The 72,089-nt window shown below is 45.0% G+C and overlaps 1 protein-coding gene across 1 annotated transcript; it reads right to left on the bottom strand.

Annotated features, from left to right (window-relative positions):
• Positions 1 to 38,830: 38,830 nt before the first annotated feature.
• On the bottom strand, positions 38,831 to 49,345 carry LOC146798572 (transmembrane protein 272-like). The gene is made up of 5 exons (XM_085627988.1): positions 49,235 to 49,345; positions 48,760 to 48,805; positions 45,697 to 45,759; positions 43,294 to 43,473; positions 38,831 to 40,644 (listed from the first exon to the last, which is right to left on the bottom strand). Exons 1-5 carry the CDS (start codon positions 49,265 to 49,267, stop codon positions 40,424 to 40,426), a joined length of 543 nt encoding a protein of 180 aa, XP_085484114.1. The 5' UTR covers positions 49,268 to 49,345; the 3' UTR covers positions 38,831 to 40,423.
• Positions 49,346 to 72,089: the final 22,744 nt, after the last annotated feature.

Below are 72,089 nucleotides of genomic sequence, written 5' to 3'. Positions count from 1 at the left end.
TAAGCAGTTTGAGTTTGAGAATGCAAATTTAATTATCATGATAAGGAGAGTTGGACGGGTGGGATAGGGGCGTAAGGAGATTCCAGGTGATTGGATTGTTGTTAATTTAAGAGCTTCAATCTATGTACATAATCTTTTAAAATATGGTGAATTTGTGTTACACACTAAAACACAAATTGTGGTACTTCCCCTCAGCTATTTTTACAAGCCAGTAATTTTACCAACTATCCGCAGTCCCCCTATTAGAGTAGCACCATTACTGAATTGTAATAATGGATTTGAAGTTCTAAGCACTTTGGAAGACATAGAATGAATCACAGTGGCTACCGCCCCAGCACACCCCTTGCCTAATTTTGCAAAGAAACCTATCCATATTTCCACTGGGCTGCCTATTCTGGGCAATAGGCTGCGCATTATGAGTTGGAATGTTGCAGGAATCTGTTCCAAGATATTTGTCCCAGAATGACTCTCTTTCATTAAAAAATATGATATAGTTATGTTGCAGGAGATGTGGGATGTGGTACCCACTATATCAGATGGGTACCAGCGCTATAATATTCCTGCTATTAGTTACCGTTCTTTCGTACATCAGGGGGATTGTCAGTATGGTTGAATATTACCTTGGGCGGTCACGTAGTTTTCTTGGAAACAGCTAGTACTAGCTTCCAAGTGCTTTGTTGGAAACCCCATTTTAATTTCTATTTGGTTAATTTTTATAATAATGATTTTGATAATGTACCCAACCCAACATTTTTAGAATTAACCATTTTTCTCACCAAGTTGTCTGATAAGGTTATTTCTCAGGGCCAGGGATTACATTTATGCCTCGCAGGTGATTTTAATGCACACCTTACAAATGATAGAAACACAATGGGGAATATACGGGGGTCAGGTCATAGAAGCCAGGAGTTGGGGTTAATAGTGGAATCCCATGACCTAGTAGACACTATGGCAACTGTAGGGAAATATGTAATCATTCCCCAACCTATAAAGGAAGAGGGTCTCCTTCTACGATTGATTTTATATTTATTACCCGGAGCCTTGAACAAATCCTCCTTTATGGATCAATTGTTGAATCCACCTTTAGGGATCACAACCCACTTGAGGCTGTGCTCCTAATGGCCTCAAGGCAAGTGTATGAGTGGCAGATAGGGGCTAGCAATCCTCAACCCACAACAGATATTTTAAAACTGGTTTGGAGAATGCGCGATCCTGCACAAACCTTAGAGAAAATTGTGATAGAAAATAGGAGCTCAGTGGAGGCCTGTCTATCTGAAGAGGATAGTGCCATTATTATAGTGGATGCCTTTAAGGAACTTTGTCTAGGCATAAAAAACACCCTTCTCAGACCAACATACCCATCCAATAAGTTACACAGCTGGTTTGACCAAGATTGTCAAGCAGCCAATCAAGAACTAAGGAAGTCCCTAGGGAAGAAGCCTAGAAATAAGGTACTAATCACTGCTCTGAGGAAGCATTATAAGGCTGTTACATCTAAGCGCTGTGTTAGAAATGAGGGGGCTCTGGTTGACGCAGGTATGTACCCACAACAAGCAGGGACCCTTTACTTCTTGTCAGGGCGAAGGATGACTCCCCAGAATTACCCCTGCTCACCCTCTAGGTGCGTGGCGCGAGCAGTCTAGGCTAAGTCTCAGGCGTACACGGTTAAGCAAATGCAATTACACATACAGTAAACCCCTTGCATGCACCACAAACGGACACCAATTAGGAAGTATATAAAAGTAAGCTTTTATGTAGATTCAGCAGATTCAAATACAAGGCCCAGTAACGTTGAACTGATGGGGCCACAACTCTTGGAAATACGGTAAAGTCTCTTTGTTACGGAAAGTTCTTTAGGCGGGCACAAGGTAACTGTGGGCCTCAGCGCACTTCGTGCTGAGGCGGCGCCCGGGACGCACACGGCAGATGACAGGGAAATCAGAACGTTGCGGACCCTGGATCCGATGCGAGCTCGCGGTCGAGTTCGTAAGTACAGTACCTTGTTTCTTGACGCGAAGGCGGATGCGGGATTTCAGCGGCTCTTCGGCAGAAGGGCGAGGCGGCGTCCGGGGCTCCCACACTTCACGATGGGGGTCTAATCTTCAGGCTCACGGCAAGAGCGGGGTGTTGCAGGTGGCGGGTGAACAAAGCGGGGCAGCCGGGCACGCAGGTTACGTCCGGGCCGTCTGAGGCTTGGAGATGCTCACAACGCCGATTCCGGCGGGAGGGTGAAGGTGCACAGCGAGCCTCCGGCGAGCGAGGTGACAGGGGCAGCCCAGCACAGCGTAGGGGGAGCGGCTCCGATCGAGCGAGGCTCTTCCCAAGGCGGGGGCGGCTAAGCAGTCCTGGTCACGGCTCAGGGAGGGACTGGGGCACGAGGGTCACAGCTCCGGCGAGGGAAATGACACCACAGTCCAGCGGCAGGCGAGTGAAGATCAGGTAGAGCCCAATGGTCCTGGGGCTCCGTTCAGGGGGCAAGCTCAGTTCCAAGCCCTTGGAGATCGTTTTGGAAAGCACAAGTCTTGAAAGTAAAAATAAAGCAAAGTCTTCAGCAACAGTTTCTCTTCTCCCCTTCGGTAGCAAGGTCACCACTGCAGGCCAATCCCCCAGGACAGGGACAGTCTTCCTCCTACAGCTTTCCCGGTGCCTCCTCCTCAGGCAGAGATTCTTCTTGGTCAAAAGCGGATCTAGTTTCTTAGGAGCAGGGCTCCTACATTTATACAGCAAATCTTTTGTTCTCCCAGGTCAGGGGGGCCCTTGCCTAGTCCAGTCCGGTTTCTGAGCACTTTGTTTACGCGATGCAGGCTTCTTCTTTCAGAGTGCAGGGCAGAGTCCTCATACGCTCCACAGGGGGCGGAGCCGGCATTGAGGTGGCAGAGCACTGTCCTATTCAGAGCCTAGGAGTACTCCTCCCCCCCCATCTACCTGTCGATCGTCCTATTCACCACCAGGCTACCTAGCCCTGCCCATCTGGGTTCCCCCAGCCCTGTCACTCATACCAGCCAGACATCAGATACACATCACGCAGAGGCGGGCTGAAATGTTTAGGCAAGCAAAGGCCAGCTTTCTAAAAGCGGCATTTGCAAACCCGGAATATTAAAATAAACCTTGGGAAAAGATGTACCTTATTATTCCGAGTTCAGGCATACTAAACTCGATCTTCTACCATGTTCCCTGGGTCGGTTAGGATCATAGGGTGTAACAATCCAAGCCGCCCATACTGGCCTATGGGAACAGGGTAGCCTTGCAGTAGTGAACAACAAGATGGCGGTAATTCACTACTAGGACATGCCACGCATCTAGGCTTGTCCTACCTTATGCTCACAACGCACCCTGCCCGTGGGCCTACCAGAGGGGTGACTAACATGCAGCTAAGGGAAGGTTTTAGGGACCGGCAAGTGTGGGCACTTGCCAGTCAGCATGTCAGTACCAGACTGCACGCAGGTTCTGCGATGGCAGACCTTAGACATATTTTACCGGCCGCTTCTGTGGGTGGCACAACCAGTGCTGCAAGCCCACCAGCGGTGTTTGCCTTTACTTGCCCCGGCGCTCCTGGCGCACTTTACTGGGGTCTGACAGTAAATCAAACAATCCAACCATGGAATCCAACCAACATATACAATTTACATAGGGAGCACTCGCACCGCGACACTGGTTGACAGTGTCACAGCGCGCTGAGCGGCCAACACCATAAAAACACATGAGGCACAGCGACAAAAAGAGGGAGGGAGACTCACGCCAAGGTGCCAGGTCTAACACGCTGGCAGCAGGTTCTCACTGAACAATGGGAGACACCAGCACAAGCAGCTAATACGAAGGATAGCAAGCACTTAAAGGGCCACAGTTTCTGGTATGAAACGTAAAAATGTGACAGTCTCCTCAGTCTCTTGCCCTATTACTAGTGAGTCTTGGGAAGATCATTTTAGCAAGGTATATGTTTCCCCCCCTAATGTAGATAGTTTTACTGTAGATAATAGTAAGCTAATAGATGTGAGAATTACAGTAGAGTAGTAGTATGGGCGGTAAAGCGCCTGGGCCAAATGGAGTACCAATGGATCTATTCAAAATCAATACTAAACTTTGGGCTGCAATTCAAACTAATGTGTTTAGTAAATTACCCCATACAGATATACCGGACTCCTGGCACACCTCCATCATTGTCCCTATATTCAAGAAAGGCAACTGAGAAGACCCCAGTTGTTACAGACCAATATAGCTAATTAATACAACTGTAAAAGTTCTGGAGCGTGTTATTTACAACAGGATCCAGGATTGGGCCCAAATAAAGTCGGTTTTGTATCTTGCCCAATATGGATTCATAAGTAAGGTAGGGACAATCGAGCAATGTGCCAACCTGAACCTAATAATAGGTAAGTACACAGTTGTTAAGCATGTGCCCCTACACATGGAATTTATGGATTTAAGCGCCGCTTTCGACCATGTGAATCGGTCGAAATTATGGCACGTGTTGATACTTAAGGGCCTGGAAGCCCACCTTGTTCATTTGCGTGCTTTTCTTCATAGAGACTTGAGAGCCAAAGTCAGAATAAACAATAATGGGACTGTATCCAAGGGTAATGAGATTGGTAGGGGAGTTCGACAGGGGTGTGTGTTAGCCCCACTCCTGTTCATACTATACATTAACGATCTCCATCCATCCCAATCTCCCATAAGCAGTGATGTTCCATCTGTCAAAAGGAAACCCCTTCCTACACTTTTATATGCAAATGACGCAGTTTAATGGTTTGGACCCCCAGGGCATTACGTCTTCTAGTGTCAGCATTTACTGATTTTATGTCTAATCTTGATCTTTGAACACATTTTGCAAAATCTCATATTATGGCATGTGGGCCACATTGCATTCAATTGTCTTCAATGCAAGTAAGCAATAACTCCTTAACCAGTGTTAAGCACTTCCCTTACCTAGGAGTTCTGTTCTCGCCCTCTGGAGCTTGGTCACCTGATGTTGCACACAGTAGAATGTTATTTTCAAAGTCAATTGGATCAATACTTTCCCTTCCTCAACCTCGTGGAGGAGGGCAGTTGAAAGCAATATTACAAGTATATGAGTCTCAATGTGTCTCAATTGCCACCTATGGTTCCGACATTTGGGGGTGTGTGTATTGCATAACCATACAATCTGAGCAAAATAGGTTCTGTCGGCGACTGTTGAGTGTAGCACTTTCTTCCCACCATTTCATCAGCCATAAAGAGTTACATTTTCTATACACATCCAGTTTTATCAGAGTAAGGCCACTGTTACTTTGGTTATCTATTTAGAGTAATGACCAGGCATTGCTCACAAGAGATATAATAAATGACTGTATCTCTTGCTATAATGGCCTTCAAATTCCATGGCTGGCATATATTAAATCGGAATTTGGGAAAATAGTTATGGAGTGAGCTTTTACAACAAGAGATTCATGCCCTACTTGTAATAAAAGGGAAGTATCCTTAGCTTTTTATAACCTAGCACATGAAAATAGTCTTAATAGTGCATAAGGGAAACTATTGATAACCGCATATTTGTCCCAGAGCATTTCAGTGTTACCATTCGTTTATTTAGAACAGTCTTGTGGGAGATGGGAGCTTTCCCTGCTATTTAGGTTTCATGCTGATACGGTAAAATATTTATTGTGTTTTCCTTCTGGGTACCAACCAAATCTTGCTGTTACCCCCTGCCAGTGTAATAATAAGTCAGGCCAAATCATGATACATTTTTTACTGTTTTGTATATTTTATGAATTGTACACAAGGCTATTTTTGCTTCCACTTTTTAAAAGGAGATATTGCGACATTAGACTGAGTGGAGCAATGTTTTCATAAATTTTTCAACTGTTTGATAGTGAAACATGTTTACATGTAGCCTCATTGTTAAGATATGCTGTGAGGGCACGTGACACTTTACTATTATAACAACCTGCTGCTATTTTATGTTATTAATCTTTGTTTTAATATATATTATTATGTATAAATATGTTTTTATCTGATTTATACTAACACGACAATGTACCTATGTTGACGTAATTATTGTTTTAAATGCATGTACTTTTATGGAAGGGTGAATTGAATTGAAAACTTCGGGCCAAAGCCCAGTCTCGCCAGGACGTGAAATAGGTTTGGCCACTCTATACTATCGAATGCCAGCAGCGCCGACTATGATACCAGCGGCGGAGCCGTCATGTGGAGGACTCTGTACAGTCACCCTAGATTATGGTGGGTGCTTCTGCGGGGCATTGAGCCTGACTGGTCTATATGACTCAGCGTGGGGAGGACCTGGGTCAGTTTCGCTCCCAATGCCTTGGCCAAAACCTTTGCCTCCATGTTAAGCAGAGAAATTGGCCTATATGAATTGCACTCTTCCTGAGGCTTGCCCGGTCTGTGAATTACCACAATTGTGGCAGTACATTGATCCTCCGGCAACCGCCCAAGTTCCTAAGCAGCCCTAAACATTCCTAGCATTGGACAGGAAACCGTCTCAGTCCTAAAAAGCTCCCCCAGCAGCTCATTCAGCCCTACTGTCTTCCTGGATTGAAGAGCACTAAGGGCCCCTGTCACCTTCCCGGCCGTAAGATAAGCCTCAAGAGTCTCCATCATTTTAGTGGGAAGAGTCCAGAGGGAGAATTCTTTTAGAAACTCATCACAGTCTGCTCATTTTCTGGCGCTGTTCGGAGTGTGGAAGTCGCCGTAGTAGGAGCAAAAGTGTTAGCTACATTGGCACCCGTTGTTTGTCGTACACCTGACCTGTACTTGACCCCCACTACCCATATCCTATCTTTATCCCTTTTCTCTAGCCTGGCCAATAATTTGGAGGCCTTGTCTCCAACATCATAGAGACGGCGCAGTGTGGCCAGACCATAGGACCTCGTGGCATTATACGCTAGAGATCGCAAATTGTGTTGACGCAATCGCAATCTGTGTCGCACCTCTGGGCCACCACCCCTCGCCAGCTCTGTTTCAAGGACCAGGATATCTTGCTCAATGGTTCGACACTCAATCGCAGACTCTCTCTTCTTCCCCCCCAATCAGGGCCTGTGCCTGGCCACGGATCACAGCCTTATATGCTTCCCAGAATATGCCTGGGAATTAGACTTATCCCTGATTTTCTAAAAAATATATTTCTGCAGACATACACAGCTTGTCTCTTATCTCTTCATCTTGGAGATGCAAAGGGTCAAGTCTGGGAAAGGCAATCCTACTTTTATCTGGGCCTTTGAAAGTGACTCCTACTGGCGAATGATCGGATATTCCTCGTGCATAATGCCTAGCATCTGTAAAACATCCCACCTGATCATGGCAGGCAAAGAGGTAGTTCAGACGTGGGAGGGAGCCATGGGGGGCAGAAATAAAGTATACTGACACTGGTGGGGGTTATGGAGTCTCCAAAGATCTGTCATCCCCTTTGCTGATACAAAGGTCTGGAGGAACTTTCCCATCTGGGTGGCCTTGTGATACCCCCAAACTATCCTGGGCGGGGTCCATTACGATATTCATATCACCCCCCATCAGTAGTGTCCCTATTGGGAGCTCAAAAAGGAGAGCTCCCAATCTGGGGAGGACCCCCATATGAAGTCTGGGATGGTATATATACAGAGCATATGTTCAAGGTGCGACTTTCCCACACTGTAATGACAGCATAGCAACCCTAGGCATCACACCACATCTTAGATGCTACAAAGGGTAACAAAGTCTTGACTAGAATGCCCACCCCCATGAGTCAGTGGAGTAGCCAGCGTGAGCCAAGGGTTTATAACTAAAGCTGTCCAGTGCCTTATAATAATTGCCTTCAGGTGTGACTCCTGGAAGCAGAACAAAATCCGGGGAGTGACGCTTAATATGCTATGTTGGATCTTGTTGCCTAGCCCATTCACGTTCCAAGTCCCTATGTGTATTCGTTTGAACCTCTTTATCGTCATTGACCTAGCTTAATGCTTAAAGCATCAGCAGAACAGATATGTAACAGTGATCTGTCCACCTCTGCTACTCTTGATGTGTGTTTCAGATGAGCATAGCCAAATAACTTTTCAATAACTGCAAACCCACCCAACAATTCCCCCCGCCCTGCCTCCCTGCTTAGTGAGTTTTAAACTTCCCACTGCCCCAACCTGCTGAATGCCTGTCACCTTGTGCATGGTGGGAGAGCGTTGCCTCAGGCGCCAACTGATACGAATCAAAACTTGTCGAATCTAGTCAACCCTTTACAATAGAACATCAACATTACACTTACTTCTGTGCAGGCTCGCCGCTCATCCCTCTTACTCCATGGGAAGTTAAACCACAGACATTGCATAACTATGCCACTTTGATCAAATGCTGCCCAGCTTACTAATCCAACTGCTCCTGCTCACCCAGGTGAGCACCAGCATGCATCAGATATTGTTCATAGTCAATACTGGTCAGATATTTTCTGGTCTTGGGCTGGTCTGTCAGGCGCCTTTGGAGCCCCAGCTTCTACACAGCCGGGAGCAGCCACCACCCAAGCACTGCAGGTGAGTGTTCGGCACCACCGGGCAGGGCCTCCTCTCACCACTCTGCTCTGCTGATGCAGGGCTCTAGTCACCCTGTGGGGCCAGGGGGGCAGGGAGAGGGTTCTGCAGTGCTGTGTGTAATAGCAGCCCGGGTAGACTGCTCCGGTCCCACTCTCGTCCTGCACCTTCTCCTTCTACTCTAGGCCACACCTGCCAGGGCCGTTAGTGACCGGGAGCCTCCAGCACGCACCCGGTGCCCGAGGAGTTTGTCTGGTGTGTGGGACCTCATCGACTGACCCTGTTCCTCCGATGTCAGTGCACCAATCGGTCCAGAAGGCCAAGAGTGGGTGTCACCATTTTGCCAGCTGCTGCAGTCCAGTCAGGGTACTTCAATCTTCTTTCAAGTGTCTTATTTACAGTCGACGGCCCCCACCTACCCTCTCACTTGTTCCCCCCTCATAACCCTCAAAGGGGGAGTAGAATTTAGAGCATATGATGACGGATATCTCAGGGTTATTCCATGGCGATCAGAGGAGCCGACTCAGTGTGCAGCCATTCCACTCGACAGCAGTCCACGACATACAGAAATTAGTTCTGGCCTATATTAGTTGTAAAGACTGCAAAAAAATGGATCAAAACGGAAATGTTCCACATGCTTGTGCAGCACCCCATTTGCAGGATCAGTTTTATGTGTGCCTTCCAGGTAAATGGTTGTGGGAGCAACAACGAAAGGATCTCAATCTACCTATATTCGGGCAACAAATTGCTCAAATCCAACTGACATTAGAAGGTGGTGGAATTTTCCATGCCAAATTGGGACTTTAAATGAACTTTGACAAATCCACAATCATTTCAGCACAACTCATTCAGTTTAGAGGACGATTCCTGGTCACACACAGGTCAGAAAGGTATATCATTCAACAGTCACGCTGTGCATAATCCTCAAATATAATTATCTCACGAACCCTCGCATCAGTTAACCCTACAGATCACTTCAGAGCTATATGGCATCATGAATCTTCTAGACCTGTGCTCTTGGTGAGATCTCTGCAGGAATGTCTATAGGATCCGTTGTACCAGAGAACAGAGGATTGAGACAACAAGATGGCTGTTCATTGTAGCTTTTCACACACTCCTGTCGCCAGTTTAATTTATGACATTTTGCTGCACTTTGCGCTACACCATTCCACTCTACTGTACGACAAGGGAACCCACTCTATTAGCCTTTACTCAACACTATTTTACACCACTCCACTCCAGTCTACTCTACTGCATGACACTTTACCTCACTCTCCACCACTGTATGACAATCCACTCTACGCCGTTCCAATGTACGACACCCTACTGTACTCTATGCAACTTCACTCTCCAAGACCCTAATACACTCTATGCCACTCTATTTCACTTTATGACCATTAACTTTTTGTTACTGTACAATACTGTATGATACTCTAGCACACACCACTCCTCTCTATGACATGTCACTCCACTATATGACAAGCCACTCCATTCTACAACACTCTCCTCCACTGTACAACACTGTACCACACTCCACTGTACAACATACCACTGTACAACACTCCACAGTACAACACTACACTTTACAAGACTCTCTGCCACTCTACTCCACAAAACTGAACTGTACGACCAGTCTATGATGCCACTACATTGTACAACACTCTGCTACACTCTATTTCACTGTACAACACTCAGCTCCATGACACTCCACTTCATGACACTCGAATTCATGATATTGCAGGCGACACACTCCACTGTAAGATACTTAACTATACTGTACAACATGCCATTCCACTGTAAAACACGCCATTCCACTCTACAATGCTCCACTCCACTATATGACACACCTCGCCACTCCACTGTATAACACTTTTCTCCATTGTATGGTACGCCACTCCACTCCACTCCACTCCACTCCACTCTACTCCATTCTATTCCACTGTACAACACTAGATTCAATGACAGTAAACTGTATGATGCCATCCGCGACTATACTCTACAATCCCCCACTTAACAACATTCAACTGAATAACAATCAGCACTACTATCTGAAACACATTTTTATTAAAAAAGAAAAATTGGTTACATTGAATGAAAAACTTAAGGTTAAAGATAAGTTATAGTTGAGAACATTTTATTTTTTCTTTCTTTTCAACCCCAATTTAAACTAAGATTAGAGATTCTAAAGGAATAGTCATGACTAAAATTTTTAATTTACACACCACCTTCAATTTGATATAATACACGTTCTCTTGTCACTCACCATACATTAACTATAACCCGCTACTATACCATGCACTGTGCTCTCAGAAATGATGTCATTTGAGATGTCGTAAATGCTGTTGATGCTATGATTTCACATGCTATAAGTCATGTAATAAGCAAGGGTATAATCAATGCATGGAGATTGTGCAAGTTATAGTTGGCCACTGCAGATGACCCCCCCAGGCAGCCAAACCCCCCTCTGCACCCAACACCCTATATATTTATTTATTTATTTATTTGCGGGTTTATATAGCGCTAGAATCGACTCCAATGGAGTATCTCTGCGCTTTGGATCGGGTTTCAGCTGATCATTAGTAGACAGGGAGAGCCGGCTTAGATGTCACTTTTAAACAACAAAGTTTTAAGCTGTTTCCTGAATTGCAAGTGTTCGGGACATAGTCTTAAAGTTTGTGGTAGACTGTTCCACAGTGTAGGTCCCACGACTGACAATGCTTTACCCCCATGTCTAGCTTTTTTGGCACGGGGCACTACCAGCAGATAACCATTGCTGGATCTCAAGGTCCTAGTAGGAGTGTAAGGAATGAATTTGTTTTCCAAGTACAGGGGACCTTGGCCATTTATACTTTTGTGGATCAGGCAACAGATTTTAAATTTAGTCCGTTGACGGATTGACAGCCAATGCAGTTTTTCCAAAAGAGGTTTAGACGCTGTTCTAGGAGGGGCATTAAGGACCAGTCGAGCTGCTGTATTTTGGATCACCTGTAGTTTGGCCAACACTCCCTCATTTGCTGAGAGGAGCAGGCCATTACAGTAATCCAGCCGACTTAGGACAAGAGCCTGCACCAGGGTCCTTCTGGAAGAATCCGGCAACAAAGGAAGAATCTTACGCAACAGGCCAATAGTGTGGAAGCATATACCTGTGATATAATTGGTATGCTGCCTTAACACTAAATCCTGGTCAAGACGTATCCCCAGATTTTTAACAACCTGCTTCGGTTCAGGAACCATACCCAGATCGGGGGGCCACCAATCGGGGGACCACAGTACCTTGGCTCCTCCAAACAACATAATCTCTGTTTTGCTGACATTGCATTGTAGGTAATTAGAGGACATCCATTGTCCTACAGCCTTCATGCCTGCCGAGAAAGAGTTCTTAATTTCCGTCGTGAGGGTTTTGAAAGGGAAGAGGAGCTGCGTGTCGTCAGCATAAGACACGGGAATAAAACCAAATTTGCGCATCACTCTTGCCACTATAACACAGATCTATCATCTTTCTCCAAAAATTGCAAATAATTTTAATCTGATGTTTATTTCAATAATGCAAATAATAAAATAGTTACTATTATAGATTATTAAAAAATATGTAATGGTTCAATAAACTACATGTCTGTCATTTTTTCTTTTTACATAGTTTTTCTTTTTGAACTTTAAGTGTGAAAAATGTGAAAATAAATAGTCAGAGATATGTTTTTTTTTTTTAAGGAAAGCAAACAAAACAAATAAGTCTCTCTCAGTCTACCTTTTAACATTTTACTCCCTAAAAAATATATATCATGCATTACCAAGATAGAATCGTCGTCCAGATAAACCCAATGTATCGGTTAATGTGTGTTATAACGTGCCTGTTGCCTTCTTGTCTCAATTCCAGAATACATCTAACGTGACTGCCCGCCCGCGTTTGTTTTAAGGTATCGAATCATGGAAATTAAAAACAGAGTTCACGCTTCATTATCCAAGCGTGAGCACCATCTTTGAAAAGTATCACTAACTCATTACACATAATGGAAACCAATACCTCAAAACCTCAAGGTTAGTGATACTTTTCAAAGCTGGCGCTCACACTTGGACAATGATTCTATCTTGTTACTGATTGATATACTTTTATATAAATCTTTTTATTAACATAGTTCATAAGACCATACAAAGACAGATAGTATCCATAGGGCATGACAGGGAGTAGCTGTACATTTAACCAATAAAGACACCGGAGGACACCAGTGGGATACGCCATTACTGTAGTCAAACCCCCAACACCCCCTCTGATTCTCTGTATTTTGACCAGGGCTTCCACACTTTCCTCCATTTCTTAATGCAGCCCCTACTTTTGTATATAGTCTCTTTGGCCCGTCGGCACCAATCAAGGTCTCGCCTCCACTGTTCCCATAGCAGAGGTGTCCGTGACCCCCAACCCCTGGCGATGTTTCTTTTCGCTACCCCCGCTGCCAAAGCTAGCCAAAGCTCTACATATCTGGACCAGCCAGTATCCCCTTTGATCATGAGCAACAGCCACTTTGGCTCCATCGGGACCGTGTCTCCCACCACCGCAGACATAGTGTCCATGACCTTAGTCCAGAAGGGAACTAGCTTGGGCATTCCCACAGTATGTGATAAAAGGGGCCCTCCCCTTGGCAACCCCTCAGGCAGAGGGCCGACTGACTCCTACCCCATGCGTGGAGGTGTGTGCGGGGATAGTAAATGCGATGTAATATCTTTAGCTGTACTAATCGGAACCTGGAGCGAATTGCAATTTCACGCGGACACTGTATGGCATCTTGCCAGTCATCGTCTATGGTGCCAATGTCCCGGGCCCAAGTTGCTCAAAGCGCCAACAGAGGGTCCGGCATGTTGTTGATAAGCTTACGATAGATGGTGGATGTGGGCTTTTCTAGAATGGGGTTTAATAGCAGTCTATCTTCCATGGGGGAATATTCTGGGAGTGAAGCGTCTTTGTTTATGTGTGACCGCAGGGCATGCAGAAGACGTATGTAATGGTAGTGCTGTGCGTCGTGGAGGTCATATTCCTTCTGGAGGTATGCGAAGGATCGAGGGGCCATCCCTTTCCAAACGTCACCTAAGTATTCGATACCTATTAGCTTCCACCCCTTGAAGCCCGTCAACTGTGTCACTTCTCTCAGTTGATCTCCGAGCCAGAGAGGGGGTCCTACCAGTCAGCATATCTGTCCATCCCAGGAATCTGTTTGCCTCCCTCCAGCATTGAACCCCCACCCTCGTGTTTACAGGCCACTCCTTCCGCACTTTCCGGGCATAGAGAAGGGGCTCCCAATTTCCCCGAGGCATGCTCAGTCTATCGACACTGTAGGCCGGTTCAGAACCGTCCGTGTATACCCAGTCATTGACAACTTGGAGCTGTGAGGCCAAATAATATAGTTTGATGTCTGGAAGCGTCAGTCCACCATCATATACCCCTCTAGTGAGCTTGGGCAGCGCTATTCTTGGGTTGCCCCCATGCCACAGCAGCGTCCACACCGCCTGCGATATTTGTGTGAAAACACTCGGAGGGATGGGGTATGGAGTGTTCTGCAGGATATACAAGAGCCGCGGCAGCGCGAGCATCTTAAATAATGCCGCCCGGCCCATGAGGGAAAGAGGCAAAGATCTCCAGTGACTCACGTCGGTCCCAAGGTGAGCCAGTTGGGGATCTAGATTTCTGGCCAAGAATTCATCCTTGTCTCTAGTGATATAGATCCCCAAATATTTGAAACCGTCGGTCACCACGGACACGGGACACCTAGTGGGGATCCGAGGGGGAGGGCCCGACAATGGGAAGATCACGGATTTCGCCCAATTGATTGTGTAGCCAGAATGGCTGCCGAATAGCTCGAAGAGGTATAGCGCTTGCGCTATCGAGTTGTATGGTCTGGCCATGTAGAGCACAATATCGTCAGCGTAACAAGAAATACGCTCCTCGTACTCGTCACGAGCGCCAAGCCCCAGAATGATCTGTCCCTCCTGATCCAGTGAGACAATGGCTCCAGGGCCAGGGTGAAAAAGAGGGGGGACAGAGGGCAACCCTGTCTGGTGCCCCTCCTGTGAGAGAAGACTCTGGACACAGCTCCATTGACCCTCACCCGGGCCGTAAGTTGCTCATAGAGCAGATGCACCAAGCTACAGAAGATCGGGTCAAAGTCTAATTTCTGGAGCACCATAAACCGATAGGGCCATTCAATGCTATCAAACGCCATAGAGGCGTTCAATGCCATCAATGCAGTCTGCGTGCACCCCATGTCTTCGGTCATATAAAGTACCCCGAACAGACGTCTCAAGTTGTGGCGGGTGCTCCTACGGGGCATAAATCCTGACTGGTCATCATGCACCAAGTCCGGGAGAACAGTCACCAGTCTGTCCGCCAGAGCCTTGGCCAGAAGTTTGGCCTCAACATTGATGAGTGAGATAGGAGGATACGAAGAGCATTGGTCCACCAGCTCCTCCGTTTTATGAATCCACGATCGCGCACCTCCGAGTACATCTGGAGGAGGGGGTTGATGACGATGTTCACGTGTCGTTTGTATATTTCCACTGGAAGCCCGTTGGGTCCCGGCGCTTTCCCAGATTGGGGGGAGTTGAGAGCCCTCCCCAGTTCCTCCCCCGTGAGGTCCGCATCCAGGTGGTCTCTTTGGTCTTGAGATAGCGTAGGCAGTACAAAGTCCCGTAGGAACTCCGTGCAGTCATTTTCCATCCTGGTGCAAACCGGGGAATATACCCTTTCAAAGTGGGTCGCAAAGGCTTCCGCTATGCCCGTGCTTGTGGATACCAGGGACCCTGACTCATCGCGCACCTCAGCTACCCAGGAGCGCTCCCTGTCCCGCCGCTCAAGCCACGCCAAGAGTTTCAAGGCCTTGTCACCCACGTCATATATCTGATATTGTGTGGCGAGGGCGTGGGCCCTTGCCTCCCCCTCAGCCAGGGCTCAAAGCTCCCGCTGTTTGAGTAACAATCTGTGGCGGAGGTCAACAGATAAGGCGATGCTAACCTCACGTTCCATCTGTTCAATATCTTTTTCCAGTTGAGTAATCTGTATGGATTCCTCCTTCTTCTGGGCCCCGATCAGTGCCTGAGCCTGTCCTTGCAGCACTGCCTTGTAAGCTTCCCACAATGTTCTGTGAGAGTCAACGAGCCCCTGTTTTCCTCAAAATAAAGACGGAAACCTTCCCGGAGCTTATCCCCGAGGGTCTGGTCCCGCAGGCGCCACAAATCTATCCGTGGGAAGGATGGCCTGTTGGTCGCCGGGCCCCTCAAAGTGGCGCTGACTGGTGAGCGGTTGGATATCGCACGGGCCATAATCTGGGGTGCGTCAAAGTCTCCCACCTGGTCAGTGCGGGTGAATAGATAGTCCAGTCGTGAGAAGGACCCGTGTCGGGCTGAATAGAACGTGTATTGTCTGCGTGAAGGGTTATGGTTGCCACAGGTCACTAAGCCCCATGGCCGTAACAAAGCAGTCCAGACACCTCTCTCCCCTGCAGCCCAACCCGGTACTAGGACGGTCCAGGTCTGCATCAATAACTGCATTAGTGTCGCCCCCAATCAGAAGGATCCCCTAGGGGAGATGGGCTAAGAATGATCCCAGCCGCGGGAAGGTCGAGGAGTGCAGGCCTGGCGGGATATAGCAGGAGCAGAGCACCACAGTACGCCCCTCCCATTTACCCACTATTGCTGCCATGCAGCCCGCATCGTCAGACCATTTGCCTGAGATTGTCATGGGTAGTGTGTTGTGGACCAGGATGCTCACCCCCCATGAACCTGACGTAAACCTCGAATGGGCCACCATGCGATATCCAAAGCGGTTCAGAGCCTTACACCTGTTACCCCTCAGATGTGACTCCTAAATTAAGACCACATCAGGCGAGTGCCTTTTAAGGTGCTGTAAAATCAATGTGCGTTTAATTTTATTGCCGACCCCATTCACGTTCCATGTCCATATTACTATGTTAGCCGCAACACCCATTCCTGTCAAACAGACGTCCCTTCCCCGGATACTCACAGACCTCCCCCCCACCACCCAACTCCCCCCTCCCTGCCTCCCTGCCCGGTGAGTCCCCAACCTCCCACCTTACAAACTTGCAGAGTGCCTGTTGCCCCATCAGCCCCAAAGTCAAACTTAGCGTGTGTAACGCCCTGAACGTCTCGGGATCGTTTAACAGACACGATAATGAGGACGCAACCACTTGTGAAGGGTTAGTTATTTTAATGAAGGCAAAAATAACACAAAGAAGAAACAAAAGTTATAGTCACTGGAATCCTCCAGGCTAAGTACGTTACCAGCCCACAGCACGGGTGGTCCTAACCGTCCTCTGCATATACGCCGGTCCCGGCGTATGCCAACAGAGGGCAGAAATGAAACAGCCGACAATACCAATCGGTAGGCTGTGAGGGGCACGAAGAGTGTTGGGGAGAATCGAGGAGTCAGGGAAACACCCAGCCGGGGTCTCTACCTGAAGGGAGCAGCCGCTCAACCTCTTCCTCAGACTGCACCGGGACGCGGAGTCACCTCCTGGTGATGCGTCACCGATACCCCAATCAATACCAAGAAGACTGAACCGAGAGCAGCCGCTCGATCGATCCTGTGGACTTCCGAGTCTGTAACGCGGCAAACACCTCCTGGTGTGCGTTACAGCTGGCAGTCCCTGTATCTCTGGTCGGGCTGGGAGTTACGACTCCAACCAGCAAAAGCGCCACTGCGCTTTGACTCAGCCGAGTCAAAAAGCGAAGCTCAATGGTTGACCGGTAGAGCTTCCGGGTCCTTCACTGGTGACGATGGGGCAAGACACGGCCCAGGGAGTAACGACTCGACCTACCTCCGTTCTTGCCTTACTGGAGCTCCACTCCGGAACACTGCTCTTCACGAAGCAGGTACGTCGGTGTAAACACAATATCCGACAGCGTTGTACCTCCCGGTTCCTCCCTTTATAGGGCGTGTTTTCCTTGAGTTATGTAACAGCTCTCCTGTTTACATAAGGGCGTGTTTTCCTTGAGTTATGTAACAGCTCTCCTGTTTACATAAGGGCGTGCTTTCCTTGAGTTATGTAACAGCTCTCCTGTTTACATAAGGGCGTGTTTTCCTTGAGTTATGTAACAGCTCTCCTGTTTACATAAGGGCGTGCTTTCCTTGAGTTATGTAACAGCTCTCCTGTTTACATAAGGGCGTGTTTTCCTCCCCTCGCATGACAGGAATTCTTGACAGTACATCCTCCCTCTCAGCGGCTCCCCACGGGTCCAGCGCAGGCAGGAAAACGCCGATGGAACAAGGAGACCAAGCGCGGAGCATGAACCCCTTCAACCGGTTCCCATGATTGCTCCTCCGGGCCATAGCCTTTCCACGCCACCAGGTACCACAGCTTCCCCCTGCGCCATTTGGACGCCCGTATGCCCGACACTTCATACTCCACCTCCGACTCCACGCATACCGGCCTAGGTGTCCCAGACGGCTTGGAGGGTGCTGGTTTGAGCAATGATACATGAAAGACAGGGTGTATCCGCAATGACTGGGGCAAGCACACCTTCACGTTCACGGGACCCATACACTTGGTAATTCGATAGGGGCCCATGTACTTGGGATGGAACACACTGTTCTTTCGAAACCTCATGTTTCTTGTGGATATCCAGACGTAGTCTCCAGTGCGGTACAGTGGCCCGGGCCTTCTCTTCCTGTCTGCCGCAGCCTTGTATCTTCTCTTGGCCTCAATTAGGACAGCCCTTGAGCGCATCAACGTGTCTTTTATGTGTGCCACCCTGTCCGCTGTGGCGGGAATCCTGTCCTCTCTGAACGGATGTAGAAATGGCAAGAACCTGGGATGTTGGCCATAGTTGCTATAGAACGGAGATGACTGTGTGGAGCTGTGAGTGGCGTTGTTATAGGCTATCTCTGCAACCCATAGCAAGTCGACCCATTCTTCCCTGCCCTGGTCCACAAAACATCGCAGATACTGTTTGAGCGTTTGGTTTAGGCGCTCGGTTTGGCCGTCCGTTTGAGGGTGGTAGCTGGTGGACAGGGCGGTCTTAACATGCAGCACAGTGCACCAAGTCTTCCAGAATTGCGCAGTAAACTGCGACCCCCGGTCCGACACGATCACCCCCGGTAATCCATGCAGTCGTACCACATTCTTTAGGAGTAGTGACGGCAATTCCCCGGCCGTAGGGACTCTCTTGCAGGGGATGAAGTGCCCCATTTTCGTCAAGTAATCCACCACCACCAGTATCGCCGTCATCCCCTGGTCTACCGGTAGGCCCACCACGAAGTCCAGTGATATGCTATCCCATGGTCTATCCGGGGTCGGAAGTGGATGTAAGAGCCCTTGGGTTCGGCCATGGTCGGCCTTCATGGTAGCACACGTAGGACACTCCTGTCCCCACCTCCTGACATCCACTCTCATGGTTGGCCACCAGAAATGCCGTCCCATGCTAGCCACCGTTTTTTCAAAGCCCAAATGACCTGCGCATGGAGAGTCATGGCACCAGATGAATGCTTTTTCCTTAGCCTAGGCGTGGGTATCAATAGGCACCTGCCCTTCAGGGGTATCCCGTCCTTCAGCTGCCATTCTCTGTGACTGAGGAGCCACCTCCGCCATGCGAACGACCTGATCCCTCTCTTTATTCCCCTCAGGAAAGTATCCGGTTGGATAACCCCCAATACCATCCTCGGGGAAATGATGGAACGCTCGGTCGCAGGCAATGGTTCCTTAACTGCAGATTGACGGGACAGGGCGTCCGCCTTCCGGTTTTCCGTCCCCGGCCGATATGTAATGCGGAAGTTGAACCCCGCAAAGAAGATCATCCACCGCAGCTGCCTGGGAGAAAGGTGTCTTGTGGCCGTCATGAACTGCAGGTTCCGATGGTCCGTGTACACCGATACCACATGTCTTGCCCCCATCAACCAATGCCTCCATTCGGTGAAGGCGTCCTTGATTGCGAGAAGCTCCTTCTCCGCAATATGGTAGTTGCGTTCGGCGTCGTTGAGTTTGCGGGACATGTACGCAACGGGATGAAGCACCCCTGTGTCGTGGTTGCGTTGGGACAAGATAGCCCCCAGCGCCACATCCGATGCGTCCGCTTCCACCACGTAGGGGAGATCCGGATCGGGGTGAGCCAACACCGGCGCCTTACCAAAGGCGCTTTTCAGGGCCTCAAAGGCTTTGTTCGCCTCAGGGGACCAGACAAACTCCTTGGACTTCCTCAGTAGCTGTGTGATTGGGGCCACCAATCCTGAAAATCCATCTATAAACCGCCTGTAAAAGTTGGCGAAGCCAATGAAACTTTGGACGTCCTTCACGCTTTGGGGCACCGGCCATTCTTTCACCGCCTTGATCTTTCGTTCTGCCATCTCCTGTCCCTCTGGACTCAGCATCACTCCGAGGAATTCCACGGATGTGACGTGGAAGTCACACTTGCTGAGTTTACAAAACAGCATGTTTTCCCTCAGCTTGTGGAGCACAGCTGTGACGTGGTGTACGTGCTCCTCCTCACTGGACGAATAGATGAGGATGTCGTCGATATACACGACCACGTAGATATCCAACTCCTCTCTGAATACCTCATTCAAAAAGTACTGAAAGGCTGCCGGGGCGTTGCACAGTCCGAACGGCATGACGAGGTACTCAAAAAGGCCAAACCTGGTCTTAAAGGCGGTCTTCCACTCGTCTCCGTCCCTCATGCGCACCAGATGGTATGCCCCTTTCAAATCCAACTTGGTGTAGATACGAGCTTTCTTGACCTGTTCCAGAAGTACACTGATGAGAGGCAAGGGGTACCGATTTTTTATGGTTATCGCATTCAATGCCCTAAAGTCCACACAGGCTCTCAGCTCCCCGTTAGCCTTCGGGATGAAGAAGAGTGGCGAGGCGGCCGGAGACTTGGACGGGCGGATGAATCCTAGCTTGAGGAGTTTATCCAGGTACCCCCGGAGATGCACGTTTTCAGGCTCCGTCAGGGCATACAGCCTGCCGCTGGGAACGCTGGCCCCTGGCACCAGGTCGATCTGGCAGTCAAACTGTCTATGTGGTGGTAGCACTTCCGCCTTCACCTCATCAAATACATCCTCAAAACTGTGATAAGCCTGGGGGAGAGCCACATCTTTTTCTGCCGCTGTAGCCACCGTCTGACTCCCGCTCTCATCTGCGTCAAGGGATTCCGTTCTTATTCCACAATGCAGGATGCAATACGGTGACGTCATTTCGAGGCGATGTGTTGGCCAATCCACAGAGGGGTTGTGTTTCTGTAGCCACGGCAATCCCAATATGACGCCATATTGGGGCGCTCGGATGATGTTAAAATCGATTTGTTCCAAATGGTTCCTCCCATATCTCATCGGAAGGACCCCCGTGTGCTGCCCGATGGGCCCCGTCACCAATCGCCTTCCGTCTACAGCATAGACGTCTTCGGGTACAGCTTTGGGAAGAAGCACTAGCCCTAGCCTGCATGCCTCGTTGTGGTCCATAAACATGCCAGTGGCCCCTGAATCCACCATGGCCACAACGGGTATCCACTGGTCATGCACTCCCACGTGCACCGTGAGAAACAGGTGTCGTTGTCCCTTAGTGACCGAGTTGGAAAGTGAAGGGATGGATGAGTGACTCTGAGATGCCCCTTCTTTGGTCTGGGAGTCCTCTAGTTTTCCGCCGGTATGTCCACCACGGCTGTTACCGACCGGTTGGCCCGATAACGTGACGTCTTCGGTTTGGCAGGGCATTCACGTACGTAGTGGCCTTTTTTGCCACAATATAGGCACAATCCTTGTTTACGGCGTGACTCTTTCTCCGTGGCTGTGAGGCTCGCTCGTATTGCGCCGATGTCCATGGGTTCTCCCTTGGATGCGGTGGAAGTTTCAGGACTTCCCACCGTCACATAGGATGGAAGGGATTTTCCTTTTCTCCCATGATCCCCCTTTCTTTCACTTAGCCTATGTTCCAGCCGTAATACCAGGTTGATAAGGCCCTCACATGTCTTGGGTTGAGGGTCAATATGAGCCACGGCGTCCTTGAGCTCATCACACAGCCCTTGATAGAAGAGCGCCGTCTGTTTAGCAACAGGCCACTTGGTTTCCGCAACCAGCCTTCGGAACGCGTTGAGATACTGCACCAGGTCGTTGGATCCCTGTCTCAACTCAAGCATTTCACGGTCCGCCGTGTACGAGTCAGCCCTTCTGTCGAACACCTTCAGGAATTCCTCGCGAAAAGCACCCCAATCACATAAGATGGGGTCGTCCCTGCTTACCAGAGGTACGGCCCATTGTGCCGCGTTTCCAGCCAAATAGGAAATAAGGAAAGCCACACGAGCCTGACTCGTGGGGAACGCCCTTGGTTTGCACGTTAAATGTAGCGCCACTTGTGTGAGGAATACCTGCACTGTGTTAGGATCCCCACTGTACCTCTCTGGTGTTGCCAAGGGGATGGCTACCGGCATTTCCACTACTACCGCAGGGGTCGGGTTCGTGAGGGAGGTGCTGGGCGTGAGCGGGTCCAATTGGATAGCATCCAGTCTGGCTTTTACATCGGCTGTTTCTTGCCTAGAGGCAGCCACTTCAGCTTGCACGGTCGCTAAAGCAGCCAGCACATCATCAAGTGTTGCCATGTCTGTTATCGACCGGGAGACAGTTAGTGTTATTTAAGGTCGGATATTTTGTAACGCCCTGAACGTCTCGGGATCGTTTAACAGACACGATAATGAGGACGCAACCACTTGTGAAGGGTTAGTTATTTTAATGAAGGCAAAAATAACACAAAGAAGAAACAAAAGTTATAGTCACTGGAATCCTCCAGGCTAAGTACGTTACCAGCCCACAGCACGGGTGGTCCTAACCGTCCTCTGCATATACGCCGGTCCCGGCGTATGCCAACAGAGGGCAGAAATGAAACGGCCGACAATACCAATCGGTAGGCTGTGAGGGGCACGAAGAGTGTTGGGGAGAATCGAGGAGTCAGGGAAACACCCAGCCGGGGTCTCTACCTGAAGGGAGCAGCCGCTCAACCTCTTCCTCAGACTGCACCGGGACGCGGAGTCACCTCCTGGTGATGCGTCACCGATACCCCAATCAATACCAAGAAGACTGAACCGAGAGCAGCCGCTCGATCGATCCTGTGGACTTCCGAGTCTGTAACGCGGCAAACACCTCCTGGTGTGCGTTACAGCTGGCAGTCCCTGTATCTCTGGTCGGGCTGGGAGTTACGACTCCAACCAGCAAAAGCGCCACTGCGCTTTGACTCAGCCGAGTCAAAAAGCGAAGCTCAATGGTTGACCGGTAGAGCCTCCGGGTCCTTCACTGGTGACGATGGGGCAAGACACGGCCCAGGGAGTAACGACTCGACCTACCTCCGTTCTTGCCTTACTGGAGCTCCACTCCGGAACACTGCTCTTCACGAAGCAGGTACGTCGGTGTAAACACAATATCCGACAGCGTTGTACCTCCCGGTTCCTCCCTTTATAGGGCGTGTTTTCCTTGAGTTATGTAACAGCTCTCCTGTTTACATAAGGGCGTGCTTTCCTTGAGTTATGTAACAGCTCTCCTGTTTACATAAGGGCGTGTTTTCCTTGAGTTATGTAACAGCTCTCCTGTTTACATAAGGGCGTGCTTTCCTTGAGTTATGTAACAGCTCTCCTGTTTACATAAGGGCGTGTTTTCCTCCCCTCGCATGACAGGAATTCTTGACAGCGTGGAGACAGGAACCCGCAGCCAGCCATCAGAATTATGCAAAACAGACGATTGTCCCACCCATTTTAATAACTGTGTTACGGCAACCCAGCGCCAACCCCGAGGTCTCATCCCCCCCAACCATTACTGGCTTGTGCCAACCACAACGAAAACGTTACGATTTTGCAAATCTGTGGAAACGGGTTCAGTCCCAAGACCTGAGAGGCTCCTCCGGACAGTGTTCCCCACCCAAAGATCGGAGCCTGGGCGGTCCTTAAAACATTCAGGAGAGAAAGCAGCTCAATCTCAAGACCATCCCCAGATCACTTAATCACTCTCTGCTCATGTCTCTGGCTGCCAGGTGTAGATCGCTCCACACTCACAGAGTCCCGCTCATTTCGGTGCTTTTCGGCTCCGTTTGACCCACCTCTACTGCCCACTGTCCGCCAACCCTCCAGCCAGTCACTGGCCTCTTCCGGTGTTTCGAAGAAGTACGCCTTGCCGCCGTCCAGGATCTTGAGTCGGGCAGGGAAGAGCATCATATATTTCACCCCTTGCTCACAGAGAGCCCTCTTCACACCGTCAAAGGACCTTCTCTGACGCTGTACATGGAGAGTGAAGTCCGTAAAGAAGCGGATTGTAGAATTTTCAAGCCAAAGATCGCCAGACATCCGCGCCGCATGCAGGATGGCATCCCGATCTCTGAAATTCAGAATGCGGGCGATGATAGTACGCGGGGGGCCCCAGGCTTAGGCTTGCCCCCAAGCGCTCGATGGGCCAGTCCGACTGAGAAGAAGTTGGACAAACGCTTGGGTTTCAAATGGTTCAATATCAGGTCTTCGATAAACCAGTCCTTGGAGGGCCCCTCCATACCCTTCGGGACCTACACCATGCGGATGTTGTTGTGTCTTGCCCACCCCTCCTGGTCCTCGAGGCGAGCGAAGATATTGGTCTGGTTTTTAGTGAGTGCGGCGACCTGTTCTTCAAACCTTTTTGTTTTTGATTGGAGGCTACCAATGCCCATTTCGGCCGCTGCCACTTTCTCCGACATCTTCCAGAAGTCTGCGCGCAGCAGATTGACTTCCTTGGTTACACAGTCTAGTTTGGGTTCCAGGGTTCCGCGGAGCTCACGAATGGCTGCCATAATGTCTCTCAAGGAGGGGTCGGGCCACCGTCGCTGGGATCCTCATGTTGACTCCCACCCGCAGCTCCATCCTCTCTCCCCATGGCCACTGCGTATTTGTCTATTTGATTGGACTGACCCGGGCCAGTTGGTCTGTTCCGGCCCATGGCTTGGGACGTGCCCGCTGCCAAGTCCGGTCCGGGCACAGCAGACTGTTGTCTCCCACAGTCCCTGTATTTTCCATGGCCCGCGATCGGGCGTAGGGGGCCAAGAGTGGGCTATATCCGGTGTACCAGGGATCCAACGACGCAGGTCCGATCACCCCTGTAGGTCCCACTTAGGAGAATAGTAAGGCTTGTTTGCCAGGCGGTCCCCTGGCCGATGTGTCTGTCTTGCCACCTTCTCCCCCACACCACACCGCCAGATCCGGCTCCTGCTCAGTCTTCAGACGGCCATCCCCGTGGTGGGGTAGCATTGTGTGGGGACCAAGCCCTGTCAGCAGTCTGGGCTAGAGACTCAGAGGGTCTGCGCTGTTCTGTAGACAAGCGCTGTGTGTGGCATGCAGCAGCCTATCACAGGGCGTGGTGCTTCACACTCGCACTCACCGGCTATCTGGAGGAGAGGAGCGACGCAGGATGTGGGCCCCACCCCCGCGGTGTGCTGTGTCAGTCGCCGTTCAGGTGCAGTCACCGCTCCTCACAGCCGACCGCACCTTCGTGGTCTTGCGCTACCGATCAGCAAAGCACGGGGCCACCTCCGTTCCGCAATCAGCCACCTGATGTTAGAATGGCATTGTGTTGGCACCAAACCCCGTCAGCAGTCTGGGCAAGAGTCTCGGGGGGTCCGCGCTGTTCCACAGGCCAGTGCTGTGTTCGTCATGCGGCGGCCAGTCACCGGGTGCGCCGCCTCACTCACGCACTCACCGGCAGTCTGGAGAAGAGGAGCGCCGCACGATATGGGCCCCAGCCCCGCAGCGTCCGCAATCAATCGCCGCTCACGTGAGATTTCCGCTTCTTACAGCCTGCCGCGCCTCCGCTGTCTCGCGCTGCTGATCTGCAAAGCAGGGGGCTGCCTCCGCACCACAATACGCCACCACAGGAGGATGGCTTCGACTGCTGCTGCTCTCATCTCAGGCTGGCGCCATTTTAGGCGCGTCTAGTGAAGCGTCGTCTTTGTGCCATTTTCACAGTCCGGGGCACCGCAGGGAGAGCGCCTCAGGTCCGATCCGCTCGCCGCTTCCCTCACACATGGGCTGACACCAACTGGCGCTTCAACTGCCCCACGTATGATGACGGATTTTGGGCCTGATCGCTGACCGCTAGCGCAGCTTACACAGCAAGTGGCCATCTTCCGCGGCTGCAGGCCACGACCCAATTGATATTTTTTTTGATTCACACAGGTATTTCCCCATACTTTAGGGACCTGTTCTAAACACAGGAGCTTAACGGTCTCCCAAGGGATTTTGAAACTCACTGACTTGCGTTGTGGTAAACACTTACTTTGGTCTATTCTAGAGATATCCAAAGGAACGCATGGGGAACCAGTTAATTTATGATGTTTGACGATTATATTCTAAATTTTGGCATGTATTGGCAAGCTTTTTGATTGATATTGGCATGTATTGGCAACCCTTTTGGATTGGTTATAACTTTGCTCTTGGATTTCACTGACATATTTTGGACACAAGGCCTCTTAGCAGAATTTATGCTTTAGGAGGTAATCCCAACCTCTGGCATTAATCCTTGAAATATTGCAATCTTTGATTTAAGAGATTGCTTATGATACATTGCACCTTATGTCATGATATCTGAACTTATTTGATACTCTAAGGTAAAGCACGCCTCCTGTGTCTTTTTTGAATACCTTGGGAGTGTGTATTACTCAACTGTGATTAGTAATTTAAAACTATCACAAGCTATGGTTAAAATTAAATATCACAACACCGTTGGGGCGTTGCAACTACTCATTACGAGATCTGTCTATTTTCTAAAATTTAAAAGGATATGTCACCATATGTTTTTCAAATCTGGGCATGCTTTCATTGAGCTGTATAGCGGTCAATGGACTGAAGACTTGAATTTGAATTTTCTGAATATGTTATTGCTTGCTACCAGATAGTGCACATGAGGAGCACATTATTTTTTTGTTTTCTTGCACAGGCAAAACAGATGGCATTCTTTGTGTTCTTTAAATATGTAACTTCTGCGTGTATTACAAAATTGGCATTTGTATTACTTTTAGCCCTGAGGAAGTCGTAGGGGTGACACCCCTAAGCAACGAAACGTTGTTGGCTAAAAGGAGTGGGTGGAATTAAAGCACCAAAGAAGATACTGAGTCTATATCATTGTTTTTGACATTACTCATGTGTACTATACTATGATTTCATCTGAATTGCGTGTGCTTTGAACAGTGTAAATTGTCATTTTCAATCTCAGATTGATGGTTGGGGAAGCAGGGTGCATCTCCCCTTTCTGAACACACCGCTAAGATACTATTTGTTTAGGACTGATTAATATTTACTTTTGCACTTTCTATATGAGCGCCTGTAACCCCTTGCGCCCAACTCAGTAGATGATGCAACTCTGCATGATCATCAACTATTCTTCCAACTCCAAATGGAAATGTAATAAAGAATCCGTCTACCTTATTTACATATGATTAACTATGATTCTTAAGAAGCTGATCACATTTTGGGAAATTCCATCACTTGAAGGCCAGTGGGGTTATGTAAGAAATGGTGATATTATAAAGCGGAGAGTACATTTACATGCTCTGTTTACCTAAAACAATATGTATTAATGGTTTGTAAAAATGATCGACTTCCAAAAATGCAATGGCATATCTGGTACATTAGCAAGTGTTCTGCTCAGGAAGTATAACGTCCAAGAACACAAAAGAACATTCAAGAACAAAAATGCGACAGTTTCTGTAAAACACAATCTTTTAATTATATTTGTTCATCCCATTCATATCTAGGCGCAAATTATTTAAAGGATGCCAGGATTCCAAACAAATTTCTTTATTGAAGCACAATAACAACGACAACAAATAATAATCATATCTTCATATATGATTTTGAATGTGTTAACAGTCAAATTTTCCTCTAAAGATCTGTCAGTTATTAACTTGTTTCAAAGGCATTAGACACCTGTGATTCCATGACGCCCAAATGTTTTTCATTTTGACTTTTCACATTATGATAATATACTGAAAGGAGAAGCACCAAATAATCACTCATATAAAATAAATACAATTGTTTTAAATACAGAAATGTATAACTTATAGCATTCAGCAATTTGCCTGTGAGATACTTCATTACTTTAAAAAAAAAAAATAAGTTTCATATAGCACGAACTTGACCCGAAGGTATCAGGTATCAGCACCAGTTACATCACACAAGGACACATTCATTTCAATATTAAATCTATACTTATACCTTTCTCATTTGAAATACACATGCAGGCCCGGATTTACATATTTTTCACCCAGTGCAGCATGGCACCCACATTATTTTCGAATCAACAAAGAATGGCCTTAAACCTGTGTTGCTCCATCTGATAAATCTCAAAGGCACTGGCATCATGGTACATCTGTGAGTGTTCACTGTCTAGCATAGGGTTTATGCTGGAGACATACCATTCCAGAACTAATTCCTACGTGTAAACAAACTCAGAAGGCTCCAGTGCATGGGATATGTGTTGTGCGCTGCATCCCATATGGAATTTAATGATTTAAAAAGAAAAAAAGTTTTTACCTTGCTTGAGCCTTCTTCTGCTAGGCAAAGCCTGGTCTTGCCATGCTTCATAGAGCCGGCTTTGCGTCAGAACCTGTGCATGCTTGCGTTGATCCACCCTAGTAATGCCACCTTCAAGCAACAGTTTGTGTGATCTGTAACGTTCACCTTCCCATTGGAACATAGATTTTGCTCTGAATAGTGAATAGCATGCGCCACTTTGTGGATGCTTGCACAGGCTTGAAGCCTTAGTAAACCTCGGCCGCCTTCTCTTTCCAACAAACGCTTTCATCTAACACTATTTCAACAGTGTGGCTCCATTTTCTCAATTCCCAGAAATGTTGGCTGTCTAGGGTCATCAAAATGATCTGAAAAAAACCTGTGTTGTGAGCCGTAGGTGGAAATCTTTTATTAACCCTCCTTCAATAGGAAGAGTGCAGTCCGAATTGCTGAAATACATACCCTCTAAAAGGATCAACAGCAAACCAAGTAAATCTATTAGTTCTGTGTCACTAGGATGTTCAAAATACAGTTAATTGCTTAAGTGGAAAAACAGTTCATGCAGCTGCAGCCCGTGCAGGTAAGTGTGGTGGGGTGGTTGGGCCAAGTTGGGGGGGATTCGACAAACTGTGGAAATATGGATTTTTCTGGTCAGTTATGTCCCCTATCTTGGACCCCAACGGTTCTATGTACATGTTACAAGTACATGTATGTTCCCTCCAGTTCCAGTTATGAAGACGCAAATACATGTGCGTCCACCGTTAACATGTCCTCTTTCAGATCCGCCATGAATAGGCCGGATATTCCATTCCTAAGTACAAAAGGCCACCGCCTTTATATGGTTCACTTATGCCATTTTTTCAGTCCAGGCAAGTAGGCCCTGATTCTGTCATCAAGCTTTCCTTGCTTTCTGTCTCTGAAGCTCCAGTCCGAGCCTGCATCTGTGACCATGAACTTTGTCTCATCCTCTGCGCGGCTCACGATGCCCGACATCAGCTTGCTGCCTGCCAAGAACTGTATTTCACCTTCGAAAATTATCTGCTCCGCTTCCTGCTCAATGCATTCCTGTCTAGTAGTTTAAGTAAACATTCTGCCAGCTACCGAGCAAAGGCCCGGCTTCTCTGTCTTCATGCAAGTAATTCATAGCCCTGTTACTATGGAAGACTCCTGCCCTCGCATCTAGTGTAGACACTTAGACGCTTGTACACGCACTAACATTCAGTATAGTCAGTATAGAATAAGATTCTACTCTGAGAGACCTCTCTTTTGGATAACATAGTTCTTTAAACATAGGATGTTAGATATGATTTGGGATTAGGTTGACTTGACCCTCCAGACATCTGTCGCCACATGTAGAGTTAAATGTCAAGTCCCCTTCACCCCCTAGTTGCACGTCAATCACACGTCATGCTGCTGCGCGCGCATTTCTGTCAAGTATTTCTGCTGACATTGCGAAATTCTTTCATGTAACCGCCCTCTTATGACATCACATCTGATGACGTTCTTTAAATCACTCCCAGTTACGCCTATTTTTGCTACACATGTGAAATGTTATCTTTGCTATCAATTGTTACGCCTCTTGCATTGGCCTCACTGTAATGCCTATTGTATAAAAGTAATTGATTGTCAATAACGTATGTACTTCACTTCCTGAACCTTCGTGGTGATGGAACTTGGAGCAACCGATTATAATCGACCATTGGAATAAAGCCCATTCCGAACCTCTAATACCACGGATTCTGCCTCTTATTTACTGAGCTATTTTATTATGTTTCTGTATCAAATTAAGTCCCGGTAATTAAATTATTTACCACATGAATGGCGCCCGAATAGGGACACTTTCTCATCTCACGCGCCGGCGGTGCGTTGCAGGCCCGGTCTCCTGCCACAGCTGGACGGACAATAACGCGTACCAGCAGGATTTCCTGTATCTCCCTCCGGTCAAGCGGGGGCGACTGAGGCTGCGATCAACACCCAGACGAGGCGGTGAGAAGTGCGAAGTATCCCGACCAGAGCCTAGCTGAGAGTGCAAGATCCGAGGTATACAGAGGCCCACCAGTTTCCGAAGTCCCAAGTCAAGTTCGGCTTCCGAAGTGTTCAAGTCGAGTCCAGTCCGGTTCAAGTTCAGTTCAGTTTCCGAGGCCTTCCGTTTCCGAGCTACCCGGTGAGTACCATTACTGGGGAGGCGTTCTGACGTGCACATAGGTTGTGCCGGTCAAGACGGATTTGGGTACACAAATCCGGTCTGCACTGTTTCAGCAGTGTATCTGTACTGTTTAGCAGTATATCTAGTATGTCAAGTATATGAATTCAGAATAATTCAGTTAAAGTCGAGTATTATGTTTAGTGATTAAGTTTTCTTAATCGTCATCATCATTGTTGCTCAGTTAAATGTTAAATGTTAAATGTTTTAAGTACGTTCTGCATATTGTGGTGTGAATGACTGTTCATTATTGTGATTACTGTATTAAGTTTGTTCAAAATCAAGTATCAGATCAGTTTTCAATATGCCGCTCTTTTCGAAATTAAGACAGATCACGACAAGAAAAGGGGTACTCGAAGAAGCCGTTCCTATTCCTCCTAGGGACACTCCAGGGTACTTCATGTATCATAAACATGGCTTAGACGCTATATTATTTCTTGATTTATGGGTAGACTACACTAAGGAATTACCAGAAAGTCAGAGGTGGCCCGCAGCTGGGACCTGGGATGCAGAGTGCATCGTGAAAGTAGAGGAAGAATTATGGAAAAAGAAAGCTAGACAATCACAGAAAGACGCCATTGAATTATGGCGTAAAGAATCGTATAGACGTACAGAAAAAGCACGTAGACAGGAAGAGAAGAGTAAAGAGAATTCAAATGAAGTCCGAGAAAATCTATTAATTGAAGAAGGTGCACGAGTGAAATCAGAACAAGTAGACAGACAAAGACATGCCCTTATGAAGGGTATGTATCCCCTTCTGGCCGAGGGATTACCTAAGGCTACTGCGGGGATACCAAAAGACTTGCCACCCCCATTATTTCCAATAAAAGTACATTCTAAGGGGCATCCTAGAACCGCAGAAGATGTTTTTCTTTCCTCATATTTAGATGACGCAGCTCCCGAGTATGCTAATCCCGCCCCACATAGACCGCCTGCCAGGGAGGTTCAACGCCAAGATCCAGTACCCGTATCCCTACAGCAACAAGTTCTGACACAAGTTCCGGCAAGCACATCTGTTTCTGCATCTGTTCCTACAGCTACTTCTATAGCTGTATCCACACCTATAGTTGCTGTATCACGTTCAACGAATCCTTTCACACCCGATACCCCAGACGGGGCTACCGGAGGTGCTACCAATATCTTTTCTACGCCACCTAGAATAAATAAACTTACTTTTCAAGAGTCAGCACATTCACGTACCCCCAAACTCATAAATGCCCGTACGCTTAAGGAACTTCTTGTAGATTGTAGATATGACCCTGTGCCTGGCAAAGAGGACGAAATGATCATGGCATCATTACGTATCAGACGAGCCGCAGTGTATTTAGGGAAGTTACCAGGAATGGCTGCGCATCTAGATAATATATACCATTTTGTCCAAACAGGGCGAGATTCAGAATGTATTAACAGAGCTATGGAATACCAGAAAGTGGAAATACAGGGGGAACTGTTACGTTTCCTTATAAATTGTGTGATCAGAAATCAAGACCGACCGGGGGTAGACCCGGAAGCAATGCAAATTCTTACCAGATGGAGTCAGAATATATCAGAAGGGAGACATGATAAGCAAAACTGTATAATAGCCATGTGCCGAAAGATCCGTAAAGAAATAGAACGCCTACACGAAGAGAGATTAGCGGTAGACCAGTTTGAACAAAATGAGGAGGAAGGATCAGGACTGCCCACAGGACAGTCAGAAACCATAGCCTATGTAGGTAGAGGAAGATCTTGTAATAGTACCAGATGTCTTACTGACCCGATACGTCCGATATGTCTAGAAAATAACAGAAATTCTCATACACCTATAATAAATATAAGGTCCTCCGAGCATTCGTTCCAAACCGCTGACAAATTACTCCGAGAACGGAGGGGTTATCATTTTCTCGATTCTATGGATGAACAAGAATTAGCCAGGTCAGCCGTTCATTGGATTGACAGTCCCGGAAAATATGATGATGATACAATAGCACACACATTTTTGAACCTCACCCCAGATGAACAGCGTTTAGCTGGGATTTATATGATTCAACAACTTCTTATACTATATAAAAGCCAACATTCAGATCCTGGTCCCTTACCTGATATATTGACTGAATTACTCACGAATAGATGGAAAGGTTCAGGTACTAAGTTAATTAAGGAAATACTAGAATCCAGAAGACAGTACATTCTTTTTGTATGTCCAGAACATGTTTCATTGCCCATCAAGGAAAGACCGATGTATTACATGGACAGACAGAATCCCTTACGAGAAGTACACCCAATAAGGGGCGAGGACAATCAGTTTAAACGTGTATATGTATATACGCCCATATCAAAAATAGAATTGTTAGAAATGAAGAAAGTGGTACCCAGTCATGACAAAGACCCAGCGGGTTTCCACCGAGAAATTAAAGACATGTTACTCATGGGAGAGTATACCTATCCCGACATTATGACAATATTGAAGGTATTAATGCCTGCTGGCATTTATGAAAAACTCAAGGAAAAAGAGTGGGAGGTAGGAGACCAAAAGATAGATTGGACAGCATTAGAAAACGAGGAAAGGGCCCGAGGTCCAGGTTCGGGGCTTGGGGACAAAACTAAAGCATTACCAGGTTTATTAGTACAGGTGCTGCCACGTTTATTAACTACGAAAAAGGAAGACTGGGGTGCAATTTCAGCCTGTAAACAAAAGCAAGATGAAGACACTAGTGATTTCTATGCCCGATTCGAAAAATGTTTTGGTATAAATAGTGGTATAAAAGCAAGTAGCGAGTCATACCCACATCTGTTTGTGACAAAATTAGTTGAAAATTCTTTGCCCCAAGTGAAGAATAGAGTATTAAAATTCGAGAGTACATGGCAAGGTAATACCCCATCACAAATGTTACAAATGTTACAGTACCATTACAATAGAATTAGAGAAGAACAAGAACATGAACAGAGACGCATGAAAGACACGAAAATGAAAATGCTAGTCTCTCAGACAGTTCCAGCTGAAGGACATAAAAAGGGTACGACACATTCCGGTGATTCAACAGGACCTGTAAAAGGGACATGCAATTACTGTAAAAGGCCAGGTCATTACGTACACGATTGTCCAGTTTTAAAACATAATATCGCCATAGGTAATACAAAAGAAAGACCACGGCCACCCAGACAGGATCAGAATGAACAAGGAGCTCCGCAACATGCACAAGCCATGCCAGCTCCACCACAGTCTATACAGTTTGTGCCAGCTGCACCAGCGCTGCCTGTTGCTGCCACACAAACCACGACACGACAGCTGTACCAGACCGCACAGTATGACTATCCTGATTATCAACGATATGCATGAAACAGCCTAGAGAGGGAAGTTGACTTACCCCTTATTGAGGTCCCTGTAGACCAAGAAGGACCTTATGTACATAGTGAATTATTAGGCCAAGATAGAAAATTTTTACTCGATACAGGGGCAAGTCGAACAACCATAAAACGTAGTGAAGTTCCAGGGGCACCCCTCTCAGGCTCACAGAATATTTCCCTTGGTTTTTCAGGAAAACCTATTGTTAATGAAGTGTCACAGCCTCTTCCACTTACGATAGGACCTTTGACCCGAACTACAGATTTATTGCTTACTAAATCATGTCCAGAAAACTTGTTAGGAATCAAAACACTGAAAGCTCTAGGAGCTATAATATGTTGTTCTCCGGAAGGAGTAAGATTGTTTTTACGTGATTTTAAAGGTCATTATGTGTCTAGAGACATGGATTCCCGACTGCAGACTTTACCTACACATCTATGGGCACAAGGCCCTACTGATGTTGGTTGCATGAATATTACACCATATCGAGTCACACTAAAGGCAGGAGTGGTACTACCACGAATGCGACAATACAAGTTACCCCCAGATGCTGTAGTGGCATTACTGCAAATCATTGACGAACTTATTGCCCAAGGAGTGGTTGTGGAAACAGACTCCAATGTATGTAATTCACCGATAATCCCGATTCTTAAACGAACAGATCCGAAGGCCCCGCCGGTATATCGATTGGTTATTGATCTGCGCGAATTAAATAAATGTATTGTACCACAATACCCCGTAGTTCCAGACATCTCTTCATTACTGACAGCTATTGATTCCGAAGCAACATTCTTTACTGTAATTGATCTCAAGAATGCATTTTTCAGCGTCCCAATAGATCCGGAAAGCCAATATTTGTTCGGATTTAGTTTAAATGGACGTAGCTTTAAATTCTCACGCGCACCTCAAGGATTTACAGAAAGCCCCAGCATCTATAGCCAAGCACTGAAACGAGAACTCGACAGTATCTACATGCCAGTTAACACTGCTTTGCTTCAATATGTCGATGATCTGCTGATCACCGCGAGAAGCGAACCCGAATGTGAGAAAGCATCACTGACGGTTTTACAATTTCTAGCCGAAAAAGGGCACAAGGTGTCTCCTTCTAAGCTGCAATTCTGTGTCCAGCGAGTTATTTACCTTGGTCACTCGCTGTCCAAGGAGGGAAGGCAGCTTACACCCGACCGCATTCAGTTAATAGCTAACATGCCAATACCCAAGACACAAAAGGAGGTGCGGGCGTTCATAGGCCTTACTTCATATTGTAGACAGTGGATCCCTCAGTATGCATTTCTAGCAAAACCACTCATTCAGTTGACAACACAGGAGGCAGCCACATCGACTGTCCTCCCTTGGACTCAGGAACATACACAAGCTTTTGAAAGCTTAAAGACAGCCTTATGTCAAGCACCGGTTTTAGCAACACCATGTTACAGAAAACATTTTACACTTTTTGTTACAGAACGAGAAGGTACTGCCTTGTCAGTACTCACACAGGAACAAGCAGGATCACACAAACCGTGTGCTTATTTTTCTAGTACATTAGATCCCGTAGCTCAGGCTCTGCCTGCGTGCCTGAAATCAGTGGCAGCGACAGCTTTAGCAATCAGACAAAGCGATGCCATAGTGTTAGGACATCCATTGACAGTACAAGTACCACATGCAGTAGAGGTTCTTGTGAATAGAACGCAAACACAACACTTGACGATAGCGCGACTTACAGGGTACGAGTTAACACTGTTTCAGCCACATATAGAAATCAGACGTTGTAACACATTGAATCCTGCCACACTTTTACCTGTAAATGGAACAGACCCACTAGCTCATGACTGTAGTGATGTTATTACAATCACGACGAAACCCAGACAAGACTTGACAGATGTCCCATTGTCAGACCCAGACCTGACGTTGTATGTAGATGGTTCATGTATGAGAACAAGTACAGGAGAGTTAGTGGCCGCTTACGCAGTCACAACAGATACTGAAATTATTGAAACAAATTGCATAAATACCTTGTCCGCTCAAGCAGCAGAGCTCGTCGCTCTGACACAAGCCTGTATTCAAGCCACAAATAAAAAAGTCAACATATACACTGATTCACGTTATGCATTCGGAGTTGTACATGACTTCGGCGTGCTGTGGCGAGAGAGAGGTTATTTAACTTCTCACGGTGCCCACATTCAGCACGGACCCCTCATTCATGCCTTATTAGATGCAATACATTTACCCATTGCAATATCGATTATGAAATGCAAAGCACATACGAAAGTTACTGATATCATTTCTCAAGGCAATGATTTAGCTGACAGAACAGCTAAACAGACTGCTCAAACTCAAACTTCCGACATGACAAAGACAATAGTCCCGACGCCAACACATTGTATGACGGTTAAAGATCCTACTCTTGACGTAATTGATATACAGACACATGCTACTCCAGACGAAATAAGGAAATGGACTGAGTTAGGAGGGATCCAAACAGATCAAGGATGGATGACGAAGGAAAAATCTGTGTGGTTCCTTCCTGATTCAATGATCCAAGTCATTATTAACACTGTCCATAGTCCAGCGCATCTAGGAGAGAAAGCTATGCTAGACAGCATTCAACATATTTGGTTCAACAAACATTTACGAGCAGCAGCGAAACAAAAAGTTCGTACCTGTATGATCTGTTGTCAGTTCAACCCAGGAAAAAGCATTCCCGTAGAGCAGGGTGGATTTCAGCCTCCTGATCACCCTTTTGAAGTCCTCCAGATGGATTATATCCAGATGGAACGATGTCGAGGATTCAAATATGTTCTCGTAGTTGTTTGTGCTCTTTCCCGTTGGACGGAGGCATACCCGGTTTCAGATTACACTGCCCTGACTACTGCCAAACAGTTGGTTCGAGAATTCTTCCCACGATACGGTTTACCACGTGTTGTTCACTCAGATAACGGCCAGCCGTTCTCCTCCGAATTAATGAAACACGTTTCACTTTTGCTAGGATATCAGTGGAAGTTTCATTGTGTCCGACACCCCGAGGCAGCAGGTCTCGTGGAACGACATAATCAAACTTTGAAAATCAGATTGTCCAAAGTATGCAGGGAGAAAGGTGTCGACTGGGTAGTAGCATTACCAGTTGCACTCTTTTACATGAGAATGGTAGCACACTCTCGAACGGGGCTATCCCCGTATGAAGTGATCTTCGGCAGACCACCAAATATGTGGGGGACGCCTATACCACGTAAAATAACTGATATTGACTGTAATATGCTGACAGATTATTTGGCTTCCTTGATGTCTGCACTACAATCTTGTCGTTCACAGGTAGCTGCAGCTTTTCCTGACAACACTGAAGTGAAACCCCATGACGTAATTCCGGGGGATCTCGTTTTAGTTAGGAACTTTGATCGAAAGACTCAGCTGGATCCTAGGTGGAGGTCGCCTCAGCTCGTGTTATTAACGACGAGGACAGCCGTGAAGATCGAAGGCAGGAAAGGCTGGATTCATTCAAGTCATATCAAGAAATTTCATGGACTACCAGCAGATGTGAATACCACACCTCGTGTGTCTTCACCCATTGACTCAAAACTTCCTCTTGTTGAAAGAAGTAATTCTGAACATTATAAACTGAAACTCAGGTCCAATCAGTCGAGCAATTTGATTGTTTAAGTCCTCTCCAAGGTGAAGCGGTTGAATTGTCTCTGACATGTATCCCTTGGACCTGAATAGAGAAAACACCCGAAAAATGTTGAAACGACAGGCGTACTGTAAATCACTGCGTAGTTATTGCATAGTGACATTAATAATTTTGTTTTTCTTAAGTCTTTTTTTAATTACTACAAGTATATTGTTGCACATATATTATCCTATTTCTAGACATGTTTACAATGTTACTGCTGAACATTCTTTTAGTGAATTACCTCCGTTTGAATCGTCATACAGATTTGCGCTGCGCAATAACACTTTTATTAGTATGTTACATCATTCCCATCAGGTTAGCAATGCTACAAATTGTTGGATATGTGGCCGACTCCCTCCCTATCAGAACTATAAAGGAATTCTACCTCTTTTTCCATACCCGTTCACACACAATGGCTCCTGTGGAGCATGGTTTAGCTTAATCAATTCCTTAGATTCAAATTCTGCAGTTTATCAAGACAACTGGGTATGGGGAAATCTGAACTTAGTTTTACTTAAAGTCTGCCACCCCAACAAGGAGGGACTTCCCAAAAGAACAGGAACTGATCTAGAAAATGAAGTATATGGATTAGGTAATTTTACGCTTAATCTTATGATCCTAAATGTCGAATCCGAAGCTACTCCAATTTTGCCCGCTATGTCAATATTTCCAGTAAAAGGTGAACTATGTGTAAGAAAGAATGGTTCCATACATATGGGCCATAGTAGATGCACCACTGTAATAGAATTCAGTGATCAAGGCAAGTCGACATTTAGAGCTTCCCGCCATTCCTATTTTATATGTGGTCAGACGGCATATGTACGTTTGCCTCTAGATTGGGATGGTACCTGCTACATTGGATTCCTTTTGCCACCTGTTTTTCTAGCTCCTCCTGATTATCACAGAAATACTCGTTTAGTACACAATAGAGAAAGGAGAGATCTCCCAATAGTCGACTACACTGAAACAGCATGGGAAAAATACACAGATTTCAATAAAGGTCTCTTTCCCTATATAGGTACCGTTACTAATAGTAAGCTGATACGTAGATTAACCAGAACCCTTGAAGCAGTAGTGAACGAAACTATTTCCGCCCTAGGCAATTTAACAGAAGAGCAGTCTGCCATGCGGATTGTTGTGCTTCAAAATCGTCTTGTCCTTGACGTCATCCTGGCCGATAGGGGCGGAGCTTGTAGGGTCATCGGATCCAGCTGTTGCATATTCATACCAGAAAATTCGCCATCTGTATATAAAGCTATAACCCGCCTTCATAAGATTGTAAGCCAGATACACCAGAACCCAGGCACCTGGACTTGGTCCGGTTGGTTTTGGAGTGTATTATCTACCTTTGGATGGAAGGTCCTATCCTTCCTAGGTATTGGCCTTCTCATACTATTCAGTTGCTGCTTATGCCTGCAATGTGGACCAGCGATTTGTGGTCTGTGTGCCACATCGTGCATTCCACATCAAGATTTTCATTCAAGATCCCGGAAGAAGAAAGAAGAACAAATGATGCTATATGAACAGATCAATGGATTAATGAAGATTGATATCTCTTGACGGGCAAGTAGGGGACAAGGAGGGAATGTGGAAATATGGATTTTTCTGGTCAGTTATGTCCCCTATCTTGGACCCCAACGGTTCTATGTACATGTTACAAGTACATGTATGTTCCCTCCAGTTCCAGTTATGAAGACGCAAATACATGTGCGTCCACCGTTAACATGTCCTCTTTCAGATCCGCCATGAATAGGCCGGATATTCCATTCCTAAGTACAAAAGGCCACCGCCTTTATATGGTTCACTTATGCCATTTTTTCAGTCCAGGCAAGTAGGCCCTGATTCTGTCATCAAGCTTTCCTTGCTTTCTGTCTCTGAAGCTCCAGTCCGAGCCTGCATCTGTGACCATGAACTTTGTCTCATCCTCTGCGCGGCTCACGATGCCCGACATCAGCTTGCTGCCTGCCAAGAACTGTATTTCACCTTCGAAAATTATCTGCTCCGCTTCCTGCTCAATGCATTCCTGTCTAGTAGTTTAAGTAAACATTCTGCCAGCTACCGAGCAAAGGCCCGGCTTCTCTGTCTTCATGCAAGTAATTCATAGCCCTGTTACTATGGAAGACTCCTGCCCTCGCATCTAGTGTAGACACTTAGACGCTTGTACACGCACTAACATTCAGTATAGTCAGTATAGAATAAGATTCTACTCTGAGAGACCTCTCTTTTGGATAACATAGTTCTTTAAACATAGGATGTTAGATATGATTTGGGATTAGGTTGACTTGACCCTCCAGACATCTGTCGCCACATGTAGAGTTAAATGTCAAGTCCCCTTCACCCCCTAGTTGCACGTCAATCACACGTCATGCTGCTGCGCGCGCATTTCTGTCAAGTATTTCTGCTGACATTGCGAAATTCTTTCATGTAACCGCCCTCTTATGACATCACATCTGATGACGTTCTTTAAATCACTCCCAGTTACGCCTATTTTTGCTACACATGTGAAATGTTATCTTTGCTATCAATTGTTACGCCTCTTGCATTGGCCTCACTGTAATGCCTATTGTATAAAAGTAATTGATTGTCAATAACGTATGTACTTCACTTCCTGAACCTTCGTGGTGATGGAACTTGGAGCAACCGATTATAATCGACCATTGGAATAAAGCCCATTCCGAACCTCTAATACCACGGATTCTGCCTCTTATTTACTGAGCTATTTTATTATGTTTCTGTATCAAATTAAGTTCCCGACCAAGAGGGAAAATTAAAAAATTATTTTCTCATCGTCTTCATCTTTCAAAATACCTCTTCTCCCCCACTCGGCCCCAACGCCCCACTGCTCTTACCTCCACGGGCCGCGGCTGAGATCATGCTATGTTTTCCGTTGGCGAAATACATGGGCCGCTTGTCAGTGACCCTCTCTCATTGCCAAGTTTTACCTTTGACCCCTTCATGTGTCCAGCCTTTGTGCAAAATCAGGATACACTACACCTTTGGTTAACATGTGGTCCTTATTGTTAAACGACGTGCCTAATAATAATAGTGTTGGGCCATCATCCTGGTGTCTAGATGATGTGTCAGTCAGGAGGAAAGGTGGTCCCTAATTGACAGTGCAACAAAAACCATCTATTAGCAATTATGAATTTACAAAATAACCAATTTCTTGAGTCAATGTTGTGCAAATAGTCGAAGGAACTGCAAGTTTTCTGACAAAATGTAAGGATTTTGGGGCCTAAGGTTCATCATTTAGTAACACAGGAAACGCAAGAGGAGCACTGAGAACAAAGACAGCAAGAGGAACAAGAAGAACAAGCGAGGAAAGAGGAGAAAAGTTTGACAATGATCGCGGGGAGAGACAGGGCCAGGACGATCCACTGGATGATCAAGATGGAGAACGTAAATAGGTAGACAGTTCTGTTGCAGTTCGTGTAGTTGGGGTACAGCGGGAAAGTCCAGACGCTCCCTGTTGGGTGAAAAAACTGAGATTTAGCATATCACCCACACTGATCTCGGATCCTTGCTGACCCATCTGTTGTGTAAATCAATCTTTAAAATAATCCTACATTTTTTCCACAAAACCCATGAGTGCAACAGCCACCATGTGTCACTTAAAACTCTAGTTATGTGGATAACTCCCTTTTCTTGGCTTAAAATGTAATCCCCTGAAGGTACATTGATATCAATGATAACATTATGAATCTTACAGTTAAGCAGTTATATAATATAAGCTTGAAGACACTGTATATTCAATTTACATGAAACAATTTGACCAAAGCCCTCTAATGCACGGGGGAGGGGGGATTAGAAGACCATAACATTAAATATCACAGTATATACGTGTACATTTTCACTTTAAATATTTACCATGGAAAAAACAGAAAGCATGAGGATGCATTTAGACAGATTAACCTTTTTGGAGGAGAAATTATTCGCAATCAGGAAGTCCCAGGAAGCAGTTATGGGATGGCTACAGTAAAACTGGTTGCACCTTAGCGGTACTGAGTGAGATGTGGCGCAGATTAAAGAAAATCTCTCCGAAGTCCCTTCTTCAGGTGTTTTCACTCACTGGGGCCATCTCTGACCCCACTGATAAAAGTTCGAAACTCTAAGGTTATTTTTTATGTTAAAATGGCTTTTTATCAGAGGTGAGTATGGTAAGGCTCCGTTTGAAATACTTTTTGAGTAGGATACATATTTTTTCCCTTTATCGTCGAGCTCCGCCTACAACTGATGGTAAACTCCAGTTTACCTCTTAGAATATAATTTTCATTTCCGTGCTGGAAAAGCTGCTTGGAAGGTTCAGCCAGTATGGTATAGACCTGGTCCAATTGTTTTAAGAAAACAAACCCACTCTAGTTCAGTAGATCACGTTGGCCTTCTTGCTTAACACACTACAATCTGCATCTCATAATAAATAATGTACTTTTCTACTGTTAAATCTGTCAATTCTGTCTCGCCAAAATTTCATGAACGGTGTGGACTATATTGCCCCTGGTAATTAGTGGGTGATGTAAACTCCATACAACTCGGAATTCCGACCCCTGCGCAAAATCTGGCCCACCCACAGCAAGGAACTGCAGAGAAACTTCGGGCCCGATTCACAGAACTAACTTAATACAAAATCCTAAACTTACTACCGTTTTGGTATTCACAGAAGGCACTTACTCATTTTGGTATTCACAGAAGGTACTTAATCATTTCGTTATTCAAAGAAGTTAGGAGTCCTAACTTTAGGACTCCTAAATGCCTTCTGTGAATACCGAAAGTCTTAAAGTTAGGATTTTTCTCAGTTTAGGAGTAGTAAAGTTAGGACTCCAAATTTTAGGACTCCTAAATGCTTTCTGTGAATACCAAAAGTCTTAAAGTTAGGATTTTTCTCAGTTTAGGAGTCCTAAAGTTAGGAGTCCTAACTTTACTACTCCTAAACTGAGAAAAATCCTAACTTTAAGACTTTCGGTATTCACAGAAGGCATTTAGGAGTCCTAAAGTTAGGACTCCTAACTTCTGTGAATACCGAAATGAGTAAGTGCCTTCTGTGAATACCAAAATGAGTAAGTGCCTTCTGTGAATACCAAAATGGTAGTAAGTTCAGGATTTTGTCTTAAGTTAGTTCTGTGAATCGGGCCCTACATGTCTTGTGCTTATGTTTGAGTTGTGATTGATGCTGGGTTCATCCATTCTAGTCAAAGGGGTAAATGAATATGTGCCTGTCTCCCTTTATAGACCAATGAATAATAACTGATTGAGGGTTTCAAGATTCGAGAAACAGACAGGTGTCAAACTCCACTGCCCTTGTCTCCACGAAAGAACTGAAACTCTTCGCCTTCTCCATTTACTTCTCTCCCTACCCAAAGTCCTCTCCTGGCCAATCCACAACACCTCCTATCAGTTTATGAAGATGTCAATGATTTTTCTCACATGGATTTTACCTGTCCACACCCAATTTGTAGGTAAACCAGACCTTTTTTTAAAGCTGCATCTGTCAGTACAAAATATCTGCCCATGTAAAGCGCTGTGATAACCTCTGGGGCTACATCAACCCAATACAAATATCGCCAATAAAATATAAAAAATAAGAGATCTGGAGGCAGGAAAATATAGGTATTTAGAATCAATTTATGGAACAAGCTGACACGGGAAATTTGACTTCGGACAAATATATCATATTTTAAACAATGCTTCAAAAAATTACATCCAGCCCAATTTTAGCAACCACTTTAAGTGCTCTTAAATAAAAAGTACACAATGAATCTGAGTTTTTTACTCAGAAATAGAATGTATCACTTTTCTTACCTTGCCCAAAAATTAAAATCCTGGTGGGTTTTTTCTGTGGTAATGTTAATAAATTGTACAACTAGCCATTAAGAAACAGGAGCCTATCAGGTCACTTTATCTGTAAGTATACTGAGACTGATAATCAATATACCCACCACTTCATGCTCATTCACTAACTTGTAACTGGCTTGTTGTGCTGTGTGCTTTCATTTTAAAGCCCTTTCTTCATCCACCATCTTATGGATGGCAATTTGTGTTTATAAATTATCTTGCAAATGGACTGCAATTGTTGATGATAACTTTCCCTTGAACTGTACGACATAAGTAAAGGTATTACCTGTGATAAGCCAAGCAAACCAAAAGAGGCTCAACAGCGCAAGGATGCCATAGATGAGCTTATTTGGCCTCAGTCCAGCCACAATAGAGAGGAGGGACATGACGATGATGGTGACGCCATTGACGATGAGGTAGATAGGGATGAAGCGTTGTGCTGGGCATTCATGTAGATAAACAGAACCTGTAAGTATGAAAACAACAGATCAGAGAAATAACTACATTAGGTGTTGCATTACAGAGCAATGAAAAATTGCCAAAGAAATCTTCAGTAGGGTGGCTGATATTTAGTTTGATCTTCTACCAGTAAATAACACGTTGCCAGATACTCCAGACTCGCCTGATAGGAGGAACTAGTCTTATTAAAATGTATAGAATGCAGACAGTATGGCTTCAGATCTCCAGGACACTAAGCACATGCTGGGATTTGCAGTTGTGTGGTTTGTTCTTGAAAGACTATGGACCTCATTACAAGTTAGGTCAGTGAAGGCACTTGGTAATGACATTACCCTAGGATGCGGTATTTACTACCCCAGTTATGGTAAACGCCTCCTCTACTTGTTTTCATCTTGCAACTGAGACATAACATGTACAATTATTATGGTAGCACACCAAATTCTGGTTTGTGTGTGTTTCGGTTCAGGAAGGACCTGGCTTGGCAGTTCGGGCTGGACTGTTCCTATTGGAGCAGGGTCGAGGTTGATTTGCGTAAAGCTGGGTCCAAACTGAGTCGTCATTGTGTGCCAAATAACGATGGATTGGGATGCGGCCTGAGTGATTACCAGTGGCTGAGAATAATTCAAGCATTCCATTCATCACTGTTTTGTATGCACACACAATTCCACATAATTTGGCATTTCTAAAGGCATTTTCCTTAATTTATTCCAATAGGTAAAACTGTGAGGGTATGTTTATCACACAACTCAGAATCCCTTACTTTACACAGAGATCAGAATTTAGCCATGAACTTGAAATGGGGGCCTAAAGCAGTTTAGCTCAAAAACAAATGATTTAACATACCTCCTGACTTGACTCTGGTTTTCTTTTTAAACCACCTGTGCCTTGTCACCTTATTTTTCTCCTTCTTTTCACCTCCCTTTCTCCAATCCTCATCCCCACCTTTGCTTTGTTCTTTTCCTCTCATTCTAGCCCTCTTCCAATCAATCATTTCTATTGGACCCTCTCTTTCTCTTTCTTTCTCTACCTGTCTCTCACTCTCTCCTTCTCCCATTTACATTCTCACTCTCTCTTCCTACCGCTCAGTTTCATGGTCTAGCTAACTCTTTCAATCTATTATTTTAATTGTATTTTACATGCTTTCCTTATAACTCATCGGATCATTTTGGGATCACGTGACGATCCATGACTTATACTACTGACTCAATTGTAAGTTGTGAGGCATTATATAACACCTGCAGTCACACCTCAGAGCTCTCACAAAAATGTGACATGAAAGAGCTCATGCTTCTCAGCAGTGTCATAGCAAGAATGTTAAGGAAATCCTATCCTATGAAAATTGTAGAGTGTATGCTTAGGTTGGTTGAATCTAAACACAGAAACCAATGTGATTCCTTTCCGATGAGTTACCTGCAATAATTTCGTGAGGTGAGTCACATCCTGAATATTGGCAGAGGTTCCCTCAACCTCTTGCCCTTGGATTACAGTCGGAGAGTTGAGAACTGTTTTTAAGAGACACTCAATTAATTCACTATGACAGCTCTCTTTAGACTGTGGGGAAACATTTGAGTCCCTTCCGGCTACTCAGACATTTGTCTCAGTGAATTTTGGTGCTTGCAGTTCTGTTCTTCCAAAAGAAAAAAAAGTGCAGAAGGGCGAGTAGCATTAGGGTTTTGGCCTAAAGAGGTATTTTAAAAAAGAACTATCCAGAGATGTTGTTTGGGCCTGTTTCCAACTGAGACTACTTTACTTGTATTTATTGAGTTTGAAAACATTGCAAATGGCCAACATTCCAGAGATAGCTACTTTATAGGGTGAAATTAAGGATGCCTTAGTTGAGTGGAGAGGTTGAGGTGGGCCTGTTGCCGGAGACAACCCCTTGGTGGGGTGTAGTATGGACTTAATGATCTACCACAAACCAAAGTGTCACAGCAGTTCTGCTCGAGTACTAACAAAATCTTTCATAAAAGAGATGCACAAAGATCAACCACGTCCTCGTTAATGAGGTAGATCCCAAATCGCATGACGTACACCAAATAAGGCATTACTAGTCAACGGGTTATAAGTATGTATCCATTCAGCATAAAAAAACTTTCCAGGGGTGGTATCTCCTAATCCCATGAGGTGAACTGGAAAAAGGGATGAAAAGAGGATAGAAAAAGGGATGCATATGTCAGGGTAGAGGGGAGACGAAGGAGTACAAAGAGGCAATGAGATCCTTTGATCTTACCAATGACAATCTCAGCGATGCTCAGTGCTATCCAAACAAGTGACATTAGACCAAGAAGCCATTCTGAAAAAGAAGAAAACATATCAATCTCTGAAATGCCTACTGCTACTCATCTGTGATACTAAAGGTAGAAGCTATTTAGAAAAGTTAAGTAAACAAAAACCAACATTCAAATTAAACGTTCCGTCCCTAACCACCTCACCTTCTCGCCAACAACAGGTTAGCATCAAAAACAGAGCTGATTTAAAGGGCGATCGGACCCCTCTTATTTCTATAATTCTCATCTCTTCCTGTCTTATAATTCTCAGCCCTTTACTTCTTGTAGTTCTCGGCGAAACATGTTTCAAATCACAGAGCAAGTGATTTTTATTTTTAGTTCATTTCAAACATATTTTTTGCATATTTATTGTTCTTTCCTATTTTAAGCAGTAAATTATAATTTCCAATTGCAAAATAAGTTCATGCCATACTGTTACTCTACTTTGTAAGTTAAGAACTCATGTAAAATCTTTTTTGCCAGCACGCGTTTCACTCTAGGTTTCATTACCTGTGTGCGCTCTAAAGGCAAGCATCCGACTCAATATGTGCCTTTCGTTCTAAGAATATATCGAAGGAAACCTCAGATCCCTCAAAGTTGTTACTGAATCGCAAGATTGTTCTGCGATTTGGCATTTGGAAGGGGAGTGTTTAGGGCATCCCTTCCAAACAGTGATTCCCAGTGGTATGTATTAATATTTTGGGACCAAATTTTGTTCACAAAACGTAAATATTGTACCACCAATTCAAAGTTGGTGGTAACCCATTCAAAATAGGAATGAATACCATGGGACCACTTTCCCTTTGAGAATGTAACACAAATATTTTTTAAGAGTGGGCAGTGGTCCCAAAGACCACTGCCTACTCTTAAAAATGTACTTTTAAGCATTTCATTTTTTTCTTTTTAAACATTCAGTTTTTCATGAAAGTTAAACGGCTGCATTTTAAAGTAAAAAGTGTTGCTTTAATCAAAAGCAATCACAGACAAGGTGGTCTGCGGACCCTAGCAGGCCACCATCCCTGTGATAGCTATGATTCCTAATGGGTCGCAAACTGCGACCTATCTCATGAATATTTATGAGGTAGGTCAATTTACGACCCATTAGGAATCGCTAATTGAAACTCAAAAAGTTTCGTACCTTAGGAATAGTGATCTAATAATTGCGATTTGCAGGAAATCGCAATTAGGAAATTAATATTCCCAATGTTTGTACATCTGGCCCATAGTGGACTCCTCCATCACCCCAAGAAGGCCATTCTCCATACAGCCACCTGCCTCAGTGTGACCACATCATCCCTATCTTCAGGGCTCCTCTGTAGCTCCCAACCCCATTCTGCATTACGTTCAAAACGTTTTATATCATTTAGTAAGTGATCTATTCAAGCAAATCTAGCTAACCAGCTGAAAACGACCTTCTTTCCAGGCCACAGCTTCAACAAATAACTGCTGTAAATCATTGATTGAATACTAACACCCAACGCTGTGGTATCCATTCTCATAAGAAGAAGTAGCGTCTGAGGGACAGCTTCCAATTTGCAAATGTGGGCTATTGGGAATGGGGATCCGCCAGAGTTCCAAAGTACTGCTGCATGCACCCAGCGAGGCATTTGCCAAATGCGTATTCTATTTTTTATTGGAGTTCCTGTTCCTATAAAGCACAGGAAGTGGAATGATAAAATAAAATGTTGTTTAAGAATGCAAAGGCAGGGATGAGGTCCGCTGCCCCTTGCAGTCCTCCGTCCCTACCATTCTGCACCATTCGCAGACAGAAACCTGCATCATTGATGTTAATAGGACAGGATTCTGCAAATCCTACTGAATGTTCATTTTGTGCTCAAGAGTAATATCTCTATCACAGTCGAAAAGGAAGGTATGGTAACAAGGTGTTCGGTGTGTACAAACACCAACTGGCCTGCGATTCAGCCCATAGTACATCTGGAGCCGTGTAACAAATATGGTGGCTTTCCCTCTTTGTGCAATGGTGCACCTTTAAATAGTTGCGCCGTGTGCAAACAGGGAAAGAGGGCAATATTACCATGAATGCTCTGCCCCTAGGGCAGCCGCGAACCAGTGCTGCCCTGGGGACAGCGCATTCCAGATAAATACGGCACAGTTGTTTCAAAGCTGCTCTGTGTTTCACTGTGCAGGTGGCACCTGCTTGCACTTTCAAGAGGGGTGAGAAATCCCCTTGCAGGTGGATGCAGTGCAGGGGCGTAACACAGGCCCCCACATCCCCCGCAGTGCAGAGGGGCCCCTAGCTGCACGGGGCCCCCTCAGCACTGTACTCACGCTGGAGAGCTCCAGATTAAATCCGGAGTGGGGGCCCCTCTGTGTACCTTGCAGGGGGGCCCCTTCAACTTTCGTTACGCCACTGATGCAGTGAGTGACTGCACCCGCCCACAAGGGGATATCTGTGAGGTCCATGGGACCCCCTTTCTCCCCTCTAGAAGGCTGCCTTTAGCAGGCGCCTCCTGAAGTCATGTCTGCATCCAAAATAGGGCGCAGGCGCAGAGGCAAAATGCATGGGCTCACGCCTGTGTGCAAATGAGGAAACACCCTCTGTAATACAGACTGGGCCATAGAAGCATCTGAGGGCTCTTCTGTAATACCAAAGTGTCTCGCGGGTGCACAAAGCTGCCACACATGCCCTTTGCACCCCTAAGGCACTTTTGTAATACGACTCCAGGTCTCCAAACCACAGGGACCTGGAGACTGCAATGACCTGCCATCTGTGAAGATGTTTGTGCCGGATGGTATGTCAAGGCATGAATGGAGATGAGGGTGAAGTCTCCATCGGTGATCCATTCATGGAAAAGCTCAGCAGTGACTAGGCATAAAGGTGTAACTAATTCATGTGAATTTGTGAGAAAAGCAGTGACTGGAAACTTATTTTTCTGAATAAAATGATTTTCATTTCCAGAGGAACGCAACCATCAAACACCAAGAACTCTCCAACACCAAGAAAGTCCCAGAATAAAATGATAAACTTAGTTAACTCAAATGCAGTAAAATAACCAAATACTCACTGAAACACTGAGTGGCATAGCAACAGCAACTCTTGACTGATGTGTCCTGTGCAGACATAAGACAGTGATTGCATTAGAACTGAGTTCAAGCTGGGCATTGAGCAGCTTTGGGTCTGCTTTGTACCAGCAGGGAGCTGTGGTAGGCGTGCCTGGATGCTGCCTTTAACCATGAAATGCGCTACGAAGCCTCAATAATGGTGCACTATACAAATGCTAATTAAAAAAGACAGTAAAGAATGAGTTGAATTTTCCATTGAGAGATGTGTGTGTGCTCATGCTGTACCACAGGTCCTCTTTGTGTTTCATAGTAGCATTTGTGAGCATTGCATATGTGCTTGCACATCCAAGAAAGAATGTTGTAGAAGTGAAAGCGAACCAAACTTCCAATCTTCTCTTTCAAATATAGTAGAAGCCCTTATTGATTCCATATTGATATTTTTTTATGTTTCTATGTTTTTTACATCTGTCTATTTACCTGGCAGTCCTGGTGCACTCTGTCTTGGGCCATGACTCTGTTGCTTGTTGGTTTTCTTCGTATTCAGTCCCACGGCACACCAAGGATGTCCTTATGAGCCGATGATTGGCCGTTCTTCTTGTTGGCCGACCTGCAGAACAGTTTGGATTAATTAGTTTGATAATCCCAAATGCAGAACTTTGTTTGACATATTTTGTTCATCTCAATTCCACTCTTTCTTTCTATTTTTCTCCCTTGCCACCTCACTCCTGACTGCCTTGAACTAGTTTTCTTTGTTGTCAGTGCTTCTTTCCCTGTTTTATGCTGCCTCTTTCTGTCACTCATTAGCTTGCTTTACTTTTCTTGCTCACTTTTCCTTTCACTTGTATGTCAGAATATCGACCAAAGAAATATCATGCTGCAAGAATGTTGTAACAAAAAACATCTACTGCCAAAATATTGTGGAGGTAGGTTCCAGGGAGGAGGTAGAAAATGAAAATACCTCCACTTTAACCATAACTCTGATCACAACCAGCATGCCAAGTGAGTAAACCTGCCCTTAGGAGAATTTTGTTTACCTTATGCTCCTTCCGTCAATTCATCAATTCATGCTTTCCCCATTTATATATTAATCCAATCATCCATCCATCCATCCATCCATCCTGCCTTCCTTCCTTTCACCATCGTTCCTTACAATCTTTCCCATCTGCCCATTCTTCAACATTCCCATTTCCCCTTTTATATGTTGATCTTTTCACTCTTCCATCTATCCTTGTGTCCTTCCATCTACCCAATCTTTCATGCTTCCATCCATTCAGTCTTTCACCCTTCCATCCTACTTTTCACCTTTTCTTCATTATATCTTTCAACATTTACTTCCTTTCTTGCAACCTTCCTTTGAACACCAGCTCTTTCCTCTCTCATTCCATCTACCCATGTTTATGTCTCTCATCCTTATTTTGTTCTTTCTTACTATTCTTTCTCATGCTCACCTTTTTATTCCACCCTCTCTGTGTCTTTCCCTTATTTTAATCTTTTCATAATTTCTCTGTTTATTTTGCTATGAATGTCAACCCACCTACCAAACCACTATGTCCATTTTTTACCTAATAATATTTAGTAGCATTTTGTTTGCAGACTTGCAGACAGGAAATCACCATGACAATCGAATTAACGTTTTCGGGGAACCCTGCCTCTGCCACGAAGAGGAGGGGCAGGCCACCCCCCTTGGTCTTGTGGCCGAATTGCAAATCCCCATTCTAAATAATGTCAACTCTTACGAACATATATCTACTGACTTTTTTGGTGCCTGTTTGGTTGTCCTTTCAGACCGAGACCTTGTATGCCAAAGACCAGATCCAATACTCATCATCGAATAGTCTCCTCCACCGAGCCAAGCGGTATGAGGCATTTAAAATAATATTAACCCCTCGTGGTTTTCCCACGTAAGCTTGCAGCCTGGCCAACTGTTTGTGGTTGTTGGAGGGAAGGCTGTTATATGTAGTATGACTATTTAGTTGAAATACCTAGAGAGTGATATTTAACCTGTCGACCTTTGGGGAAAAGGAAAAGCACCGAAAAACTCACTGGTGAATCAACCAGGGAATAAGCAGTAGCCTGTCCATCCCACAGCAGTACCCTACAAGGTATAGACCATCTTGTAGAGGAGGAATATCATTTCCTTCAACCTGATGCTTCTGGTGGACACAAATTGCCCGGTAGTTCTAAAAAGTTGGAAAGTGCAAATGGTCTCCTTTCATGGCAATTAGCTCAATAAGAAATTCCCAGGCGAGTCCACTATCAGCAGTTCTCTGTTGTGTATTTCTTCTAATTCATCAAAATCTCATATTCCACTAGAACCTGTGGTTACATGCTCTAATCATTTTTCTGTTTTGGCCTCTAATGATATGCCTTGTTTGATTGTTTGTTTTGTCATTTTTGAAACTATTTTGTTTTTTTATTTTTTGAAACCATTCAGTGGGAATTGGGTAGTGTTATGTTCAATGTATCGATTGTATCGATTGCACCATGGATGAATGTATACAAGTGAAATCATGATAGTGTTGAAAAACAGAAGATTAACATGGGTTTTTATGTTATTTTTAGATTCAAACAGGCACCCCTGACGAAGGGCATAAAAATAGCCCGAAATGCATTGGGAATGAGATTTTAAGCTGTAAATATTAATTAGAGTCCATACGTGATGTGGTAAGAGGCCTGGATGGGCACAACTGCCTCATGTGAAGCAAATGGGCCTTCGGTCAGCATCATCGTGATTAAGAAAGTTAAATTGGATTAAATTGGAATAATGTGGAATAAACATGATGAAAATGAACAAGTTGTCAGTTGACTCTTTAAAGTAAAGCTGTGCGATTGGGCTTGCAGCACTGTGTAGCTGCAAACTGTTTCTAATGATATGCCGCCAAATGACTCCGGAGCGCTTCCTGATCCCCCCACAATGGTAAGATGTAGCGGATGACACCTGTGCCCAAATCAAAGAACTATGGGAAGTCATTAATTCTTTAAGGGCTGAGATTAAGGCCCTAGGTGATGAGTTACAATCCTCGCCGAAATACCAACACTGTGAAAACCCATCGACAAGCCAGGTTGACGGTTGCAAGGATTCACATAACCAGGTTCCATTACTTTACCCTGATTTTACTCCTACACCTATACTGCCTCACCCTAGTGTCCAATTGTCTATTGTCTAATACTAACCATAACGCTTTTTACCACAGTTGTATGTTATATATAACTGGTATGCCAAGTTGCCCTTGTGTGTCGAAGAAGATGACGCTTCCATGATAAATAAAGTGATGCACTGGATTAGAGACGTGAGGAAATGCTACACTGTAATACATTCTGACACAATTAGTGCGAGTCGTATTTCACACTCTGACTCCTTTGACTGCATTAGTTTACATTTCTCACATTATGCTTTTGTGAATGGTCTATTGTCATTACAGGCATGAACCTCTACCCCCAATAACCCCCAGATACCGTTGAAAACAAGGGTCCCCCTGCTGCAGAGCCAGGAGCACCCTCAAACCATATCTTCTCTTTTTTGTGTGGATTGACTGGATTGTCCTGTGAATCCTTCATCAAATGGTAGTCATGACCGAGAGCAGCCCCAAGTGTAGGTTCCTCCAACTAGTTCTTGCATCTTGCACAGTGAACAATTTTTCTACTCTCTAGACGTGCAAGTCTAATGATTTTTGTATCATATCTTGGAACATTGCGGCACTGGGGAGTAAGTTTGCCCAGGGGGACTCAGGGCCCTTTATATACATAGCCAATATTATTATGTTTAAAGAGTCCTGGGAGGTTGTCCCAACCCATAGACAAGCATATTAGACATTGTATGTGCCTGCTCGCAAACCCAAACCCGGTAGACTCTCAGGCGGTTTATCCACATGGGTTAAGATCTCTCCGGGATACCACGTTAAGCAACTGCCAATCGATTCACCGGATCTACTTGGCCTCGAGGTTGCCCTTCAGGAAAATGTAACGCTAGTGCTTTTTTAATGTTTATAGCAGGAGCATTCCCAAATAAGCATAGTCTTCTATTGTGGACGAACTGAGTGATATTACTAACTCAAAATCCAAGTGAGAGGTAATAGTAATTGTAGCCGGGAGTTTTAACATGTTTTGAACATACCACCCTCTAAAGGGAATTAACCGGTGACGAAGATCAGTACTGGGGCATTCCCCAGAGTGCGGGTCCTTGTCTAAAGTTCACCTCAAAGATAGCCCTGCAGTTTCTGGACCTCTGTATATGTTGTCATCTGAGGGCCTTCAATGGCAGAGTGAAATCCTATGTAGAGAGGCGCCCAACTTTAAAAGAAATTTCAGCCAGAGTTGTATTGATTATATTACTGTGGATCTCCGATTCTGGGAACTCAATATAGATATGGAGATCCTACATTTTCCTCTGTTTCTTACACTGCATGACAATACGGACAGGGCAAATAGGGCCCCTTGATTACCTTGAAGGAAGGTAAGATGGGAGACTGTATTGAATAATGAGAGTACATTTGCCCACATATACTAGGGCCTGGCCCCCCCTTCTTGCTCCTATTAGCTCATCCTGATGTGCCTTCCGATAGGGTAATGGACATCCATGGTAAATGGTTCGAGGAGTTAAGAATCAGGCTTTTTTACTAAACCCTACTCAAATAAGAACTCTACTGTGACTGCATCACACTCGCGGTTTAACAGAATTTGGAGACTAGCAAAGAGCCACCATCTCTGTGCCATCAAGGGAGGGCTGCCAAACAACATCCAGTCTGATAGAGCCAGCTACAAAGCAGTCAAAATTTTTTTTTGCTAAATCAAACTGGGATATGGCCATTTGGATCGAAATGTTGACCGCTGTGTATTCAGGGAATCAGGCAGCCTTCTGGCATGTCATCTCACAAGGCTCCAAGACAGTGAGGGTGAAACCTGAATCTAGCATTGTTCCCCAGGACTGGGTAACCCACTTTAAAACCCTATACTCCACTTCCCCCTCCCACCCAAATCTGGAGACGCATGATAACTATGGCCCCTTACCAGCTACAACACTCGGTTTCATTGTCTACAACTCTGACACCTCCAGATATGAAGAATTTTTCACACTGTTGGAAATCTGTAATGCCATTAAATCGCAGACATCTGGGAAAGCCCCTTGGCAGCATTGAATTCCGGTGGGCCTGTTAATCTCTGAATCCACTATTTGTTCACCATGCCTCACCCTTGTCGCTAACGCTATCATGGTGGGAGCAGACATTCCTACATCTTGGAAAGGTGCAGAAATAAACTCTATCCACAAAAAAGGCCTAAAGAAAGACATGGCAAAGTATCTCCCAATTAGTCTCATTGACTCACGTAAAAACAAATAAGCTAATACTACACCGATTGTTACTCTAGATCGATGAAACCAAGATTCTGACATCATTTCAAGCCGGATTCCACACCGAAACTAGTATGGTCGACCAGATTTTCAGCTTCCAACTAATAAGTTGGAAGGAGGTCGACTTATATGGGGACAGTCTTTATATCGCTTTTGTTGACCTTAAGGCGGCATTCGACATGGTCCCTAGAGAATTCTTAGAGACCTGGGACTCCCTGGCCCCCTTCTTAATATCATTATTTAGCTCCACTGAAGTTAATTCTGCCCAAATCCGTAGAGAGGCCAATGGGGAATCACTGATGATTTTGGGATAGATAAGCGGGTAAGGCAAGGCTGTGGACTTGCTCCCATGCTGCTTTTGCTGTTCGGTAATGATTGTATTGACTATCTACTGGCCTGTGACAATAATTGCCTGGTACTAGGAGGAACCAAGAAACCAGCTTTGTTGTTCACAGATGATACATTGTTGGCATTTAAGATCCCAAAGGCCTGGAGACTCTCCTGAATAACTTCAATTTAGTTTACTCAGACCATGGCCTAGCAATCAATGAAAGCAAAACTAAGTTTATGGCCATCCACCCCTACAGAGGCTTTAGAGGGAATATACCCCTTGAGGGGGTGGAACTAAAGTGAGTGTCAGACTTTGACTATCTTGGCATACGCTTATCCAGCTGCAACACCTGGGTAAACTACTTTGTAAAAAACGCTCTTTCAAATTTGCAAGTAAGACAAACTTGCACCCAGTCTCCACCCATCTTGAAGTCTGGAGGGCCCAAGCCGTGGCTGCTGCTACATTTGGTGCAGAGCTCTGGGGCCAAAGAAATCTAAATGGCATGGAAAAAGCCGATAATAATTTGCTGAGAGACACCCTCAAATTACCCCTCAGTACTCCATTAGCCTTTAAGCCAGACTTAAGGTTATGGTCTATAGTGTCCGTAACCAGCCTAAAGCCAATCCTTTATTGGTGTTGTGTATGATCCACTCCTGAATTGGAACACTACAGGGTAGGTTTAATGATGTCTTGAACAGATCATAGGGCTGGATGAAAAATCCGGTGATTGGCTTATGTGAAGCAGCTTCTCAGCTCCAGGGGTTTGCATGAGTATTGACTAGATCCAAGCTGGGAGAGCAAGGAGGTTAAATTATGTAACCAGATAGGCCTGGGGCACCTGACTGAAAGCTTCCTTGAGTTCAAGCTAGTACCACTGTTTGAGAATTACATGGATGAGACAGATCCTCTATTAATGAAAGCACTTTATTTAAGGTTCAGGCTAGGTTCACTCCCTCTTGCTACACTCACATTCAAATGGAAACCTGACCAAGGTGGATCCAAAATGTGTCCTTTATGTGGCTAGGGTGAAGAAACGTCCGATCATCTCCTGTTTTTTTGCCCTAACTACAAACAGCTGAAAAACCGGCTAGCTCCCCTACGTCGTTATCTAGGAGCCCGCCAGTATATGACAGCCTCGAGGATCTGTAGAGCAGATACGTGCTCTGTTAAAGTTTCTCTGTAGGCAAGTATCTCGAGAGTATATGACCCATTCGAAGCAAAATCCTCTCTGTCCCCATTTCAAACAACCTGGCGGACCCTTGGTAGGCAGTACCTAGGCCTCTGACTGGTCAGACACAAATGTACTTTAATGTATGGTACGGTTTTATTGTTTTTACTTAACTGGTGTTGTTTTTGAGTTCATAATTCATCCGTCTTAAATGAATTGTTTTTTGACTCTAGATATCAAAGTATAACATTGTACTGTTTGGTTCTATTGTTTTTATCAATCTAGTGCTATTACTGAGTATGTAACACATCCTGAATTGTTTTTATCTTTTTATGGTATGATGTATTTGTACTTCCACTGAAGAATTGTTACTTTAATGGTCTATGACCAAAATAAAGCACCAAAATGAAATGAAATGACTGACTCAGTTAGAATACAAACCACCTCAAACCGTGGGAAAGAATTGCCTGTATACTTCTGCTTCAGGGTTGAGACACAAGGGTACACTGAGAACCTGCCGACTTTTTTAGATTCCCCTGCATGTCTTTACGGACACTGAGTATATAGTTCACTGGTCACTTTTCTAGACACACTCCTAGCTCTGAACTAATCCTACCCGAGAGATTGATATGAACTGCTTTCGCCGGGTTTAAAAAACCTTGGAATAAAAATGTATATGAATATCCCCCAAACACTTAAATAGCACGTGCATCTATAAATATTACAGATCAATAAGAGAAAGGAAAATTCAATAGTACACATTCCAAATGTAGTTTGTTGAAAATTAAAAACAGTCGCTATTTTACAGCAGCTTCAAATCCCAACATGGCAGCAACCGTGCCCTCCGCAAATAAAGAGCGCGCATTCAAGCACTTACCTTCCGGTGAGTCTGAGGATTGTTGGCAGAGAAGGTGCCGGGCTGTCCAAGTGCTGGTAAATGTGTGTGCCTCGAAAGAGGTTTTATAGCACCGCTGCCACATTGACTAGTAAGTAATTAAAGGCTCACACCCGACACGAAAGCTCATGAATATTCATCACCTGCTAGGAAACAATGAAACATGTGGGCTACTGAATTAGGAATGTTAAAGCGGAAAGTCACGTTTATACTATCAGCCCGAACAGGACAAATTCCGCAAATTGATTAGGTACAAAAAAATCCTAGAAAGAATGGATTCCTAAATACATCACCCATCGACACGTGAAGCATGAACAGCACATTCGTACCTCCCAAGCAAGGACTAAATTCGATTTCTGTACTTTCTGGTCGACACTTTGAGAGTGACATAGAACCAGCTGTGACATGAAGGCTTTTAGCAAGGAAGCAGGGTGATCAGGGGTTCTATAGATGTGTCGATCTTGGGGGTCTATTTTCTTCCTTCTGCGGTGCCCATGTAATGCCATTTATTACACTGTAGTGCACTGGAGACTGTAATTCCCATTTAAAACCTACAAACAATGTCCTTGGTTCAGACAAGAGGTGGTATCGCCACTAATTCTGATATTGGCATGGAGCGCCTACTCAGTTATGGTGGTCGTCAATAAAACCATAGACAGAAGAGTGTCCTTCCCAATGCATCGCCTCCTTTGAAAGTGGGGCTATGGGAGATCATACAGGAGAGCGCCATGTTTTCCCAATTCCTTATGTTTTAGGAGCAACTTAGAGTTAGGAAGGGAGCTGGCCTTGACTGATCCTCACCCTCTGGAGGCCCTCAAGCTCCATCAGAGACTGAGCTGTGGGTGCCTAGGTACTGTGTGCACAGTCTAAAAAGTACTCACAGACTCAGTCCCCCTGTGGCCAGCAGTGTTGTCTTAACAAATTTTTGGGGCCCGAGTCAAAAATATATTTCGGTGCCCCTGTTTGTAAAAACTTTGAATTTTATTACCTACGTTTGTGCTAATTGTAGCCTGTTTGATGCCACACAAACCTTTGGAAATGGGTTTCGCACAAAAACAGTTGAAGTATTCCTTTTTGGGGACCCAAAAAATTCTTAAGATGACACTGGGCAAAGAGACCGAGGTAGAGATAGGCAGAGAGAAGAAGAGAGGTTCATATATAGAAAAAGACAGAGGTGAGCTAGAAAGAGAGATCAAATTTCCTTCCCCTGTGGGCCCCATGGAAGGTGAGGGCCCTGGGAAATTGCCCACTTTGCCCATTCCTTAAAACATCTCTGATGGCCAACCATTGGATGCGACTGCACCCATGTGAAGGGAGGGTCTTGAAGGGCAGCCTACAGTCACACTAGGATGTTGGCGATGTATGGGTGATGAATGTATGACGTTACAACGCATACATTCGCAACGCAGTATTTTACATTGCATTCGTTACAACGACTTGCGCTGGAGGGTGCTGGACTTAGGAATAGTATGATTTACTATTCCAACTCCAGCCTACATTACAGTAGGGAAGGTGTTGGAATAGTAAATCATACTATTCCTTAGCTTAGAGAGCCATCCAGTGCAAGTTGTTGTAACGACTTGCGTTGTAATGCCCGCAATGTAAACATACCGCGGTGTAACGACCTTATTGTGAAGGTCATTCTCCATGGGTAATCGGTGTCTATATTTCCTCCTCCGGTCCTCCTTTCACATTTAAATGCTGCCTTACTAGGAGTATGAGCATACGCAAAGTGAATTCTCTCATTTTCATGGGGTACGGCTCTGTAAATGGGAGAGCACTCTTATTTCCAAGGCATGAATGGGGGCTACCTTTTAGACTCTCTCGTGATCAGTATTACTGTGCAAATTCTTGTCTCCACTTCAGTAATATCAGTTGTCAGAGGGTGTGCAACCAGGGATTTTACTCTGCACATTTTATGCAACATGCAAGAAGAATATAACATTACTGCTTAGGTGTCATCATTTGGGTGCCTAAAGTTCAAAGGTTAGATTTGGCGATTTTAGAACTGAAAATATTGCCTAGCACAACTGCTTTAATTGTTTCCTTCATTGCTAACTGATTCTGCTAAGTTCTGCCCATCTCTGACATGTAAACCTGTCTCTCATGTCTAGCACCTTAGCCACACAATTCTTTTTTTTAGCATCTTTTTATTGTAAAAGGAAAAATAAAAAGGACAAAAGGACACTTGACAGCAGTGTTTATCACACCCAGCGTCAGATCACAATTACATGTCTTATAAATATCAAGATATTTATCTCCAAGTTTTGATGCGTTGCTCACCCATTTCCCCCTTTTCAGATCTCAACAATATTGCTATTGTTCGTAATCCTCAGTCCCTTCCAAACTGGGAGGTCTTCCAACCGGCTGACAGAACATCCCTCTACTTTCATTCCAGCGCCCCCCACCCCCGAATTTTTGTCCATTTGTGTGGGCAAAATCTCCCTTCGTAAACCACCTTCTCTGCCTGCATGCACTAATCGATGTTGGTTTCCAAATCCCGGGATGTGGGCCCCATCTCCATCCTCATTTTCTAGCTATGTTACGTTTGTCCACCATGAGGCCTAATGTGACCCACAGTCGTTGCCCGGCTCTTAGATTTGTTGTCTCCCAAATATTTAATAAACACCATTGAGGAGAAGCCTCTGCCTATTCCCCACACAATATCATCAAACGTGTAACAATCGCCTTCCAGCACGTCTGAATCATTGGGCAATTCACCCACAGGTGTAAAAATGTGCCCTCCTGGCTGCAGTTCCTAGGACATTGTGTTGACTCTAGTTTGCCCATTTTTACTAGTGTTGTGCATGTATAATTTGTCCTGTATAGGATCTTTAGTCCGACCAATCTGAATTGTGACCGTATGGCCACCTCCCAAGGGGACGCAAGCGCCTCTAGCCACTCCTCATCACTCAGGTCCCCCAGATCTTCCACACATTTGACCCACACTTTCTCCAAGATGTCAGGGGAATTGTTTAATATTTTTCAATAGGTTAAAGATATTGCTTTTTTTTCAGATAGTCATCTAGCAACCTATCCTCTAGAGGGGAGGAGACTGGGAGATCGGTACCCTTTGGAAAGGCAAGTTGTAGATCATTCCTTATGTGACTATATTGGTAGGTTTTTTACGACACCAACTCGTAGTCCCTTTGGAGGTTCACCCACATGTCACCTACCCTTGAGAGGCCAATAAGGTCCCATTTATCAAAACCTGGGTAGTTTGCTAGAAATCCCAACTGTGCCGTATCTGATAGGGGAGTGGCTTGGGTAATTTTCTCCCTCCACCCTAGAGCCGCTGACGCTATATGCCATATCTTGATTGAGCTTGATGTTGGTGTTTGCTACTCATGTTCCTCCTTTGCCCCCCCCCGGATCACATATTGTGTTTATCCATCCTATATGCTGGGTCATCATGTGCTGTATGTACCCACTGATTGATCACTATAAGCTGCGCTGCCCAGTAATAATATTGAAGCACCGGCAGAGCAATCCCTCCATTGTACCATCGCTTAGTCAATTTTTTTAACGCTATTCGTGGAGTCCCTGCACCCCAGAGGAGTGTCCATAGTCCACTTCAGCTGCTCAAAAGTATGTTGGAGAGGCCAAGTAGGGCCTATTTTGCAAAATGTATAAGAAGCGGGGAAGGGCAATCATTTTGTATGAGGAGGCCCTGCCTATCACCGACAAGGACAAAGACCTCCAATGTTGAAAATCTTCCCAAAGCCGACTTAATGGGGGGACTGAGTTGCGTTCATAAAAGACCACGGGGTCTCTGGTGACATAAATTCCCAGATATTGGAATCCTTCTGTTGCAACTCTTGCTGTGCACGTTCTGGGAAGTCTCAGTCTTGGGCCACAGAGGACGTATATCATCAATTTATCCCAGTTTATGGTGTAACCAGAGTAATTTTGATACAGGATAAAGATATGGAGCACCCTGTGTAGGGTGGAGTAGAGTTTCGCCAAGTAGAGGAGGATGTCGTCTGCATAAAGGGAGATCCGATTCTCCTAATCTGCAGTCCATCTAAGTCCCCTAATAAGCGGGTCACCCCGTATCAACACCGCTAGTGGCTCCAGGACCAGCACAAATATCAAGGAGAAAGGGGACATCCATGTCTCATCATTCTTTGTAATTTAACAACAGCTTAACGCCCTCCCATTTACCATCACTTGTGATAAAGGTTCCGCATATAGCAGTCGGACCCATGCTCATAACTTACCCCAAACCCTAGTCTCTCGAGGACAGTGAACAGGAAGAGCCATTCTATCACATCAAACGCCATCTTGGCACCCAAGGACACCACAACCGCCTCTTCTCGAATGCTGTCAGCTCTCCCCAGTACTTCCTGAAGACGCCGCAAGTTAAGTGCGGTATTTCTACCAGGCATAAAGCCTGATTGGTCGGGGTGGATTAACTTGCGTAGCATTGGAACCAATTGGGTTGCCAACACTTTCGCTAAAATATTGACCTCTGCGTTTAGCATGGATATTGGTCTGTAAGACGCACAACTCCCCGTGGTTTCCCGGTCTTGTGTATCACTACTATATTTGCAAGCCTTTGGTTTTCGGGTAATTTCCAGATTTTAAGACTTTCCTGGTACATCTTCACTAAGTATGTGGCAGTTTGGGACTCTATCAATTTGTATAGTTCAATCGGTAAGCTGCTCGGGCCCATTGCTTTCCTGGCTTTTAATGATCGGCTAGCCTGCACTACTTCACAGTCTGTAAGGTCTGATTCTAAATGATCCTTGACTACTGCCTCCAGTGAGGGCATATCCAGAGTTGCTAATAGTTCAATCGCTTCATTTTGGGTGAGCGAGCAGATGGTGTATATAATTGCCTATAGTAAGTTGCGAAGGCGTCTGCTATTCCCTGCTAATCCCTCACTTTCTCTCCCCCCATCTAGAGTGATCTCAAATACCCATAGGAAAGCTTCTTCTCTCTTGTTCAACTGTGCCAGGATCTTGCCCGCTCTGTCCCCCACCTCGTACAAGCGATGTAGGGTCGCTAGGTGTTTGGCTTTTGCCACATATCAGCAATATCTCTATATTCTTTTTGTTTAATTCATAGCCTATGTTGTATATCCGTTTGATCTGCAGTAGCAGTTCAGACTCAAATTTTTGGATTTATCCTTCTTTGTCTTCCAACAGTTTCTGGTTTTCTTTTTTGAGTCTGGTGATCAAAGAAACCCCCTGGCTTCTAACCACAGTCTTGAAGGCCTCCCATAAGACCCAGGCCGATTCTACTGATCCCTCATTTTCTTCAAAATAACAAATCGTCACCTTCTGCAGAGCAGCTTGAATTAGCCACACAATCCTTGAATTCTTTGGTCAGCTCTGAAAGTTTTCATTTTTCAGTTTCTGCATCTGCACAGGTTTTGTTTCAGTTGCATGAGATGATGTCCTCTGCTATGGAATAACAACTGGTGGCCTATGGAGGCGGAAGTCTGTCCTAGTCCAGGTACCAAGGTTAAGAACTTGGGGGTGATTCTGGATGAGCAGCTTAATCTATCAGCTCAAGTTAACCAGCTAACTTCCTCCTGTTTCTTTCTCCTAAAAATATTGAGAAAAATGTTCCCGTTTATTGCATACGAACTTCAAAAAAACGTTGTAGTGGCACTTTTTCTATCCAAACTTGACTACTGCAACGCACTCTTTGTGGGAATTGATAAGGCACAGGTGAGGAAGTTGCAATCACTGCAAAACGCTGCTGCCAGACTGCTCATGAACATCCCCAAGGGACGCCCCACATCAGAGGCTATTAGAGCTTTACATTGGCTTCCCGTCCAGCAAAGAGCAAATTTTAACGCTCTTTGTATAGTACACAAGACCCTCTATAGAGGAATATCTGGGGAAGTGCGGAAACTTTTTACAATGTACTCTCCAGCTAGATCTCTTAGATCCTTTACGAAGGACTTTGTTTGTATTCCAAAAATACGCAAGGCAAGATGGGGGAGTCGTATGTTGTCATTCTGTGTGGCCAAACTCTGGAATCAGATGCCATCCACATTGCGACTTCAACCTAACCAGATGATGTTCAGGAAGGAGCTGAAAACCTAGTTGTTCTCTCAAACTTAAAGCTTCAGAGTCTCACGCTAGTTATCCATGTGTAACAGACAGCGCCAAGACGCCATGGCATTCGTGCGCTTAATAAGTAATATTTCAAATCAAATCAAATCAATGTCTATTACATCCCTGTGTATGAAAACATATACATTTCCATTCTGTACCAGTGTGCTTTAGCTTTATGCTACAGTTTCCCGGGGATGCCCTTGTAACCCAGCTCTATGATTCACAGACTATTTCATTTATTTAATACATATTTTCAGATGTAAATTGGCATGAGCAGAGACTTTTTTTTAGCACAATAGGTAACGGCATGACAACTATTGGCCGCAAATTTGACACTACCTTTTTCACTAATCTAAAAACAGCCTGTAAGAAATTGGGGGATTAATTGAGGGGCGTGAAACTCTCCTCAAGCTGAAACCACAATCCTTGTCAAGGTGAAGTTACAAGCAAACCCCAACATAATCTGTGCTCAGCCCTCTAGTAGCTTGGCCAATTTAAAGGCAATGTGCAAATTATTTGTGCAGCACTTCAAAGAGTAATACAGTGGAAAACACCACACAAAAAAGATGTCACACCAGATAAAAAAAATGGAGAAATTAAGAAATCAAGATCAATCCGGCAAAAATCCAATCAGTAGAACTAGAGATTAGCAAGTTTAAATATTTCAGTAAAAATAGCACCAAAAAGCCCAAAGAGGCAACTATGGATATCTGGTCGCGCCAGACTAGGACAAAGCCACATGTTCAGGCCGACCGTGATGGGAGCATGGACCGGCTACAAGGACCCAGGTAAGCCCACTGAAAAAGAGTATTTTAAATCCTGCTTTACGGAGTGTAGCGAGGTCCCGCTCAGAAGATGAATTGCTCAGGCAAGATGATGCATTGGTTCCAAGAAGCGAAGCTTCGATGTGAGGTCCTGCATCATTGTTGAGGATCCTCTTGGCAAGAGCTTGCAATGGAGAAGTCCGGTGTGGAAGATACAATATTGAAGGCGATGTGTGGGTTCCGAAGAGCTATGAGGCTGAGATGCAGGAACCTGTGTCTCCATCGAGGCTGCTGTCGACGAGGGGTTTGTGATGCAAGGGCAGGTGTTAGGAAAGGTTCGAACTAGTGACAGTTCCGATGCAGGCTGCAGGATCGATACGGAGTCCTTGTATCAGGAGAGCCCTCAAAGCACAGGCGATGCATCAGTACCGAAAGTGATGCGTCAAACAGCAAAGGCAATGCTCCGGGTGTGCTTGTGTTGTGCCATGCCGCGGAGGAGATCCATCGGTTCTGCTGACTCCATAGGTAGTGCTGGGGGAGCACCTTCAGGCCCACTTTGAAGGGTCCACAAGTGGGTTCAAGGTTGTTGAAGCATTTGTCCCTGAAGCTCTAGTCAGGAGGCCAGCCAAATAGCCCTTGGATTCACTTTGGAGTCCTGGCTTCAACAGATGCAGGTCCAGTCCTTCTCACAAAGGCAACAGGGCAGCACAGCAGTGGTCCAGCAGAGTGGCAGTACTATCAGCAACACAGCAGTCCTTCTTTCTAGCAAAGTATTGACAGCACCAGAAATATACTGAAGGGTTGGTATCTAAGGTCCATTATTTTTACCTTGGCCTTACTTTGAATTGGGGGATGCTTCTAGAGGTTTTCATTTGAATTTCCCAGTCATCATGCCTTCCCTGTCCTGGCGCCAGCCTAACTGCAGGGGGTATGCAACCCTTTGTGTGGGGGCAGGACACAGCCTGTTCAAGTGTAAGTAGGGCTGTACCCTGTCCCGCTCCCCCATCCTGTCAGTGATGGCCCATCCAGCCGCCTCTAAGCTCTCTATAGTGTGTGGCCGTCTAGGAGGAACAAAGCAAACACAAGGAGACGATGGACGGAGCCCTTAAACTTTTCAGACACTCACCCCCAGGCACAGATCTGGGTTGAATCCATCATCATTCTTTAGCTCACTTCGCCACACCAGTTCAGACCCAGCCATATGCAAATCAGTCTTGACCCTGTGCCTAATGGGAACAGTCCAGCCCAAACTGCCATGCCTGGTCTTCCCTAGACCAGAAACAAGGATCCTGAGACCGATTTCAGGGTAACACCCCCCATCAGCCAGGCTAGCTTGAATCCAGTGTCAAAGTGAGCAAAGGACCCATGCTTGGGCATACCCTGCCAACTTGTGAGAAAGTACTTCAGGCATGATATGCAATTAAGTTCTTAAAGTCCACCACAAGTCAAGTCCACCACAAACTCAGGATAAGGAAAGTCACAAAATAGTCTCCTGACCTTATGAAGGAATATAGCCTTTGGGAATTTCACTGATTTGGGTCACTTCCTTGGATACATTTTTTAATGATGACAGACAGGAGACATGTTATCTCAAATATTAGTATATTTTACTCTTAATTTGGGGTCTAATTTAACATGCGGCGATGAATGAACACTCACACATTCTTGTATGGCACTTAAGGGGCTTAGGACCCACATCCACGGGAAGTCTGGTGCACCAGAGTCACATAAGCATTTTCTGGAGGATCCATTTCCTCAAAATATCTCACACTTCATCATACTTTGAATGTTACCTTGTAGCTTCTACTCTTACACTGTTATTTTGAGCGATCAGGCTTGTAGGCTGATGTTTCTCAAAATGTACAAGGTACACCAAGCTGCAAACTGCGTTTTTATTTATAAAATAAAATACTTTTGATACGGTAAATTAGAAAAGAGATTAACATTTGAAAAGAACCAGTTGCAAAACATACTTTTCTACTTTGTCCCTGGTCTTCTCTGAATGAGATGCTACTTCTCCATATGTCTGAGTCTAAAATTTGTCTGGATTGGGTTAATCAGCAAGTCACACACCACTCCTGTTAGTAAACAAATCTATGCGTTACCTAACTTTTGCAGATCACTGACAGGTCTGCATGCCAAGAATCACGCCTGTGAAACGTGAGGTCAAAAACAAGTTTAAACCATTGTTATATATAGCTGACCATATGTACACCATGTGGAACGATAGTTTGTCCATGACCATAACAGGCCACACCCTATGTATTTTATACACCTCTCATGTTGTTGAAACATTTAACGATTAGTGGAGGCAGAGCAATCAGGACACTGAGAAGGCTTAGATTCTCTGGAGCACCAAAATGGCCTTTGGAGGCCTGCTGATGTGATCAACCTTTTCCAGGAAGAGGCCAGTGCTGCAGTGTCTCTGAAAGTCCTGCAAGCAGAATGAGGAGAAAATGACACCATGAAGGAGAACTTTCCGAATAGAAGATCTACTTATGGATAAGGGAAGATAATGAGCGCATCAACAAATACGTTTTTATCTTGGAGTAGACTAGAGAGAGGAGCAGGGTGAAGAACACTATCACATCACAGGGGCCATTTTGAATGATGTGCCATTCCCTCCATCATTCATTGGCAGACTAAAGTAGAAATGCTGGAGAATACGGTGAAAGGTTCATTTTGAGGACACTGGCTCCCCTTCAATCTACAGAGGGCGAAGACTTCCAAGACATAACAGACATAACATGCATTCGGGATTGAAATACTCAGGGTCTCAAAGCTTCCTGAGCTGGGCCCGGTAGGCAGTATGGTGAGGTTGGGCTCACTGTGGTTGTCTAACTCCAGTCAGAGATAAACAGCGAAGATTGCAGGACTCCGGAAGCTCAACCTCCATTTTAATGTCAGTAAATTGCATGTATTAACTTTTTAATACATGGCATTCTGTAATTCCTGTATCAACGTGATGTAATTTCTTTATAATCGGTGACTTGTGATGCACCATTATAAAAAGAGAGGCCATAACTGAACTATTACGAGGTTATTACTATTACGAGGTAATTACAGTTGAGTTCTGAGGTCACAATTCCTACTTCTAAAGCCAGCAGCCGAGGTGAAAGGTAGGTCAGTTCACAGAGCATAACTGAAGCAGCTGTTCAAAGCAACAAAAACAGAACACTACTTTTCTTCCTTCTTCTCTACTCTTTAGCTTACAATGACAAGCAGAGAGAACATGTATATTTTTTACCCTCCTTAGATAATTAGAGAAAAACTAGAATCTTTCTTCATGTTCCTATGCATTCCAAACTAGTGCTGCTTTTTATTTTTAAACTAGATTTCTAATATATCTTTGCAATAAATAACTAACACATTATTAATTTGTTTAATTTTTACCTAGAGGTTAATTTTTATTCTTCATTTTTGTAAATGCGCTCACTCTTTCATAGGAAAGAGTTACGCACCAAGATTTTAAGTTGTTTGTGTGAAAGGTAATAGTGTGACCCTGTATTATTATAGGGATAAAGTACCCCCTGGTGTACCTGATAAGGATATTGGAGTTCCTTAACCTTATAAAGTATCTCAGCCATTGGCCTCATTCCTCTGTATGGTTATAGAAGTCCTTGGTGACTTGCAATATCCTTATATGGTACAGCGGTGGGGGGGTACTTCATCACTTATAATAATTTTATTGAGGAGAGAAGACCTGTAGGTGCTCAAAAAAGAGATGATCTCTAAAGACAACAAGGTACCGCTGTGGTTCCATCACATCTGCGGATAAAGGATGAGGAGGAGATCTTCTAGTTCACTCATCAGGCAGTATCCTGAGAGTTTTTGAAATCCCACATTTTGAGTGGAACGGAGGGGGGTGTCTCAACAGCTTATAGGGATATATTCATTACACTATATTGGTGCAAGCTAGCTTCGCTCACCTTAAGTGTCACGTCAGCCTGATAATGTTTGTCTTTTTTACTGGATACAGAGACTATTCACAACTGACATACGTGTTTAGTTTTGGATCGTAAAAGATCAAGTGTTATTCATGTTCCCTTCTTCTTCCCCTATCAAAGTAGGCAGTTCAAGAGAATAACTGTGGTGACATTTCTCACATGTAAAAAATTGTTCGCTGAAATGGGTTGAGTTGTGCCCTTTTTTCAGTTGTACAGGTTTACGATTTATCTGGAATGTGTATTCTTTGAAAAAGATGTTTTCAAAATGTGTTTTATCTTATATTTAATGAAAATCATTTAAAAATATTCCAATGGGTAATCCAGTGAATGAAGACACAATATGACTTAACCCCTTCAGTGCCACGCCCTTTCCCCGCCCTGTGCCGGGCGTTTTATTAGTGGGTGGGGTTCATGACGAGATAGTCTCGTCATGGGCACAGCACAACCGTGCTCCATGACGAGACCATCTCGTCATGGGCACTGAAGAGGTTAACACCCCAACAGACGGAACATTCTAGAATTCCTGTTCTCGGTAATATTTCGAGATGCAGGATGGGGGAAGCAAACTGTTATTTCCTCTTTACTGGATTAGACATTTGAAATTGGTGTACGAGAGGTTTCAACTTCAAGTGCATGGGAAAAACATAACCAGTGATTCTCTACACCTGCTTAGACTGCTGAAGGGCATACCAAATGTCATCCCTGAGGTTCACTGCTATTGAACAGTGAAAGCTTTGGTCCCTTTCTGACTGGATTATTATATTGCTAATTTATTTTTTAGACAATAATTACATTATTTAAACTTAATTTATACATAATATTTATTAACTTAATAGATAAATATAAACATTTTTATTCATGTGGGTTTTTGAATCAATCTTGAAAAAATAATATTAATTGTATTTAATATACCTAGACTAATTAAATATTCATTTAAAATTAAGTTTAAAGTGCTGCAGAGTTAATTCTAATTTGTACTACCTTTAATAGAAATATATAACATTAATTAACATTAATATTTAACATAAAATATTTTAACTATATTTGTTTTAAACTTTTTAAACTTTCATTGTTTTCCCGTAGACTTTACCATACTGAGATCTCTGCTCCAGTTGCAGAGGTATCCACCAAGTGTGCGGAACCTAAAAAACGGTTGTAAACTCATCAATCGTAGAAAGCTTTGGGTCATAGATGACGTTTTTATTGACTCCACCCATTGTTTCAGGGAGTGTTGACTATCTACACTTTTGAGTAACTTTAGACTTGGAAATAGTGGTTAGCCAAAAGTAGTAAAATTACTCCAAAAGAGTAAGAGTAAACTTGCAGGTGTAGACATACTTGTGTGTAAATTTACCTTTGTGAATAGCCCCATATGTTTTGTTTATCTGCCCTTGCTTCCTGTTGATATAATGCACATAAATACTGCACTTTATGGTTTGTTGTATGTACCCATGTTCCCCAGAGGATATTAGGATGCCATGTAGTTTTTTTAGAAACCATTACCTCAGGCATAAATTCTGTTCCTAGACTAGTGGAGAAGTATGGCTCAATGGTTAGAGTGGCAGACCTCGATGCAGAGCACTGGTCTGGGACCAGGGTTCGATTCCTGACGCGGCATGGGTCTTGGGCTATAAATTCTTCGGACCTGATATTCTTGTCGCAGTGCCTATTCTAATCATGGGTCCCATGCTGCAACTCTGGGCAATAACTTGCTTAATCTCCACAAAGGCCCCAACAGCACTGGGATGCCTGCCTTCACCATGGAGGTGCCCAGGAGTGGACACTTCACACGGATAGCCAGGAAGGGTTCCTACAGCGGTATGAGTACAGCGCTGAGATACCCCTAGGGGTGATTCGCGCGCTATATAAGTACATTTACTATCTGAATAAGCTCAGCTAAATCCCTTTGGCATGGAGATGTGGCTTACAAATTCTTCAAGTAAAACAATTCTTTCATTTTTGGATATCCTTTAGTAGAACTATGGCTTCTTTGGATATACTCACGCTCCTTTGGCACCCAAAGATATTCCTCACATTCCAGAAAACAAATTTAAACTCAGAAAATGGTTCTTGTCATACATTGAGAAAACATGTGAAAAAGGTAACATTGTCAAATCTCTTTCTAAACACACAGAACACCAGCCTTCGAAGAATTTGGCAAGGTTTTATCAAGCTCTTGAATCTGTTTGTGAAAGGGCTGCCCTCCTCCCTCAGTCTGGAACTGCATCCAGCCTTTAAGCTGATGACGCTCATTTCTGGGGATGTCTGCTCCAAAAGACATTACAAGGGTTGTCCTTGCTGTAATCTTCTGTGGAGCCCGGGTCGAAAGGTTTTGTGGGGCACCACGTGGCTTTCACCTGGTAAACAGAAAAAGAATATTCTCTGGGAACAGAGAGAAAAAAAGTATTTGTCTCCTGCTCTGTCAGATTATTGGAGTTAGTTTTCCAATGGCAGAGCCAGTGGCCCACATGACTTAGAACAGAGCAGGCAGATTGAGGGGTTGGAAGACACAGTAATCCCTCAATTTGTGAGGGATTACCCTGCACGCCAAACTCTAAATGAGGCCCTAAGACTGACATACAGTTACATCATTTTCAGAGTTCTGCCCATGTGTGTACATGCCACACTATTTTAACTGTTTCATATGGCTCTGTTTAGTGGTTATAACTTAACTGTTTTGCATTGTGTCTGCGACCTATTTTCACTCCTTTTTAAACTTTTGGAATGCCCATACTTACACCTTTATTTACTCTGTCAAATTGTATGTTATTACTCTGGTAAACGGTAAATGTAATATGGCTTTGTACAAAGCGCTTTGTCACACTCTGGGGTTAGTCAGCGCTATGAAAAACTGCTTATAAATATAGAAAGAAATACTAACATGTATGAAATATTCCTCTGCTGAGTCAGAATACTACCCTTGTGAATGGACTTGGTTTCGCAGGCTTAGATATCACTCCCGTTTCTGTTTCCTTATCGGATGCTCTCACATTCTCTTGGTAGTCCTAATAACATCCCATCTGGTTATCAGCCAGAAAAACGTAACAGCATGACTCACGACTGCACAGTGGAACGTGCACGCTTCGTGCCAGTGACATCATGGACTGCAGTTTCACTCACGCGGGTGACAGCTTCATTTTAATAGAGTGACTCGGCAGAATGGCTCTGATTCAGAGAGTCAACGACACTACACTAGAAAGGCTATCAAATCTCAGTCATTCCTAATTCCCATCACAATGTATTATATAATGTCTTTGCAATACCAAGAGTGAATACAAAAAATACATTATCACGTTTAAAATAATTACAATATGAACAATATCTAGAATATTACCAATCTATGTTATTAAACCCTAAAACAAACAATTTAAGACACGCCTAACTGACAAAATCATAGGGAAAGCAATAGTTTTGCAAATACCTCCACTAAATAAATTAGCATTTGCATATCTCCTACACACCCTCCCCTCCAGTTGGTACAATCTTGATTCACTTAATTAAAATACATTTCCCAGATATTTGGCACGCTTCTAATTTGAAAAACTGGACTATCTTTAATCACCAGTAATATGGTTTGATACAACAAGGCAACTGTGTTTACAACTGGGGCCGTATTACACAAAGTGCTTCGGTGGCACAATGGGCGTTTGTGCCCGATTTACGCGCCCGAGGCACTTTGGTATTACAGACGGGACTGCAGATGCTTCTGCGGCCCCTTCTGTAATGCCGATAGCGATGGCGCACATAAAGCACCCAGCACTATCTTCACGGGGCGTTCCTTCATTTGCATGGGGGCGTGCAATCATTTGAGGTGCAGGCCAGGGTTCCAGCAGGGCAGTCCTTCTTCTCCTTGTAGTTTCAGGCAGCAGATCTGAGTTGCAATGCAGCTCTCCCATATTTATTCACAGTTTCTGGGTATCAAGCGGGGGGCTCCTCTGACCAGTGAGATGCAGGGTGCCACCCAGGTGTATGAAGGTGAGGATAGATGTCTCAGAGTGCGAGTCTGAGGCTGAGTCATTGCCTTACTAAAGTATTCACTGATCAACCACTGCGTTGGTTGGGCTGTTTAGCCCCCTGATGTTGCGAGGATTGGCCCGCGGGTGGAACCAGTGAAGTTTCAGCTCGAAGAGTGGTGCCCTTTTTCTGGGGCAATAATTTTCTTTTCGGTATAGCCCCTGGGCTTTCCTTGCTGCCAGCTGGTCTTTTCAGATGGGGGCTGTTGTAGAGGGAGCTTCACAGGAGGAGGGCAGCAACCTTCTCAGTCCTGCCCAGGTCAAAGGTGGGTCTCTTGCAACGCTGTCGCGCTTGCAACCTTTCTCCTGCAATTCTTTTGTACCATTGCTACTTTGCACGTTGTTCAACTTAATTTTTAAAGAAATGGAATCTTTTTATAACAGTTCTTTTTAATCTGTGGCTTTTACCTAATTGCATCCTGCACTTGCTCGCTCCTCAGCGTGTCCCCACTTCCGGCCCAAGCACTTCCGGTTGGTTCCCAGTCTAGTGCATAGATTAGACAGCCGCTGCACATCAGGGCTGAGTGGTGGGTGGGCGGAGCCTCAGGGTATTTTTATTGAGCTGGAGCAAGCGCTCAGCGGGCGCGCGCAGCGGGCGCGCCTAAGGCAAACCCGTCTGGGCCCGTCCGCGCCCGACCCGGCCCAGGGGCCAGAACCCCTGGCCCGGGCCATGTTTACTCACTGGCAGAACTCCACCACCTAAATAATAACATAGCACCGCCTGACAACTTAATAACAGCAACACTCCAATCAGAAGGGCTACTAAGGCCACGTAAATCTACGGTCCACCGCAATC

This window comes from Triturus cristatus, chromosome 9, assembly GCF_964204655.1.
Source record: "Triturus cristatus chromosome 9, aTriCri1.1, whole genome shotgun sequence".
Lineage (NCBI taxonomy): Eukaryota > Metazoa > Chordata > Amphibia > Caudata > Salamandridae > Triturus > Triturus cristatus.
The sequence above is the reverse complement of the archived record's forward strand: the minus strand, read 5'-3'. Positions and strand labels throughout refer to the sequence as shown.

What these genes read in the sequence shown, in the direction of transcription:
- LOC146798572 (XM_085627988.1), bottom strand. Translation starts at nt 49,267, where the DNA reads ATGGCCCAAGACAGAGTGCACCAGGACTGCCAG. An exon ending in CATCGCTGAGATTGTCATTG is followed by an intron (nt 43,474 to 45,696) that starts GTAAGATCAAAG and finishes TCATACTTACAG; the next exon opens with GTTCTGTTTATCTACATGAA. An exon ending in GTTTGCTTGGCTTATCACAG is followed by an intron (nt 40,645 to 43,293) that starts GTAATACCTTTA and finishes TTCACCCAACAG; the next exon opens with GGAGCGTCTGGACTTTCCCG.